Genomic DNA, 72089 nt, shown 5'->3' on the forward strand with positions numbered 1-72089 from the left:
TTTTGACCCTCTTAAAGTGACGCATAAAACGTCGAAATAGGCGCACAAAAGGGTACGCGATGTGAAATTAACGACCTCGAAATTCGATAGTAACGGAACTCTCGGTCATTTTCGTCCCATATTGGAAGCCCATTTTGACCCACTTCCGGTAACGCACAAAACGGAAAAATACGCGCTCAAAACGGCAGGAGACTGGCACTAAACGATGCGAAAGAAGCAACCTTGAAATTCGTTAGTGACGAAACAGTGATTCATTTTCGTCCCACCTTGGGGACCCATTATAACCCACTTCCCATGACGCATAAAACGTTGAAGTAGACACACAAAACGGCACAAAACGAAGTGAAGGCAACGACCTCGAAATTCATTGGTGGCGGAACAGCAATAACTTGTTCCGCCATATTGATAGGTCCATTTTGACCCACTTCCGGTGACGCACAAAATGTAGGAATAGGGTCACAAAGCGACATAAACACGCACAAAAGATGCAAAACAAAATACGTTGAAATCCGTTGGTGGCGGAACAAGTTAATTACGCCGTGAGCACCAATATAAGTATACCATCAAGGCTGAGAACTGCACGGTCTAATTTTTTTTAGCCAAAGTAGAAGCCCAACCGGGATAGTGATGTCCGGCTCGACTCGGTTCAACTGAGCGAACAGCTTGAGCTGGCTTGTTTGAGATGACCCATCGACTGGGCTCTATTGAGCTAATGGCTTGAGCCGGCTCGGTAGGGACGAGTCATCGACTCTGCTCGATTGGAGCCAATGGCTCAAACCAGCTCCGTTGAAACGAGTCCATAGACTGGATTCGAATCAGCTCAACTGAGCCGATGGCCCGAACCGGCTCGGTTGGGGTAAGCAATTAGGTCGGTTCGGTTCAGCTCGTGTGAGCAACGGGCTCGAGCTGGCTCGGTTGGATGAGCTGTTGGTTCGGCTCACTTCTCTGTTCGGCTCGATAAGTTAATGAGCTGTGAGAGAGCCGCTTGAGTCGTTAACAACCCTAAACCCGGGTCGAGCAGTTTTGAACATTTTTGCCTGGAGTCCTATAACTTTTAACAATTTTTGGCTCGAGCCCGAGTACTTGCTCCTCCTGAACTCAAACCTAGAACCTCGTGACCGATGTCCTTGCCTCCTGAAGATTTCTTGACGACCGAGATCGACAGTCAACTAATTTTTATATTCAGTTACAAACCGCCTATATTCCATGTTTCTACAGGTACACGGTGTTATAATAATAATTAGTTATAGTAGTAGTAGTAGTATCATGGATAATTATATTGTCTATGTAGGATACTTGAAGAGAGTAGTACTTGGAACTACACAAAGGATTTAGCTGGACTTGGCTCGTTTTGGATCGACTCGACTGGAAACTCGATCCGAATTGAGTCGAGTTGGGGGAAATTTTTCGAGCCGAGTTCTCGAGTCGAGCTCAAAGATGTCTGCTTCGAGCCGAGTCGAGTTTTAAAGAAAACTCGCTCGAACTCGCTTGTGCTCATCCCTATTGTATACATGACGGGCATATAGAGTTCTTTCGAGGGTGATAGAATCATAAACAATATATTTAAAAAATGCTTAGTTTTACGGCTTTCTTCCCAGAAAGGACGAAGGGATGGTAGTTATCCAGCATTTCTTATAAGTACCGTTTTTTAATATATGTAAAACAGTAACAAGTGGACAACACAATATACACATATCTTCTTATTTTCAGTTTTAATTGCTGATTTCGATTGCAATTAACAATTACAATTAACAATTACAAGTTTCAATTGTCAATTGCAATTGACAATTAAATGTTTCAATTGCACTCTTTCCGATTGACAATTAACAATTAAAAGTTTCAATTGCCTGGTGACCAATTAACAACTAACAATTGACGAAACATTAATTGCAAATTTTATCATTGAATTCAATTGCAATTGAAATTAATTGTCAATTAGAAATTGAAATCAATTGCAATTGAAATCAATTGCAATTGATTTTCAGAGCAATTACTTTCAATTGATTGATCAATTGCAATTGATTAAAATTGATTTTGCCCAACACTGGTCCTTGCAGAGCGGTTTGCTGGTGCAGTGCGCTTTGAAAGCAAGCATGTGACAGATTACATATCTTTGAGGAGTAAAGAATCACGTGGCTTGCGGAATGGTTAATGGAGGAATACCTAAAACATTAGCCCACTACCTCTCTTTGATATTGTAGCATTTCCTTATAAAACATCATCTGGGCCAAATTGATCCAGTCTTGGTATTCGAAGGGTTAAATTCATTTCCAGTAAAAGGAGGATAGGTCGCTGACATTGTATGAGTTTAGTAAGTTTAGTAGCGATCTACATTCCAGAGGATCTAGCATGTAGATGAAAATACTGTGGGCGAGAAATCATGTGATCACTATGTCAGGAGTAGTGTTAGATCAGGAACGGATTGGTTTTGGTAATGGGTGAATGAAGCCTGTAGTCGAGGCAGTGATACAATTGTTAAAAGCAATTTCTGTCTGAGCAGCTATGGATGTTAATATTGGAAGAGATCAGGTAATGTCGGAAATTATTAGAAATATATTGGAATGGGAGGGAAATAGGACGACCTGGTAGAACATACATGAACGTCATTGTGACACATAAATATTTGTAATAAATAGTTATGATTAGATGTTCTGGAATATTAGATGGAGAATCAATACTATACCATGTGTATACCAGTTAAAAAGTGACATTAGTGATAGTTTGTTGATATTTACTAGGGATATAGTTATGAAGAGACTGGAAGTGTGGGAAGAGAAATTTAATATGAAAGTGAAGAAAAGATTAATGGAAAAGGGAAGGCGGTTAGGGTGGAAGTCAAATCAGGAGGAGGACATTGACAAAAAGGTGGTAGTAATAGGTGATGTGAAGTTGTCGGATGATGAGAAGAAAGTGTTAAGTTTAGGCTATAAGTTTAAACTGAAAGAACAAAGATTGGACGCAGAAGAGGTTATATACTCGGTAGAGCAAGCCATAGTTCAAGTTCAGGACAAGGAGATAAGGGATAAGATAAGGAGAAAGGCTAAGGTGATTGTGGAAAGGAACATAAAGAAGCCAAAGGGGCACCTTTCAAAACACGAGTACAGTGTGTTGAAGGATATAAAGAAGCGAAAAGACATATGTGTGCAACAAGCGGACAAAGGTGGTGCCATTGTGGTGATGGAAAAACAATGATACAAAGAAACATTGAATGATATCTGTGATGATACTTACGAGGCGATAGGTGAAAGATCTGTTTGTGAGGAAATTGAAGAAAATGTTTTAGTATCACTAACAAAAGCAGGTTTTGAAAGAGGTCTTAATAAAGAAGGTAGGATATTGGTAATGAAAGGTTTTCCAAAAGTTCATCAGGAGGAGGTAAAACTGAGGCCAGTATTAGATTCCCGAGGAAATATATTTGAACCATTGGAGGAGGAGTTAAAGAAGGTTGTGGAAATGTTAAGGAGGCAACAAGACAGTAGCAGTGTGAAAAACTCGGTTGAGTTAAGAAGAAGGTTGGAGGAAGTAGGACAGAGCAAAGCTAAAAATATCATTTTCAGTGTCGATGTGAAGGCTATGTTTTCAAGTCTAAGAAGAAACAACATTGTTAAAGTCATCACTAAATTGATGAAGGATAAGGAAGATCAATGGTTGGAGTGGAGAAGGACTGAAGGAGGCCCTGAAGAATATATGAAATAACAGTTATTGTGTTATAGGTGATAATTTATTGAAAATCAATGAAGGACTAAGCATAGGTTCCAGGTTGAGTCCAGTGCTAGCAGAAATTACTATGAACGACTGGGAGAAGAAAGTAAGGATGAAAGGAAGTGACAGATTAGTGTGTTTTGCTAGATCTGTTGACGATTGCTTGGGGATTTGGAAAGGAACTCTAAGGCAATTGGTATAGTTTGTAAAGAAATTGAGAATATAGAGAAAGGCATACAAATGGAGCTAGAGGTAGAAAAGGAAGAGGCTATACTTTTCCTGCATATGAGAATAAGGAGAAAACAAGGAGTGATATACACAGAATGGTATCAAAAAAGTTGCGCGTCGGGAAACTATTGCCACGCCCGAAGTGATGTAGATTACTCGACCAAGAGGAATTTCATCATTAACATGGAGAATAGAACTAAACAAATAACCAGTGAAGGAGACAAGGCGGAACAGAGTATACAGTCATTCCATAAGCAGGTGGAGAATAATGGATACGATAGAAAGAGGCTAAAATACAGATGCAGATGGGAGAAGATAAACTAAGAAAAAGAGATAAGCCGAGAAGGAGAGCAAAGTGAAGGAGGAAGAGAAGAAAGAAGAAAAATGTGGGGGGATAGAAAGTTTGGGAGAAGAAACAGAAATCACTAAAAGAATGCTTAAGAAGATGGGGACATCTCAACTTACAGAAAAGGGAGCAAGAGGCTTCTGGATGCAATAAGGGAAAAAAGAAGGAAGAAGACAGAAGAAGAACAAGGGGTAATGATGGAGAAAAAAGGACTGATTTTTAAAATTCAGTGCGGTGAGTGTGATATGTGTTATATTGGGGAAACTGGAAAGAGACTAAGAGAGCGTATAAGACAACATAAGGATGACGTTAGGCTAGAAAGGAGCAAAAATGCGGTCTAGAAACACGTAAGGGACACGGAAAGGACATTCAGTTAATTGGAATGAAGTAAAAATTTTAGGCCAGGAAGAAAGAAGCATAGTTAGGAAATGGAAGGAGGCACGGTTTATAGAAATGGAGGGTAATAAAGCTACGAACTGGAACTCAGGACTGATCATCGACCAACAGTGGAATAGGTTGTTGAAAAAACTTAAAGTATAAGATATGAATACATATATCTATTATAATGTGATATATATATTGATTGTTCCACACGTGTTTATGTATTTATTAGTCCATATTAGTTATCTCTATATAGGTGTGTGTATATATGTTATAGTATATATATTTATATATAGATATATATGTGGTTGTATAGTATACGGGTATATACTAGGGATAGGCAAAACCGATTTTTATAAAAACCGGAAACCGGCTTCTAAAAAAACAGAAATTCGAAAAACCAACATTTCGGTTTTTCACCGGAACCGGTTTCGGTTTTTTCCAAAACCGACATTTCGGTTTTTCACCGAAACCGGTTCGTTTTTTCGCCGAAACCAGTTTCGGCTTTCTTCAAAAACCCTGTTAGGTTTTCACCGGAACCGGTTCGATTTTTTGTCAAAACCGGTTCGGTGTTTTGCCGAAACAGGTTTCGGTTTTTTCAGGAATCTGTTTCGTTTTTTTACAAAAACCGGTTCGCTTTTTTCTCCAAGCCCGGTTTCTGTTTTCTCCAAAAGCGGTTCGGATTTCTAAAAAAAACGGTTCGGATTTAAGCGAAACTGGTCTCAAGTTTCTTCAAACCCAGTTTCGTTTCTCACCAGAGTGGAGTTTCGTTGTTCTCCGTGGACCGGATCCGTTTACAACAAAAGCAGTTTTTTTTAAAGATATTGGTTTTTAAGCTTTTTCTGTGTTCTTCAAGTTATGTTAAAAAGCCCTGCCTCAAAAAGGCATGAAGTTTGAAATCAGTGTTACTACGAGTAGAATCCAACCCGCGGCTACAGATAGACGTTATGTATGCTAGCTTTAACCTTCAGTTCACTGATCAGGAATATTAATTGCACTACCTAAAATATAGAATTAATATTATATATATATATATATATATATATATATATATATATATATATATATATATATAAATTAATTTATTAGCCAGCACATACATGAATATGTTACTTCAAGTTATCGGGTAAAGAGAAAGATAAAATGCAATATATGTTGGTTTGAGTTGGCTTCCGCCAAGTAAATCATTTTAAAAAAAATATAAGAATGTTTTGCACTAAGAGTTGAAATGACGGAGGCAAGTACAGTTTGAAGGAAGTTTGACAGATATATTTCCTTTCACTAACTTCTACAGGGTTTTCAAACCAACACCGACAACGTTTGGGAGATGACTCCTGACACCAAGATGAGACGAAAAGTAGACCAACCTGGGTGCACAAATACTTCCTTTCGGAGTTATAGGCTGCCGAAAACATGAAAAAATGAACTTTAAAGGTCCATAGCTCCTAAACTATGGGACGTCCTGTAGTCGGGTCAAGACTTCACTTAGGAACTAATATGTGGCCTATCCAAATATCCATGTTTCAGAATTCTGGGGCATTTCCGCAACAATTTTAATAGAGGTAATTGGTGAGTACTTGAACTTATATGCCTGTAGCCAAACTCCCTCTATAAAAATTATTGGTTGAGTACCTTAGGATTCTGAAACGTGCATTTTTGCATAGGGCACATATTAGTGCCTAAGTAAAGTCTTGACTCGACAACGGTACGTCCCATAGTTTAGGACCTACGGACCTTTAAAGTTCATTTTTTCATGTTTTCGGTAGCCTATAACTCCGAAAGGAAGCATTTGTGCACCCAGGTTGATCTATACTTTTCGTCTCATCTTTGTGTCAGGAATCACCTCCCAAACGTTATCGATGTTGTTTTGAAACACCCTATATATTTAGAAGAAACACCAAAAAAGTATTTCACCAAAGATGACATTTTCGTAGTAGCTAGTAGGCAGGAAACTTAATTATATTCGCTTTGCAGATGCTATGGCAAATAAAGTAGTGATGGTACCGAGACCTAGACTTTTATATACCGAGACGAGACAGAGACCGAGATAGACCTCTGTAAATCGAGACGAGACTTAGGTCAGTCTTGGAAAATCGGTCTCGTCTCGAATATTGATAGCTATTAAAATTGCTTTTACTCAAAATTTGTTTCTTTGCTGCTAGATAATATGGGAACAGTTAACTCATGTACAGTAGGGTATTTAGGAGTGGTTATCGGACTCAACCCCCTCCCGAAAAAAAATTGTGATAATTTCTTCGCATTACACTTACAACACAAATATTTTTACCCGTTCCCCAAGCCTCTCTCGAAACAAAATCCACTGCTGATGTAAATAGCCTTCTCTCTCTCTCTCTCTCTCTCAATACCGTCAATACCGTCAATACGTCAATACCGTGACCACCGCCTTTACTTGTTTCCGCACATTCTTTCCTAATGCAAGCGTTGCTTGCATTGTTTGTCATCAACATTTCTACTGGAATGAGATGTTTCATTTTGGCAAGTACATCGCTTTTTCTTGGAAATTTGTTGCCGAAGACTGACGCATGGTTGAGCGCTGGGAGAGGGATGAATTCTTGCCTTTCGCTGTTGTTCTATCAACACTACGAGGATTTCACTCACAGAGATTATGAATAAATGGAGGGAGAGGAGGGAAGGTCACCTATGAGATGATCACTAATACTAGAGTTTTGGGACTGTGTTTGTTGTTTGTCTGGCAAGTCGGCACCTGTACATTCAGAAAAGTTCGCTTTCTCCTAAGGAGACCCCTATTTCCTGAATTCTGCCCCAGGCGACACATTTGCGCTTGTTCGTTACACACCACCATCTGGAAGGCAGAGTTGAGGGGGGAAAGGGGTTGTTTCGTTATTTCCCAGTTCTTCCAAAGTGATCTTTTATCATTAACATATAGATATTTGAAATTAAGTTAGCAAGTTTTCCATCCTTATTTTCTTCTTGCATGTAGTGGCGGGTCGCGGATATAACCTCATCGAACATAAGTTCACCTATATTAATGCAAAAGCGGACAAAACTTAACCGGACATAAGCTCACTGTAAATATTCCGGTACATCATCTCTATATTTATTTTAGAAAGGCTTACGACCCGGTTAGAAGAGAAGCATTCTTACATAATTTGAAACACCGAAGAAGCTAATTAGATTAATTAAGATATGTTTAAATGAATAACAAAGTAAAGTCCGGGTAGGAAAATTTATATCCATGAGCTTTCACGTCGAGAATGGCATGAAACAAGGAGATGCGTTGTCGCCATTATTATTCAACTTTGCAAGATAGCAACCAGGGCATAGAGTTAAATGGAATTCACCAGGTTATGCCGTATGATGATGTAAATTTAATAGGGGATGATAGGAAAACAGTAGAAGGAAATGCAGAGGTCTTATTAAACGCTTACAGGGTCATAGGTTTAGAAGTAAATGCAGAGAAAACTAAATACATGGAAGTTGGTCAGGATCGTAATACGGCAACTTATGGATGCGTAAAAATATGGAATAATACTTTGATAAAGTGAATACTTTCAAATATCTGGGATCAATATTAACAGACGAAAACCATATTCACGAATAAATTAAATGTCGATTAAAAGCAGGAAATTCGTGTTATTATTCAGATCAATATCTCTTGTCGTCGCGAATTCTGTATATATTACTTTGGGTAATGGGCAAATAGAGGCGGGAAAATTGAATTTGGAATAAACATTATCGTTTATGGGAAAAGTACGCAAATATGCAAAAATTTACTTTAAAAAAACGCGATGTGTGAGTTTTTATTATATTTTTCAATAGTATTTAGTAAGACCTTTAGAAGAAGCCTATACTCGCCTTGTGGAAATATACCATTAGCGAACTACGGGTAATCAAATTTGAACCAAGTTGATATTTTAAATATAAAAGCCTAATAAGAGGCTGCTTATCACATAAAACAGATGATCGAGTGGTAAACGCAGTTCTACTGCATGCCAAAGGTCTTGGGATCGAACTCTATTCCTCCCTTACGAATTGCTTGTAAAGATAAATAAACCCAATCGTTTAGAGGTTCTAGTAAAAGCTGAAAACTTGACTAGACAATCACGACAGCTCGTCAAACTGAACGAAACGCAGTCTTGAGAATTTGTACTGTTAAGTCCAAACGATGTGAAGCGCTTAGATGGGAATTACAAACTACTACTAGCAAATTCCTACTACGTTGAACATCGGTTCAATGGAAAATACGAATTCTTCGTTGCTCAAGAAACCAACGATGCAAATTATGGTGATTATAACCAGAAAATAAAACAGATGTAGGTTTATTTGCAAACAAAAACTTAAAATATTGTATTGTGCAAGTTCCGTCAACGATCCAGGTAAACCTCACTAATAAATAAATAAATAAATAAATAAATAAATAAAATAAAAAATACGGTGAGTTTCGCTAAATGTGAGGTAAAGTTTTAAGGTTACACACATGTAATTTGAACCTCTCATTTAAAATAAACGAATACGTATTTCAGCGTTCTTTGATTTTAGCTACGTAGAAGGGATCAAAAAAAAATGTCAGTATGGTTCGCTAATATCCTCCATACGTAGTGTCGTGGAGCCATTTTCTAGTACCTTAATCCCTCTTTGTGCGTTTAAATTTGCTGCTCATATTATCTCTTAACCTACATGCTCTTAAACAAGTAGAAAGAAAGTACGAAATAAATTACAAAACTATTTAGAAGCTTCAAAACCGGTTTTATTTGTCTGCAAATTGTGGAGTTTTGTGTTGAAAGATACAAGAGTTCTATTATTTTGTTTTTGAATGTTTATATATACTGTTGGTACACTTTAGAAGTTTATTAGGAAGATACATACGTAATAGATATATACTTAAATTCAAACTTTTTAGATCTAGAATCAAAGCAAGATAAAAGAACCTCTCACGCGTTGACATTTACAAAATTTGTGAACTCGAAATACATCAAGTTTCTAGAACTCGAAATAAATCAAGTTTCTTCATTACAAAGAAATGAAGTTGTTATTTCATTTTATGAAAAAGTTTCATTCTAAATATTAATGCTGTACTATGTAATTACTTATTTTATTTTCAAAAATACTTCACACAGAAAAAAATACACTACAAGAAATTGATAATTATACACAAGTAGTGTCCAGCAACCAGATTTCTTAATAAATTTTACAATCACTCACGAAGATACAATATGAAGCTCTGAAAGTCATTTTTAGACAACTGAGCTTTTGTCCTAAAAATGCACTGATAATGAAAACAAGAACTGCTTCTTTACATATACAAATGTTTTTGTTTGCATGCAAATTTATGATCACAAGCCTGGGAATGTCATTATTTGAAATAATGTAAAAATTACATAAACTTGCAAAAATTCACCAAAAGAGAAAACTGAAATACATCTCACAGATTCATTTATATATCATACCTTTATTCTTCTTAACGACATTAGATCAAAAATAGCAAAAACGCCTCTCCTCTGTTACAAGTTTCAATAACAATGTAACATTACTAATATTACTCTTATCTTACTTCATAATCCACTAACGTACCGAATATGCGGCGAAATAATAAAGCCCTCTGCAAATATTTCACATCATTACATACATCAATAGAACCAAGGACTACACTTCTGTTTACTTACGCAGCGAAAAAAAAGGTGCTGCTGTTCTCCCCCTGAGCTTAAACCAAAGTTTGAGATATACGCTCCCTAAACTTATATTAATATATGCAGGTGAAGGATTTGCCATCCGCCAATACTAGTCAAACAAAAAAAAAAAAAAAAAAAACAGAAACTGCATGTATATGCATTGATATATTGAGATTGAAAACGTTAGAAACAGATACTTGAAATAAGAAAACCTTATGGATGGATATTATTATTTATTATGGGTTTAATTTGTACTTTATGAAAATTACCGTATTCGTTCTGTATTTTATACTTACTTTGTCCCATGTCAACTTAAAATTCAATGCAGAAATCGACGAAATTTCTCGATCTGCGACACTGCTTAAGTAGCATTAATCAAACTACGGCATCGAATTTCCATATTTTGCGAAAGTTATAAGTTAACGGACAGTTGTAGTTTTTTTTTTAATGAAGCAAGTTCAAAAATGTTCAGTAACATTCAATTGGAAAATAATAGAATGTTATAAAAAACTAAAGAAAGATATCAACTAATTATATTCATTCACCTAAAATTGAATACTTTACTTACGCCAGTAACTAAACCTATATAAAATAAACCCTAAGGGCAACGACTTTTATTAGATAAACACTAGTGAATTCTATCAATTCAAAACAAGGAAAGAAACGTAAGAACATATGCCAAAAGGAAACTAAAATGGTATTGATTGATATAGCTTAAGAAAAACTATCAAACTTTCACTAAACATAAATTTTACAAGTTGAGTTTGATTGTCAAATCGTGTTTGCATATTGCATTTTAAGCGTTTTTTAATTTAAAATTTAATTCACCAGTGCAACTTGTGGCAACCTATTGTGGTTTGCAAGCGATAGTTTTTAGATTTTTGTTCAAAAATATTAATATATCTGCATTTTCAAGGAGAAGTCTAGATCTACTGGCAGTAACGATATTACCAGCAAGTGGAAATACTCGTTCAGATTCGACTGAAGTTGCTGGAATCACCGTGAATCTTTTAGCAAGACATGCTAATTTTTGAAGCCGATGCTCGTTAAGTTTCGACCATTCAAGGCTGTTGCAACTTTGCGAAAGACACTGATCTGGTTTATAAAGAGTAAGCTCATCTGTTACATTAGGACTTTTTGAACACGATGGAAATATTCCAAGCAAATAGTCTAATGCTGATGACCCACCGGACGATTGCTGTGATGAATCATCTTCTTATTCTTCAGATTCTTTCTACTGAGAATTCTGGGGAATTTCTGCACTAAAGAGAGAATTTCTCTACTAGCATTTTAACCAGATATTTTCAATTTCTGTCAACTACAATATAAATATTTATTAAATACTACACAACAAGAAAGCATAGGGGAGGGGGACGATGAAGTGGATGTAGCTCACTTTTGGTTGGTTTTGGGAAAACTGGAAGGTGCTTAGCAGACAGGAGCTAATCAGAAACAGGATAGAAATATACAGGATAGAAATATACAGTGTTTCAAAACAACACTGACAACGTTTGGGAGCAGATTCCTGACACCAAGATAAGACAAAAAGTATAGACCAACCTGGGTGTACAAATACTTCCTTTCGGTACTATGACCAGTCAAAAATCTGTCGGAAGATGCAAAAAAAAAAGCCATAACTCGAGAACAAAATGTCGAATCGAAGTTGGGGGAAAGGGAATGTTTAATATTTTTAGCCGTAGTTTCCATTAATACACAACTCGATGTGGTACAGGGCGGGGGCAAGGGTCACCACAAAGAAATTGAAGAAATCCTGTGATATTTTATTGAACGTTGAGTATATTGACATACGATTAAACTAATTAAAACTAAAGACGATGTTTCAACTAACAAAAGTTTTAGGACGTGGTCCAAGTTACAAGAACCTCGTTAGAATTCGAAAAAGGAAAGATAAGTATATTTGATTGATCTACTTTGTCTCAGTACAGAATTGCCTATCGAGGAAGAACTGAAATTATATGAAATCCAAAACGTTTAAATATTATGTCTTCTAGGCTAATGAAGACAGAGAAATCACTCACGGCTATATGGGTAGCATACGGGACTTTGGCATAGGAGATCTGGCTCCGATTCGCGGCAGGAACGCAAGCGGTTTGAATCTCACGTTAATTCGTAGCTCCATGGCTCATATAACTTTGCTACCGAAGGAATGCTATACTCAAATCCGATCCAATAATACAGACAGGTAATAGATGGAAGCTAATTATTGGAAAATAATTCGTAAAATGAGAATATAAGTGAATTCAAATAATCCCGAGAAGACTCACTGGTACGATGGTATCCACCACGAACTTTTATAACCTGGGATCGAACGAGGTCCATCTCGCACCAGAAGTAAGCGCTCTATCACTAAGCCATCGTGACCCTACTTTGGAGAAAGCACTATGATTCTGACCGAAGTATCGGTCTAGAAAATATTGTGTGTGATAAACCAATATAACTTACTAGAAGTACAAACAGTCAGAATGTGGAACTTCTTTCGTTCGGGTCGAATGATTTTCGATAAGTACCTCGCATATGATAAATAATACAAAATAGCAGCAACGTGAGAACAGCAGCCAACAGTTCTGTTTACGAAAACCGAAATTGTTCCAATATTGGACGGAAACAGTGATGAGGATTAATTTCTTTCTGTTCATTCATTATTTGATCATATTAAACACACATATACAGTAATACCATCGAAACAAACTAAACACATGAATAGCTATTAACAACAGGCATATTATTAACCAACTGTTACAAAAAAAAAAAAAAAAAAACAAGAACAATTACTAAAGAAAGATCTATATGTATCACAGAACATTGATTATGTGCACAATTAACAAAAAATGCGGGAATGTATAATTTCAGTTGATGTACAGCAGTGGTGTAGCCAAAGGAGGTGTGAATATGGTCGAGAATCCCCTTCATCCTCAGAGACCAATTACCGTTAAGACAAGAAATACTTGTTATCATAAGATTCCAATGTTATAACAACTTCATCTCCTCTCCCATTCAAAGGTATTGGTTATCCTAGTGGTGTACAGTGTGTATCATACGTATACCACATAGATGCTGACCTATGTACATTTGCCTTTTTTCACTACACTTGCGAACAAAATGAAAAAAATATATGTTGTTAGGGACCCTCTCAAGAAAAAGCTGGCAAAAAATAGTGGGTGTCCCAGTTAGTCTTCTACTATTTTTTTTTGAAAATTTCAAAAAATACCAATTTTCAACCTCAAAATATTAAAAAAAATCTTTTCCGACTTTTCTCTTCCTGAGAACACCTAACATCTTTTTTTCATGCAAATCAGTTGAGCGGTTTAAGAGAGAAAAAAATAATTTCAATTTTCCTTCTCCCTCCAAAAGCGCTTGGGGGGCTGAAACTTTTGGAAACCGAGTTTCTCATAAATGTTAATCGATACTGTAAATTTGGTGCAGATATGCTTGGGGAAGCTTTCACATCCTTATTCCGCTAAGCCCTTTTTTCCAAAGTAACTGTAACGGTAAGGCGTTACAAATTTCTAAGGAATATACCTAGTTTGCTTTAGTTTCTTTTGCGTTACATTTCGGACGAGTAACTATAATATGTATGGTTTTCCGGAAACAAATCCTTGTTTTCTTTCCTGTTGTAAATCTCTTAGAATGGAGCAATGGAGCATGAACTGTCAGTGACCAACAGTCACTTACACACAAAGAAACAGATAAGATCTTAGGGCCACTTGCTGGTTTCAGAAGGGGAGTATAACCTCAGGGAAATCACGTGTACTGATTGCAAACCAAGCACCTGGAAGATTTTGTAGTAGATTTTTACAGCTCTAAATTAATACATTCAGTGAGTGAACTGCAAGTGCAATGATATTCTAGCTTTCCTTAACGAAAATATCTGAAAAAATACTTTTTCTTAAAAGCTGGGGATGAGGACATAATTTAAAAGTAAAATGTCTGATGTGTACCGGCGGGAAATATTTATCAATAGGCAGAAGTTCGTCTACAAATTTGAAGAAACATCTGAAGCTTTTTTTATTAATATTATTTCTAGAGTATACTGAAACAGTACCCACACAAGCATTGCGGATAAAGTTATTGTCCAAATGTTAATAATTTCTTTACACGTGCTCTTACTAATACTATATTAATACTTTCTTCAATACTTCATTCTTGTTTAGCGCTATTCTGATTATACTTATGGAGATTTGTTTATATGGAGAGATATGGAGAAAAAAGATTTCATTTTTTCAAGAGATTAAAAAAACGAAATGTATATTGAGTGTAGATAAAGTAGGAAGTGTCGAAATAGGTGAAGTAATATGTCGATTGGTTATCGTGACAATAATATAGTGATTTTCTACTATATACTCTTTCAACTTGAATAAGTAGGTTTTAAGTTAATCATCGAAACGTAAAAACTTTGACGTAAAAAATATTCTAAAATGTTTTATAGGATATGATTATCCTTATAAATTAATAATTAAGAATCGCGGTTAATATATACCGTGGCGTATTTACGATTTTGTTTCGGGGGCTTTGAAAATTCTGCAAGATATTACATATACTTTACTATAGTAAGTAAGATTTCAGGGGGGGCTTAAGCCTGGAAGCTCCCCTAAATACGCCACTGTATATATATATATATATATATATATATATATATATATATATATATATATATATATATATACTTTTCAAAAAATTTTTATTTGTAAATAAACATGTTTACAATACGCTATAGCAACTACTAATAGTGCAACGCAGACACTGTAAAAAAAATCTCACAATTTTTTGATCTAAGTATCCAATATAGTTAAATCGAAAATTTTCTTGTATGCCTTATATCTGGAGAACTACACGCAGTATAGACATACCCAAACTATCTCTTAACTCAGTATAATGTGCTCATTCCGTAAGAGGGGGGCCGCTGTGGCTCAGTGGTAGAGCGTTCACCTCTGGTGTTTGGGGTCCCGGGTTCGATCCCAGGAGCCCGCCAAGCAAACTTTGTGGTGGACAAACACCGTGTGCGTGCGTTCTCTCGGGGTTCTCCTGCTTCCTCCCACTTTTTTCATTCCACGATTTCATCCATTACTCATCATCACCGTCTCCTTTAGCCTAACCGGCATAACCTGGGGACGTAAAACTCAAAGATTTCATTTTTATCATTCTGTAAAAAAATACGAAAACTCGATTTAGGGCCCGTTCAAAAGTTGTGTAGGCCCTGATCCAATTAGCCCAAAAGATCCAATATATTTCAATCAAAAATTTTCTTGTATGCCTTACATCTGGAGAACTACATATAACTAACTAATTAACTCTATGGCGTACGGAACCCGGAGGTTCAATGCCGCGTTCACAAAAGCTCTCCATTGACTTTTATTCTTAGCCAATTGAATCCAATTGAACCCAAACTATCTCTAAACTCAGTATGATGTGCTCATTGCGCAAAAAAATACGAAAACTTAATTTAGAGGCCGTTCAAAAATTTTGTGATCCCTGATCCGAAAACTAATTATTAGCCAAGATCGCGATCCTTTGATGCATTTTTTTAATCATTCTTAAAGTTCTTGCCCAAGATCGCAATCTTTTGATCATTTTGTGGGATAATCCCTAAAAGTCATGTACGCGTAAACTGCAACGACTTTTAATTACTTCTTTTCATATATATATATATATATATATATATATATATATATATATATATATATATATATATATATATATATATATATATATATATGCGTGCAACAGGAGTGCAATTGTGAGAAAATGTGTGGGAAATGTGCAGAAACTTCCAAGGGTGCAAGTCGTGCAAATTTCTCACACGTTTTGTACACCCTTCTCACTCCTTCTGTTGCACAAATATATAAATGTAAAAGAAGTGATCAAAAGTTGCAGTTTACGCATACAATTCTTTTTACAGTGCAGTATAGCATTTCAATAATAGCGCATTGTTTATTGTTGCTATTAGTGTAGATATGTTTGATCGGTGCCATAATTAACGCTGATGAACAAGCCTAAACTGTCCGCATGAAGGGGTATAGCAGCGCTACTATTATCAACCTACAGTTCTAAACATTTATTACGATCGGGAAAAATCAGAATGTGTAATAATAATAATAATAATAATAATAATAATAATAATAATAATAATAATAATAATAATAATAATAATAATAATAATAATAATAATAATAATAGTGATAGTAGTAGGAAAAGTTTAATGAAAAGAATGTTTTTTGTATATGATTATATTCAAAGTACCGGACATAAAAGTAACGCGTTACTTGTCTTGCTTTCGAAGTAGGGTAACAGTTACTTTTCTAGGGGAAGTAACGTTCCCTTACTGTTAACGATATGCAGTAAGGGAAAGTAAACTAACTTATAGCGCGTTACATTTTTACAAGTAATTTACCCAACACTACCTCAAAGCCACAACAAGTCTTCGATGGGTACCTGAAACAAGCTTTCGGAAAACTGCTTGCATGCTATTTTCCAAAAGTAGATGGGACAAATGCATTCACATGAGAGTGTTTCATGCATAGTGTAAATAAAATTTTGTGAGAATAGCGTTCTATAATAAAATGAGCCTTGTAACTATTTGAATGACCCTCGTCTTTGTTCCTCTCACAACTGATGATATATGCCCAAACACACACACACATACAAATTGACGATTTAAGAAGAGTCTCCCCGGAGAAACTGAATAAGCAATGAGTGTAAGTAGTACAATACTACTAAAATACTGGTTTCCCATAGGTTAAGCCCAATCAGAGAAATGCCCACGGAAATTTCGTCGTTCTGGTGCAGTATCCTCAGGCCACACCATGAAATCACTGCTCACACAATATTAAACACCAGTAGTTTAAGCAGTAGCGCCCGCGGGGTTTTTCCAGGGAGGGAGGCTGACATACCAGCAAAATTGCAAATACAAGCCCCTTGAAACACACAATATAAGTTCTACTGCATGTAAAACAATTACTTACGCTCATGGCGTAAGTTTACTACAGTAATGTGTGTGAATAAGCAAATTTGTTTTGATATGTATTTTGAGGAATCGAACCAATTTTGATAATCCAGGGGGCAATGTCCTCCTTGACTAACGTTGCAGGTGGGCATGAAAGTAAGGATATAATTTTTTGGTAAGGTATACGCGCAACTGTTTTCAAACATATAATGTTACCCATCATCCCCATATATGCTTCTTCTTTCGTAAAATTAAAATGGGTGAGTAATATGGTTACCAACTCTGAAAAAAAAATTCCGGCACCCGCTCAAAATTTCCTGTGATATAGGCCTAAGTGAAAAGTCTCTCTCTTCGAACCCATCCATGGGAAGGAAATGTACTATCCTGGACAAAATGCATTAGGTTTAGATTTCTGGGCTATCGGCATTTAAGGCCATTTAGCTCTTCAGGTTTTGAGGGATGACTCCCCCGGCGAGCACACAATCCGGGAAAAGGGAAGGAGGAAAGGATTGGGAAAGGAAGGAAGTAGCCTAGGACTTAAAGTTAGGTACCACCCTGGCATTTGCCTGGTGTGAACGAGGAAAACCCAGGAAAACCTCATTCAGGATGGCTGGCATGAAAAAGCGTTTTACACTTTTTCGACCGAGTGCCCCCACCAGGAATCGAACCCGGGACCTCTCACACCGAAGGCGAAAGCGTTAGCGACCACGAAAATGCATTAGGACCCGTATTCTGCATATCCTTAATACATGCACTTATAAGCGTAATATGTACATTGTGTTCTGAAGTCGTATCGATCATTTTCTTCTATTTACCAGTAACTGCTACTTCTTTAAAATTATCGAGAGATGCAAAATTGTATCTTAATCTGTACGTGTCAATTTTGGACAAATCCTCACGCTATATTTATGGCGCACAATTATGACAAATTAAACACTTCTGTATCCAGCGGCGGATCCAGGGAAGCGGGCGATTGGCCCCCAGAAGAGAAAATTTTCTTATTTTATATATATAAATAAAACCCATCCCAAAGTTTGGAGCCTTTAAAAGTAGCAGTATGACAACCCACCGCCCCCAGAAGTCGGTTCTGGATCCGTCCCTGTCTGTATCTATTGTCGAAAACAATGTTTCAAAATAAAATTTAATTATCAAATTTCTTGTCCAATAAATGAAAAGAACACTCATAAGCATTTCTATTAAATGGGATGTTAAACTTAAAATGAAAATCATGAAAAGAACTGCCCTAGGCCGAATGTATAATACAATGAAAATTTGAATTTGCAAATAAGACACTGTTCAAGAATTAGGATAATTAATGTTTTATTCTAGATTATAAATTTCAAAATAGTGGTCATAAAGAGGCTGGTAAGAAGTTTATAGTGTGTACTGGTCACCGACCTTAATAAAAATAACCGCAATATATAATAACGGGCTATTGGCAACCCTAGTTAGTATGCACTGGGCTATAACAATATAAGAAGTTTCATACTTTTATGTACAGTAAGGAACACTTCTGAATGGTACACCCATATGGAAATTTACGGCAAAAGTGTACCATCCAGAAGTGTCCTTCCCGGGGCTCAGCCCCGGTACTGTTTTGGTTGCCGGGGCTCAGCCCCGGATCTTTTCTCGTTGCTTTTTTAAAAATTTTCTCCGCATCTGAAATAATGTTGATAAAATCCGTACTTTAACTTTCCTTGGTCACTGTTTCGGTTGCTCATATTAATGTAAAATTCAAGTGCATTATTGAGGCAACCGAGGAGTGAGAAAATAGCAGAAACAAGGTTCTTTTCTCTCCGGTCGCTGCTGGTAATTTTCTTTTTTCTATTTGTTTTTCAACAGGGGATATAGCTGAGCTATAAAATCCTTGGGGGAGGAGGGGTCGGATAGTGACAGAAACTAAGAAGTTCTTTCTTCTACTGTCTTGTGTGAGCTTTCTAGCTTTTCAGAGTCCTTGCAAGAAAAGACTATAGCCCTACCGAAGGCAAACAAGCTCATATACAGAACAATCGAGGTGTTTAAGGCCCATAAAGAGAGAGGGGGCATATACTGGAGAGAAGTAAAGAGAGCCATAAAAGAGAAATATTTAAAAGAAGTTCCCTTGAAAATGAGTGGCAGTAAAAACAACGCTTCGGAAATTAACAAAAGACAGTTCTATGAACAGAAGGTGCTTGACTGACAAGGACACTGTGTACTCCGAAATGATGAAAATTATTTACCCTGAGTACTGGCCGGAAAATATTAATGTTGATTATAGCGAACAAGACTTGAAAGAATTGTGTGAATTGTTTTCTTTGTGTTTTCGAGAAACTATTCAAACTTTTCGCGACTTTAAAGATAGTGGAGGCAGGCAGGTCTTGGGGAGAATGAAGGTACTAATGCAGTGTGTGCAAACGATACTAGTCAGCAATGCTGAGTGTGAGAGGGGTTTCAGTGTAATGAATAATGTTGTCACGCCAACTAGAAACGCGCTATCGGTTGGAAGTGTGTCATCTTTAATGACAAGAAATATTAATGGTCCTCCATTGTCCGCAACCCCTCCTGTACGTTAAGCGCTGGATATCACAAGGAAGAAACACCGCCCTCTCAAGTTGCTAGGAAAGAAATCGAGGCAGAAGAAAACAAATCGAAGGAAGCTTTATGGAAACTACTGTGATTCATTGTCTTATAAGAGGTAAATTCAGCTATTTTGATATTATTATTCACATAAACATTATGTTAAAATACTATGTTGTCATGAGATTTGTTTGATTTGTGTTTGCACAAGTTTTCCCAACTCTATTTAATATGGAAGTGCCTGGAATTTTACAAGATTTGACTAAACCGCACAGACACACACATATATATATATATATATATATATATATATATATATATATATATATATATATATATATATATATATGGTAGCCAGGAAGGGCCCCGGTACTTTTTTATCACGAATTTAAACACTGCCCTTACTGTACATCCCATTATCCCTTAAAGCCACTTTTAAGGTAAAATAAAATAACGAAATTTTGGTTTGTTTCAGTTTACCGCCCCACGGTTATGCCATGATGACTAAAGAGACTTGGACTTACTGATTATAATGGAATCTGAACCACTTTTTCCGTTCAACTGTATCCCACCGGGAACCGAATCCAAGCGTGCCGTAGTCAAGCTTGTTAGCCACTAGACCAAACGGGTGTCCAAAATAACGAAAGTTAAATATTACATGATAAAACACACAGCGGTATATATCCCTTGAATCAAATTACATAAGAAAGAAGTGCTTAAATCTTCTTACCTTAACGTGATGTGTTTTGTAGAACCAGAGATTCCAGGATCGTCATCATCTTCTGATTGAGTGTTCCGTGGAATCACTTTATTAATACAAGACAGTTGTTTAGTTGTCAAGTGCGATAATAAAGCACTTGTCGATCCTCCTTTGCATCTAAGTACTTTTTTACACAAGAAGCATTTAGCTTCTTCTCTAGTCTCGGCACGTTCAAAGTATTTCCACGCTTCACTCCGTGACATATTGTGCTTTGCTTCACCTTAATTGCTTAACACTTAATTGCTACTTTCACCCTTATCTTGCAGTTCACTGAAATGAATATTAAATGCTTGCTCAGTGTGTTTGCGCAGTTGACCTTGACAATCGTTGCACCATATGCACCTGCAAATGTTTACTATCAAGAGCTCAACACATTATAGGCTTAAGACTTTTAGGTTCCAAAACGTTCAAATTAGAATAAAGTACATTTATGGATGTTATACGTTATCAAAAACGTTGTTTAGGATTTTGTTTTATATATTACAGAAAATGACATTTTCGTACATTTGATTACCAGTATATTTTAACAATGTTAGCTATTGTGCACATCGAAACATCTTTTAATACAACAATATTTTAGTTTTAATCTAACAGTTTTAAGCTAACATCTCTTAAACAAAATAAAATATTAATAGAACTGTCCTTACCTGGAGTTGTTATTCAAATCCGGTACAAGTAACATTGCCAAAGGGGGCCAAGGAGGCGGGCGCTACCCGTAGGCTATACCTGCACCCCAGACTGGTAGTATATATTAATATTGCGCAAATAATGTGAAATTAACCTTTTCAGTAAAACCCCCCTCAAGTAAAATGTATCCACCCTTCGATTGTGTCCCCAAGAAATTAAATCTGATACTGTAATCGGTGGTATAGCATATCATACCCAGTTTAGAACTACAATGAACCTAATATTTTTATTTTACTTATTTATTATTTTTTATTTTCTTATTTTTAAAATCAAATGCCCTTTACTTCCTAGAATCACACTAAGGGAGAAAATAATACCTATATGAGAAAGAACATACCGCGTAGAGGGAGCCTTGTTATTCCATTGTTCAAAACTGTTTGACGATGAGAGGCTGAATCAATATTTCGTGCGTTGATATATATATATATATATATATATATATATATATATATATATATATATATATAAACGGCAACTTAGGGTATAGATTCTAAACGCGGGGGGACTCCGTCCCGACTTCGAAAAAACATGTAGGCGTCGCCCAGTTCCTAAAAAAAAAATACAATGTAGAAATATAGGAAGGGGGAACAAGCGTGACGTCATGCTGCTACCTACCGTCCTCCTACCTTTTCACATCCACTTTTACCCCTTTCTATGACCCCCAAATTAGAACATTTTAGATGGTTTAAAATTCTTGTATTTTTGATCATAGCAAATTGACCTGTGAAGAAGACACAAAATTTCTCCATTAACTGTACAGGAATGAAATAGGATCATCCTTAAGAATCTGAAGCTTCGACATAACACTCCATTTGTGATGTGTGTCACTGCATGAGACCAATGCGTGGTAGCGATTTGTGTTCATTCAAAGCAAAATGTGCGTACATCAGCACAATACAAAACTGAAAAAAGCTATTTATTAATGCTTATTTTCATTACCGCAAACTAAACGCAAATATTACGTTGTGTCGAGCTCGAAAGCCGCTAGTGAATGAGGGCTCAGAGCGCTTGAAAAAATTGATTTACACAATAATTTTGTACTCTGAGTCCAGGAAATGAACACTAATAGGCCTACAAACATTTCAATTTCTTACTGGTAAATAGTTATCCGGACTTTCGGTATCCAGTTCTCAAACAAGCCAAAAAGTTCGCTATAGTAGGTTAATTCAACGACGGTACTAAGAATGAACTGTTTCAAAGAAACAATACACAGTAATTTTTGAAAAAGTGGTAGATGAGCCTTCGTAGGAATGCCTGCGTCTGTCTTTATTCGTGAAGACAATAAATCAAGTAATTTTTGTACTAGTATTACCATTTCTTCTATCTACTACATAATATTACGCAACTCTATCATACAGGGCATAGTGTTTCATTTCAGTATTCTCCCCATTAAATTGATCACTTGTGACTATAAATATCTATATATTAAAATGCTAGGTTTATATGTTTGTGTGCAAAGAAAAGTTTATATGTTTGTCTCCAATCCTTTTGACAATGAGATCTCGAAAACCACAAGTGCTAGAATCGTGCCATTTTTGCTGGTCGATTCCAAATTTTGTGTACATTGGCCCAGTTTCAATTGAATATTTAAAAAACATGGCCATTATTTCTTTAATACATTTTTTAGGGTACACTGGAAGTGTTGACATTTTAAAAAATAACACATCCTATAAGTTATACACTCCAACAATACATGTTTGTATACAGTGGTTGCATATTTCTCAGGCGTTTGTTTCATGGCCAATTGATAATGAAAATCGAAGAAAACTATTTCTCGAGTGATGGAGAATCTTTAATATTTAGAATGTTTTGCTAATGAACACCATATATCAGTGGCATTTTAATAAATTGTGTATGTAATGTATTTGCTTATTACATACTACATGCAAGAAGAAAGAAAGCACTGATCATACATGAATTGGAAATTCCAACCAGAAGTAGGCTCAATCTTGCAAACGGTGCGAGATATTGAAAAAATCTCTCCTTTGTGGTACCCCTTGCCGACTTTTATCAAGACGTCTTTCATTTGTGTCTATAAGGGGACATGTACAGATGTTGTGAGGAATGACAAGGAGATTCATGCTCATATGTGAATGATGCGCTGTGTAGAGAGTGCAGGTTAAGCTAGTCTAATTAAAATAAATCCAGGTTCTGAAAATCTATTGATAATAAGGAAGGTAATTGTATTCGAAACAACTAGAGATTTACAGAAGAGTGAATATTGAATCGAAAGAAAAACATGTTTTTAAGCGTAACTAATAATAATAATAATAATAATAATAATAATAATAATAATAATAATAATAATAATAATAATAATAATAAAGTACCGTTATAACAAAAATCCCAACTGGGTTTTGATGAAAGTTCAAACTGGATTAAGGTAGAAGCTCAAAGGTAGTTCTTGATGAAAACGGAAGCCAATTTTGATTGAAAACTAAGCCGATTTGAAGATCTAAGACACATGTAGATTCTCAAGGAACCAATACCGGATTCGGTAAACATCGCAATGGTTTTAGTAAAAACTAAAACTCAAAACTGTTCTGGAAAACACAAAAAACTATATGTGGAAAGGAAATGGGTTCCGGAGAACAACGAAAAAATTTCTAGTCAGAAATAGAACCAGTTTTGGAAAAACTGATACAGGTGTTGATGAAAAACTGAACCGGCTTTGAAGAAAACCGAAATCGGTTCCAGTACAAAAACCGTACCGGTTTTTGAAGAATACAAGAACCGGTTTTGGAGAAAACCGAACCGAAAATGAAGAAAACCTTAACCGGTTTCGGTCAACCGAAACCGGTTTTTTTGAAGAAAACCGAAACCGGGTTCTGAAGAAAACCGATACAGTTTTTTAAACCGAAACCGGTTTTTTGGAGAAAACCGGTTTCAGTGAAAACAGGTTTTTTGAAAATTTTGAAAAAACGGTTTAGGTTTTTCTTGGAAACCGGAAACAGAAAAACCGGTTTCTGCGCCTACCACTGGTATATACTGTATGTGTGTGTCTTTTTAAGCGTATGAGTAATTGTATGTTTATCTATTTATTTATTTATTTATGTGTATTTATATATATTTATAATATTATTTAATTATTTATGCCAATTATTTGTTAGTTTAGATTAGTTGTGCCAAGATCGTCCTTTTGATGTGTGTGTGTAACACTAGTTAACAAATTTAAACTTTTTGTTTGTTACATGAGAAAAATCACCTGATCTTAAAGGAACTTTTTGCGCTGAATTCGAATATGCACTCGGTTTCTCTCCATCACGTACAGTTTTCCCGTAACAGAGGGATTTTCGGGAAATTCCCTCAAAAATTTCCCTTTTTCAGATATTTTATTCCCCTGGCTCCTGTACCCTTACATATAGTAACATAGAAATTATACCTAAGTATACCTTGATTTATATTTAATAAACCCTAAAAGTTTCGTAAAAATCGCTTTGTTCTTTCTAGAGAAATAAATATATTTGTATGTATACTGTGTGCACTGTTTATTGCACCTGATAGTAATGCTTTCAGATCTCCTGAGTTGGGGTAAAAACGATTTGCTTTATTACTACAAACACAGACATAAAAATGAATATTTACAATAGTCAACAACACACTTGTATTGCACTCTGTAAATTAGAAACGTGTATAAAAATAGAATGTACTTCCAACGTATATTTTTTTAAACGTACAGTATATGTATATCTTAATACATATATATACAATTCTCCAAGTTTTTTCGTTTTGTTCATGAAATGGTTATCAATATTTGTTATCAAATGTAACAGAATGCAAAAGAAAGAAAGAATGGAATACAGACTCATTGCTGACAACAATGAACTAATGCAGTCTGAATTTTCCACTACGGTATCGTTTCCCCCCTCCCCCCGCGCATTTCTTTCTTTCTTGTGTTCTTGACACCTGGTGAGGGAGTTTTGTACATTTTTATATTGACGTGTGGTTTAACACTACTTCACTTTCAAAGTTGCCTTTGCTGCTAAGAGCGCTTTCATGTTTGATCTTAACGGCATTATACCCAACTAAGACCAGAAGTTTAGTTTGTGATCAGTACAATGGCGTCAAGAGGACGGCGTTCGTGTGTTAACTCACCAAATAGTTTTTGTTATGTGTGTGGCCAGTTTGTAGTTCAAGGACAGTGTAGATCCATTACACCATCGGTGAAACTAGCATATTATATATATTTCGGATGTCGTGTGGGAGATCAGAACAAAACTTGGGCACCCAACATAATTTGTGCGTCGTGCTCCGCCACTTTACTTGCATGGGCCAAAGGGAAACGGAGGTTCATGAAATTTGTTGTACCAATGGTGTGGAGAGAACCCACCAACCATCTGGATGATTGTTATTTTTGTCTCACAGTAGTTAAGGGACATTCTAAAAAATGCAAATACACAATAAGTTATCCCAACGTTAAATCCGCAATTAGACCTATTCCGCATGGGAATGAACTTCCACTTCCCGAGCCCCCTACCAACTGGGAAGAGATATGGCCAAAAGACTCTGATGATGATCATGCCCTTGATGAACCATCGACATCAACACGTACATCCAAGGATCCAACGTTCAGCCCTGACTGTGTTCGCGAGCCACATTTCATCCGGCATTGTGAACTTAATGACCTAGTCCGTGATTTGCACCTGACAAAAAAAGAGGCGGAAATTCTAGGATCAAGGCTCCAGCAGTGGAACTTATTGGATGCAGAAACGAACATATCAATGTACAGGAAAAGGCATGTTCAATTTTCAAGCTATTTCTCAATGCAAGATAATGTGTGCGTATGTACGGATATAAATGGGTTGATAGCGGAGCTAGGAATTCCTTACGTTCCAGAAGAATGGAGGTTATTTATCGACGCGTCAAAGGTCAGCCTTAAAGCTGTCCTTTTACATAATGGAAATAAGAAACCTTCTATACCACTTGCGCACTCAGTGAAGATTAAGGAATCCTATGACACCATGTCAACTTTGCTAAATCTTATAAATTACAAGGACCATTGTTGGCAAATATGTTGTGATCTCAAGGTAGTTGGTATTTTATTAGGACTGCAGTGCGGTTACACGAAGTACCAATGTTTTTTTGTTTATGGGATAGCCGAGCTGATGACAAACATTATGAAGTGAAGGAATGGGAACCTAGAGTGAATTACGTACCTGGAGAACGCAACGTCAAATACGCTCGTTTGGTAGATCCTAATAACATATTACTACCGCCACTTCATATCAAGTTAGGACTTATGAAAAACTTTGTCAAAGCCATGGACACATCTGGTGAAGGTTTCAAGTATTTGCGAGATAAGTTCCCTAACTTGAGTGATGCTAAGATTTCAGCGGGAGTGTTTATTGGTCCCCAAATTAGGAAATTAATGCTTGATGATAGCTTTGACAGCAAGTTAAACAGTGCTGAGCTAGCTGCCTGGACAGCATTTAAGTGTGTTGTGCGCAACTTTCTGGGCAATAACAAAGCTGAGAGTTACACAGAAATCGTACAGGACATGATACAGAAATACAAAGAGTTGGGTTGTAGGATGTCTTTAAAAATCCACTTTTTGCACTCCCGACTCAGCTTCTTTCCTGCTAACCTAGGTGTTCTCAGCGACGAACAGGAGGAAAGATTCCACCAAGATATAATGGCAATGGAGAAATGGTACCAGGGACGATGGGATCCTTCAATGATGGGGGACTATTGTTGGGGTATTGTTAGAGAATGCAACATTTCTTACAAAAGAAGGAAGTAGTGTACATTTTTGTAACCCAATGGAAGTTTCATATATTGTGATAGTTTTGACTTTTCATGACCTTTTGGTACATTTGTATTATTGTTTATTGTAAATTATCACACTTGAAAATTATATTGTATTATATTTTATATATGTGTTTTTGGTAATAAAGCAAAACGTTTTACCTCAAATTAAGAGATCTGAAAGCATTACTATAAGGTGCAATAAACAGTACACACAGTATACATACAAACATATTTATTTCTCTAGAAAGAATAAAGCGATTATTACGAAACTTGGAGGGTTTGTTAAATATGAATCAAAGTAAACTAAGGTATAATTTCTATGTTAGTATATGCAAGGGGACAAGATCTTGGGGTGTAAAATAAACGAAAAGGGAAATTTTTGAGGGATTTTCCCGAAAATCCCTCTGTTACGGGAAAATCGTACGTGATGGAGAAAAACCGAGTGCATATTCGAATTCAGCGCAAAAAGTTCCTTTAAGAACAGGTATTTCCTTTTATGTAACAAAACCTTTGTTAACTAGTGTAATTTACAACAGATAGGAAGCCTCGGTATAGGGAAATACGAATTATAATACTTAAAGTGGATTGGCTGCTGCCAGGAGCCAATCAGAAGCAAGATATCTCAGCTCTTGTGTGTATATAAGACTGCACCTTTCTCATGTATCTGATGAAGCCAAAATGTTAGTTGGCGAAACTGTAACACGTATGTAATATTTTTATGTGAATATATTGTTTTGGTCAGCAAATATTTTGTTTGTTTTTAAGTATATATAAATCAAAGCTTCTACTTATGGAAAATATTACATGTGTAAGGATAAAATAGTATTGTAACGCCGCTAGTGGCGCATCGAGCCGGAAGCTTCATATCGTGTGGAATGAGTTGATAGCCGGTAAATTTCCAATTAAGTTTGGGAGTGAGATGCGTTTTACTGGTAAGTAATGTGTCAAATTGTTCCTCGTGTAATAGTTGTTAAAATATGAGTTTATGAGGTAAGTACAAGAGAATGTTGAGAAATAGAAATAAAAGTCATAGACAAATAACTGGATACATGATCACTATGAAGTTAAATAGTAGTTTCGGGTAAAGATACATGAAAGTGCACGTACGAACCACTGTAAGTGTCATGAAAATCGAGGTGAAGAATGTTGCGAGCTGCGTGCTGAACGTGTTTTAATATTAATGGTTGTGCAAAAGACGAACGTTTTGAAGAGTGTGGGTGACAAATGCTAATAGTTTATGCATGAATTCTTCTGGAGCAAGCCGAGACTTGCACTTGAAGCTGTATGTCGGAGGCGGGAATTGATACCAAGTGTTGCAGATTGGAACTTGTTGGAGATTCGGACAGTTTTCATAGGAAAAGGAAAAGAGTGCACCTCTTTGTAGGATAACAGGTTCATAGGTTGTACCTGTTAGTAGGATGTACTTTGTTTTCTTGACAGCGTTTACCTGGGAGAGGAATTGGTCGTAATGAGCAAGATTGTTCAAATCGGCATTTCTTCTTGAAATTAAGATTTGTTTATGCAAAAGGTCGTTGATAGTATCCCGTGATGTTCTCAGAATTCGAACTATGTAAGTTGGTCCCTGATTGTTGCGAATACGGATGCATTTTTAAAGGTGTATCCCACTTCAGGAAGTTTAGCCTATATATCAAGTGTTATAGATAGACGGACCCCTCGTACTACTATTGACATAGTATGTGGCTGAGGTTGCTAGTGTCGGATGTTGTTGAGAGAAGTTAAAGTCAGTTTTCCTGAACATTTCGAAACTGGATTGTCACGAATTATTTTGCGAAGTTGGCCGACTGTGATTTAATGATGAATCCATTTTTTTGTTTCTACCATTTGCGAAATATCTTTTTCGTTGCTGATACTGGAAAAGTTAGAGAAGTAAAACCTTCGAACTAAAGTACTTTGGATTGTAGCTTTGCTGTAGCAAGCTGTAGACAGGCTGCAGAGGAGGATAAGCTGGTTGGAGTCAGAGTCGGAGCTCGAGATGATATGTGCATTTTTATGCTTCTTAAATGGTGGTGAACTCGTTGATGATGCTTGGTGGTTGCCACTGATCGGAGAACGAGAACTCTGGGAATTTGGTTCAGTGTATGATGAGCATGAATGAAATTGTGGAATGATGAAAGTGGGAGGAAACTGGAGAACTCCGAGGAAACCCAAGCACACGGTGTTTGTCCACCACAAAGTTAACTTGGCGGGAGCAGGGTTTGGACCCGAGACCCCATGCATCAGAGGTGAACGCTTCACAGCTGAGCCACCCCGGCAATTTTATCTTCAAAGGATGTATGAAAGACTTTCCATCGTCAATTATCATATGCGGTAAAATAACCGAACTGAAACAGTATTCAAAACTATGTGATGAGAACAGGATAAGAGTGAAAATGATCATAATGATGATTAAAAATTATACTACTTGTGTACTCCAGCCAAATTACGATCGTGAAAACTCTCAATTTCTTGCAACCTGTCGCCTGTTAATGAATTGGCATCACTGTGCGCCCACATGAGTGCAATAAATAGAGTCTAGACTTGGCAGCTACGCCTCACTACATGTGCGCCAGCTGAGAAAGTATGTGAATGCACTACGTTTTACCGGCAAATCAAAGTGACTAGCAAACTATGAGAAGGTTACGCCCTCTGTAACGTGAGTGATGGAAAAGAATTTATTTACAAAGTGTAAGTGGAGATCTGTGCTCTATCGAAATTTTACAATTATACGGTATAACAACTAACAAAAAGTCAAAAAGAAAAAGAAAAATGGGCGTATGGAACTGTGATCCTTAGCATTATAATGTAAGTAAACATATATAACACAACTTAATATAGACAGATTGATTCAATATAAATACAATACAATTAGAGAAAATAAAAAATGTGTAAAGGGATAACACATGTGTATTGTTAATCAGACAAATGAATGTGTCTTTTTCGTAGGGTCATCTTTATGTGATGATGGGAACCGGAGAAGCCAAACTGAGCAGAAAGTGATTACTGTGCAGGATAGGATGGATGAAAGAGTGGAAGATGCTAATGAATAACATAATCAGATATAACATTCAGCCCCAGATTAGCCCCAATTCGTGACTTTTTTTGAATTATTTGTAAACAACTGCAACAACAGTTTTCTTAATTGGTATGTTAGCAACTTTGGGTGAGACACTTGTCGGTTTCCGGGAAAGATGTGGATTTCGTATTTATATGCCTAAAAGACCTCCAAAATGTCGAATTAAAATTTTTATTCTTGTTGGTGAAACATTATACTACACAACATATATAGAAGTATATGTGATGACACAACCAGAAGGCCCGTTCCAGATAGATAACAAACCTGAAGAAGTAGTGAAGAGATTGTGTCAACAGATTCATGGTTCATCTTGCAAAGATACCTTTTTACAATAATCGGTTTACAAGCTGCAATTTGGTTAAATAAATGGAATGAGACAGTAAGTTAAATATTATAGAGACAATTCGTAAAAACAAGAGAGTTGCCCCCGCGTTTGTGAATGCCAAACGGAGGAAAGAATACAGTAGTGTATTTGGTTTTCATTAGAACTGCACCATGGTTCATATGCATCTAAGAAAAATCTGTGTTTAGTGCTGATCTCAAGTATGCACAATGACGTCAAATTAGATGAGACTACCAGAGATAACAGGAAGCCAGAGATCGTCACATTTTATAACGATACTAAAGGTGGGGTGGACATAGTAGACCAGATACCTACTGAATATGACGAAGAAAGATATACTACACGATGGCAAATAACGTGATTTTATCACTTCTAAAATGTAGAACCGACTAATAGTAATGTTATACATTTAGCGAACACAGCAAGGTTTTTCGGATTGACTCTAGAAGATGCTTCTGTACCTAATCATGTAGGAAAGCGAGGACGATGTTACATATATAAACACAGTAAGGCCAGATATTTTGCCAAATGTGCTGTAAGTGGATTTGCCTAAGTCACGCAAAAATAATGTGTGGAGACTGCTGCAGAATTGAAACGTGAATATACCGCTATTAGGAGAAATCCTGGTTTACTTCTTTCTAGTTAATAAATATTTTATTTTCAGTACCGGTATTTAAGCAATAAAATAGTCACATAATTATCGAACTTAATTTTATCAAGAAAGGTATTGCCTCAATAAAAATGTATAGTTTCGCTTAAAGCGTATCCACTGTCTGGTGTTTGTATTTAATATTATAAATATAATACAAATTTAAATCCTAGTTCACATCTTATCAGACAAAAATGTTCCTAGGTCCAGGAGGCAAAATGTTACCATTCATAAAATTTTTTTTCACCTTACCACTATACGGTTAAGAACGATTAATCTCACGAGGGTAAAGTGTACTGACAGAGCGTAAACATTAGGGACAAGGAGTATGCTGATAGCGATTTGGTGTGGGGTCTAAAGTGAGGTAGTATATATTGCATGAATAAAGGGTGCTGAGTTTGGAAGCGTTTGTTGATATAGGTAATATTTACTTTTTCGATATATTAGTGTAATATGGACAAGTTATGCATTGGTATAGCTCCAGAGTGGGACTACGTAACCGGACAATGAAAGGTATGTGGTAAACTTTCGGTTAGAAGGTCAACAGGTTTTTTTATAGATTTTGAATAATGAAGTTATCCACACTGTAAATCTGTATGTTAAGCTTGGCAGTAGCAAACCTTTGTATGTACTTAGGATTGTCTATGCATAAAATACAAAAAGACGGCATCAAACCGCAGAAATTTAAAGTTCGAGCTACTGCTTCGGGAAAAATATTTGTGCTATCTCTATGCTTTATCATTTCTATTGTGTACCCAATAGTAAGGCAAAGGCTAGAGTCTGCGTTTGACCGTTGGAGATGCAGTGAAATATCATTTATTGGTAGAGAACACTCAATTAAAATAATTTACAATGTTCAACTCAGATGGCAAGATAAGAGTGAGAGTGACTTGGACAACGTGATCCCACGCTGGAGAAGTGTGCCAAATCAAATGTTTTATATTCTGCGCTTAATGTGGTGATGTACAGTAGAATGCTGCTCAAAAGTGCAGTGAACAGAAAACCACCTTTAAACTATACTACAAAAATGTACAAAGTGTTACAAACAATTTTACAGACTGTGCCGTAAATATGGCTGTTTAGTGGTGAGCGAAACATGTCTGAAAATATCAATATGGAACAGTGGAATGTCGTTTCTCAACCAATTCTCTACATAGAAATAAGACCGCAAGACCATAAAGGCGGATTGTTTGTAGTATTAAAATTAATGGGGCAGCAGAGCACAGAATGATCTCGTACGTGAGTGGGATACTATTTGAGCAGAGGTATATCTGTCCAAAAACAGTCTTCGTCGGGTGTTTCTGCAGACCATATAGGAACAGTGCTCTAAGTTTACTTCAAAGATGCCACGAACATTTCCAGATGTTGTCAGAAGGTGACAAAGTTGCTCATTTTGGTGACTATAACTTGAGCTTAGATATGGATCTACAATAAACATGGGATAACGTCAGACACAAATGACATCCCTTTGTCGACTATTCTACTCAAGCATCAATTTAGGATAGTACAATTTTCATAGCACGCCTAAAAATAACAGCGTAGATTATATCATCTCGATTCCTCCAACAGAATGCGACATCTCATATAAACTCTCCGCACGTGTGAGATTTTTTTCTTTGTGGATTATCATTTACTTTGCAATATGTGAACCTTGAGTAAACGCCTTGCTAAGATCTTTGCATCTTTTTGGTGACTGACTTGTGTTCAACTGCGTTTCAACGTTTGAGCGTAGACTATATCGTCTTCCACACCTCTCACGTGTGAGATTTTGACCCTGTGTGGCTCAGCACGTACGAACGTTGAATAAATTCTATTCCAGGATTTTTGCAACGTGAGATTTTGCTACTGTTTGGATTCACATGTGTGTAGCCAATTTCGAACGTAGATTAAATGCCTTACCACATTCTTGACATGTGTGATGTTTTACTCCTGTGTGGGTTAACATTTCTCTAGCCAAACTTCAACGTTTATCAAATGGCATACCACACTCAGGGCATATTAACATGTGTAGCCAGAGTTGAACTTCAATTATACTTCTATCCACACTCTTAGCATACGTGACCTCTTTTTCCTGTTAGGTTTAACATGTGTGTAACCAAACTTAAACGATATATAAATTCGCCGTCACACTCGTAGCATGTGTGATATTTTGTTCCTCTGAGCATTAACATGTGTGCAGAAGAACTGGAATCTCGACAACCAAATATGAACGACGAGTAAATGCCGTACCACAATCTTGGCACGTGTGAGGTTTTCCTTTTCTGCGGACTAACATGTGTGTAGCCAAAAATCGAACGTCTATTAAATGCCTCACCACACTCTTAGCACGTGTGAGGATTTTCTCCTATGTGAAATAACATGTGTCTGGCCACATCTGAACGTCCATTAAATGCCTTACCACACTCTTGGCACATGTGAATTCCTTCTCTTGTGTGGATTAACATGTGTCTAGCCAAATTTGAACGTCGATTAAATGTCTTACCACACTCTTGGCACGTGTGAGGTTTTACTCCTGTGTGGATTAACATGTGTCTGTCCAAATTTGAACGTCGATTCAATGTCTTACCACACTTTTGGCACGAGTGAGTTTTTCTCCTGTGTGGATTAACATGTGTGTAGTCAAAGTCGAACGTCGATTAAATGCCTTACCACACTCTTGGCACGTGTGAGGTTTTTCTCCTGTGTGGATTAACATGTATTTAGCCAAAGTTGAACGTCCAGTAAATCCCTTACCACACTCTTGGCACGTGTGCGGTTTTTCTCCTGTGTGGATTAACATGTGTTTAGTCAAATTTGAACGTTGAGTAAATGCCCTGCCACACTCTTGGCACGTGTGAGGTTTTTCTTCTGTGTGGATTAACATGTGTCTAGCAAAAGTCGAACGATCATTAAATGCCCTACCACACTCGTGGCACAAGTAAGGTTTTTCTCCCGTGTGGATTAACATGTGTTTATTTAAAGTTGAACGTTCAGTAAATGCCTTACCACACTCTTGGCACGTGTGAGTTTTTTCTCCTGTGTGGATTAACATGTGTCTAGCCAAACTTGAACATACTCTAAATTCCTTTCCGCATACTCCACATATGTGAGATTTTTCACCTGAATGCACTAACTCACCACTTGACATAGTTGAACTTTGACTAGAGCGTTTATCACAATTTTGGGACGTATGACGCTTTTTACTTTCCTGTGTCACCATATTTTTTGTCAAACGTGATCGATGAAATCCTTTGCCAAACTGCGTCGAAGTATCAGATTCCTCATAAGAATGAGAAATGACTTTATTTAATGTAGTAAACGTATTCCCTTCTTCGTGGAAACCAAAGATGTTATCGCGCCTGTAACAAATTCAACAAACAATGAAATGTAAATGGAGATAATGATTAAGTAGCAAGAAAACATGTAATCATTCGCTATATTACATTTTTTATTACATTAAATATTGTAGAAATATGAAATGGAGTACCATATCGCTATTGTCTCAAAATAAGTTGCTGTAGTTTGTTTCACTATATCAAATTAAACTATCATTTATATCGCGGCGGACATAAGTATATGACCAGGTATTGTCGGCTGTCTTGACACAAATGCACAGTATGAGAATTAAATCTGTCTTATCTGTAGTTTCGTGTGGAGAAAAAACAACTTGCGATCCAAAGGTTTAAGAACTACTCAACGTATTAATAGAAACTGTACCGAAGATAATTCACTTATATTATCATAAGAGGAACACGAAAGACGTTTTGAAACCAATTAAAAAATTACATACATCTTTCCAAGCTGAGGCAGAGTAACAAGACTAAAGACGAATCATTTACGGCGTTGTGATCGTGGTTCAGTGGTCTAGGGGCTTGACCAGTAATCTCGAGGTTCTTCGATCAAATACACCTCAATCATTTTTTTTCTTTAGGAATTTTGATGGAAATAGATCGGCGATAACACACGCTTCATTACATTCAAATATTTGAATACTTGTTTGTTTCAGCACTTGAAATATCAAATTTTCAGGAGCAATACTCATAATAATAACAATTATCTCGAAGAATATTTAAAAATTAAAAACTTATTTTCGCTCAGGTTGTACCATTACAAGAAGAAACGTGGTATTAGGGAAAAAAAATATTTCGGTTTTGTGTAATGTTGCCATGAAAAGACGAATTTCTCATCTCGATTCTAAAACAAACCAAACAAAATCGGGATGAAACATTTTAATTCGAGACCGGACAAGGTTAACTCACACTATAGTCATGCTTTGGAGATGAGAATCGAGACGAGACCAAAACTATCGTAAAAATTTCTCATCTTATCTCGATTCTAGAAATAGTGTATGCCACTCTTTAAGCAACAATTGCTCTTTAGACTGAATCTTATACATCATTATGATAGTTTGTATTTCAGAGCTCACTGAATTATGGTCTGTGTATATATTTTTGTAGCAAAGCTTTTTTAATTACATCTGCAAACTTCACAAGTTAGTTTATTACAAGCTTTAGTTATCAATTATATTCAGTTCTTTTTTTTTTACAGTTTTTTCCTGAAAACGTACAGTAGAATATATTCTACACGAAATATTAGCGGAAATCTTTCGTTTAAATTTGAGTAGCAGTATAGGTGTCCCATGATGGTACGGAACCTCTTTCCCGAAACCCCTTCGACATCTTCTGTAGCTTAGCCAGCATAACCATTACCTAAAAACAACTGTAATTACGGCTCTTGTGAGTTCAGAATCCCTACTTTCTACACCGAAATTACATCGAAACTTTCCGTTATAACATTTAACTTTCCTTTATAACATTTAGCTAGTTGTAGGAAAACTTTCCGTTATAACATGTAGCTAGTTGTAGGAACGTATCGAGAGGGTATGTGCTGTTGGTCCTGACACTTCTCTCCAATCCCGACTATTTTGTAACTTATGGCTTAGCTACGGGTTATTTTACAGGCTTTAATACAATGTGTCCTCATACGGAATTTGTTACCTATTCTATTATTATTATTATTATTGTTACTGAATATTTGAGACCTCAATATTACGTCACACTGCCGTAGCAAAGCTGGGATAAATGCAATAAACAAGTGACAAATCTTGGGAAAAAGAAGAAAATCAATGTGAAGGTTACGATTATATTTACAAGAATCTAACAACTACCAAAAAACACGATTTCAACCACATGGCGACCGTTTTCCGCATTAAATTATAGTAATCTTCCTACAACTGCTTTTACAATACCGTTAGTTATACAGATAACGTGTTGAGTTTGGATCTGATTAGCCTAGTGTCGACAGTTAATATCTATCAGATCCTCGGCGAACACAATTAATTAAAAATAAAGCAGAGTGATAGATAAAAACAAGAACTGAGTAATGTAGATTTTTCATGTAAGTTAAGTAAATATGTTTTTACCTTGAGAGAAACAGAGATATTAATGTAGCTCATAAAAATTTTTCTTGTTGATTTTTAATTCTATGTAGATGTGAGTGGATAGCAAACAGCTGATTGAGTATACACACATACATACATGTTTTACACTACGCACCTTCATGTGCATTTATGAATAAGAGTAAATGTTTTAATACTAATACACAATAACACACTGAGCAAGGCTATGTGATAATGTGTAAAAAGAAAACAGTATCACGTGACAGTTTCAACACAATAACTGTGCAAACAAACAGAGAAAATATAGAGAATGTTTCGGAAAGCAGGAATTATGACGTACAGGAAAAGAGGAAGCAGAATAATTGAACTACTCAGAAGAAAAAAGAGAAAAGCAATAGCGAACAAAGATCAAGGGGGAGTAATATATGGAGTAGGATGCGAGGAGTGTAACAAAATTTTCATTTGAGAAACAAAAAAAATGCAAGGATTAAGCAAGCAGCACCAGGATGTTGTAAGACTGAAAATGGACAGCAATATTCAAGCATAAAAAAAAAAAACAAAAAAAAACAAAATAGGGTGGGATAGACCAGAGGTCATAGAAGTAGAGAACAGGACTTTGGTGAGAAAATGGAAGGAAGCCAGAGAGATTATAGAAGCAGGACGCAAGCTGATGAACTGGAATGCAAGATTCTGCTTAAAGAAGAAGGAATAAAAAAGAAGAAGAAAGAAAGAGAAACAAAATAACAAGGAAAATAAGGATAATTAGAGAGCAGGACGCATCCAGTGGAAAAAAGTAAACCTTTAATTGGACACGTGTGCAGCTAAAAAGTGAAAGTGAAAACCAGACAAGTGTTATTTTTTAAGGAAGGGGCGGAACCTAATTAAAATTGATCTCCGGACAGTATATATAAGTGTTGACCAACTCCCAGCAACCAGAAGGAGTGGAAGTCTGCTGAAGACACAGTTATTGTGTAGAAACTGTCACGTGATACTGTTTTTCAAATATTATCACATGGCCTTGCTGAATGTGTTATTGTGTATTAGTACAAAATGGAATCAAAGCCTGATAGAATAGTTATAAAAAATATTTTATATATGGTACTAGTTTATATCTGTGTTAATTTTATATTGAAGCACTACGCAAAATGAAACCTGAGTTGTAAAAACAAGGATTGGTTGTTAATGGTCGTAATATCAAAATTCTTAGTGTTTCATGTTTTAAGTGCATGTTTCTTATTTTCGTATTAAACTCAGACATTTATATTTTTGTACTTTGAATTAGTTGCTCGTATCTCATATCAATATGGCGGCTAGTGTTTTAGAACAATTTCAAGCAATGTTGACAGAAGAATTAGAGAAAAAATTAGAAACCATTGCTCAAAAATGGTAATGAATATTGGATGCCTAGGACAAAAAATACATGAATCAGTAGGTGATCTTCAAAAGCCTGTAACAGAAACGATTTGGGAGCGTAGGAAAGAGCGAATTGAAATGAAATGAAATCTTTGAGTTTTACATCCCACGGTTATGCCGGTTAGGCTAAAGGAGACGGTGATGTTGAGAGATGAGTGAAATGGTGGAATGAAGAAAGTGGGAGGAAACGGGAGGACCCCGAGAAAACCCACGAGCACGGTGTTTATCCACAACAAAGTTCACTTGGCAGGGGCTCGGATCGAACCCGGGACCCCAAGCACCAGAGGTGAACGCTCTACCACTGAGCCACCGCACCCTCAAAAGAGCGAATTGAATGCCAAAGCAGACAGCTTACGTATTAATATCAAAGTAGCCAATAACTCCTTAACTGAAGTACTCTCTGAATTAGTTAACGCGGCCAATCATGTTGATTCAGTAACTGCTGAGTTTAAAAAAAATGTAGCGGAATGAAAGAAAGGTCTCACTGTGTTCTATGAATACATGCGAACGGCACAGATTGAGTGTAGGCCAACCAAGAAAATAAAAAAGTGCAAGGCGGAAAAGAAACCGTCTTGAATTCGAGCCATCCCAAGTTGTGAAAGATATGTGCCAAATAAACCAGAAAGTCGAATACAGTCAGGAAAAGGAAATATGCAGTGTGGAGATAGCAAAAAAAGAAACGTTACGCTTACCTGTAAAAAATTGTTTCTAATGAAATTGTTTTGCCGGCAAGGGATACCGATGTTTCACAGATGATTAGCGGTAGCGTTCAGGTTGCGCGTATCCGCCCTCCCGAAAAAGCCAGGGAAGGCTTGAGAGTTCAATTGATGATTTTGCGTGATAACGAAGTTACAGTGTTGTCGGTTTTGTGTCGCAGGCAAATGGTTTTGCGCGGATTAACAAATTCAAATTTGTCTTTGTAACAGTGTATGTCTAACGTAAGTTGCATTTTAGTGCTGCAAATCCATTCCGACTTTATCAGCTTTGAGTATTGTAGAAGGAAACAACTTCAAATTCACAATAGACCCGCCAAGCGAATTCTGTTTTACGTAGTGAAGGTCTCGTACAAAATATATCGGTCGGAAATGTTTACCGTAAACAAGCGTAACACTTCCAATAAAGCACACGCAGGCGAAAGTATATTTCCGTTATAGAACCGAAATGTAACACCAAAGTTAAGAAGAAAAATAAGATGGCCAATGATAGCCAGTTGAGTTTTCGTAATACATTATTAACGTAAAGTCGATTTCGAGGAGCATAATCAGTAGAATTAAAATGAGCAGACGTGATTATATCAGTACATCAGATGCAACATTTATTAATTTTCAGTTGCCGAAATGTTTGAATTTTCAAGCTAGTACTTCACTATTGCGAAATTGTAAAAAGCGAAAGTTTAAATGTAGTGCTACCAATGTGCGTCGACCTCCACGTACAGCGTATTCTCAGCACGCACAACCACACATTACGCGTGCAGAAGGAAATAAGTTGAGAATAAAAGGAAAGTGCCTTGGTAAGCGTAATTCGGAACGCACTAAACTCGGTCAAAGACGCACTACATGCAAATTAAAGTCGAGCTGTAGGCGAGGTTATTTCGAGTCAAACATGCGGAAGAAGTATACATCGACTCCGAAGAGCACTAAAAAGCTTAAGCGAAAACACGTACGAACATTGTATAGTAAACTACATCGCAAAATATACTAATAGTAAGCGCAAACCTAAAAAGAAATTTATGGCAGGTATCGCAATGCAGCGTAAATCCAAACGTCGCAAAAGAAGGCGTTTCATTACGTGGAAGTTTAGTAAATACGCTGTAAAAAGGAGAAAAGTTCCGAAATTTAACAAACTAACTTGAAAAGCACACGTAAACGTGCTAAATTACAGCTTACAAGAGTAACCGGCACAGATGGAAAATTAAAATCTTAGCACAAAAAAAGCGTGAACTTCACCCCAACTCGGGTTAAACCCCGGAAGAGATGAGAAATCAGAAATACCGAATTTGAACTTTTAAACATTTAGATTATGAAAAAAGGATTACTGTTTATTTATTTCATTATTTCCCCGAATTTCGAAGGTTACTTTTCACAATCAAAGTGTGTGCCCACCGCCACTGATGCACCAGTCCAAGAAACCATCAATATCGCCTTACAATCAGGTATGTTTACTTAGATGTCATATTTTATGGTTTCCTTACAGCATTTGGAGATGAAAGATGAATGTGGAAAGGAGAGGAAAGACAGCATTGGAAATTTTAAACAGGTAATTGATTTAGAACGCGATTTCCGACTTTGAAATTGTAATAATACCGCGCCACTTTTGAGAAGTATGGCTATCCCGTTTTGGATGCGGACTTTCAGTATCGAATTCTTATTAGGATGTTTAAGTTTTGTATTTTTTATTCAGGTCTTTCCAGTTTTGGGAACCATACTTCATAACAAAATTTTATTATCAAATTTTGCTTGAGTTTTAAAAAATTCTCCTTTATGTTTGTATTAACATTTAGCTGTCCCCATACAATCAAGCATTTAGAGACATGTTAGGCAATTAGATATAATTACGAACATAATTAGAGAAGTACTAGTAATAACCACAATTAATCATAAAGTTAAAATTTTGGGTATTTAAAAAAATGTGCTCTTCAGATAGTGAAGTTTTTCATCTGATGTTGTGATTGTATAATGGGAAAATATGCGAAATTTGTAATGTAAGATCAAGTCGCCGTCAAAATACTGTAAGTTAAACACAATTTAGTATAATATTGAAAGTAACTGACAATAACTGGTTGGGTCCCTGCTAATGTGCAGATTCGGCAGTTGACTAAAATTTCAAAATTTTGTTCTAATTTTTAATGTTTGGCATAATTAGAGAAAAGTATAATAGTAATAAAATTGATGTTCGGATTTTAGATTTTGATAAAATATTTAGTTTTGATTTGTATTTATAGAAAATAATTAAAGTTTTGATTTGCATTTAGAGAAAGTAAATTAAATGTTATTCTTTTTGATATTTGAAAATAACTCTTGTATTCTTGTGCCGGGAATAATAAACCGATGTCGAGAAAAAGAAAAAGGGAAGGCCGTTTACGATTCCACGTTACCCTTTACTACGGTAAACACCGGATACTATGATGTATCGATAGTACGGATTGCCTACGTCAGTAACGCAGTATATGGTAAAACTAAGGTTTACGTTATGAGAACATGTTAAGATTGCTACGTACGAGTAGGCCCTGAACAACAATAATGTTTAATGAACAAGTTAATATTATTGTTATCTTGTGTTTCACTATTGTGACAAATGCTCTCGGATGTGACTTTATTCTCGATAAAGATAAGTGCAATTGCTAGTAAGCCACACATAAGTATTAGCTAGCGCTCTTTAAAAGGTTACATATGTAAACCTACCAATTTTGTAGGTACGAGCGGGCCTGAAGTAATACTAATGATTAAAAGATAGATGAATTGAAATGTGAGGCTGTAGCATTAAATATCCTCCCAAGGTGTATTTCTTGTCATCCTCTTCATTATATTTATTTACTTAAAATGCCTCCTCAAGGCCTGAATGTTGACAGCCCAATTGGGGTTCGGACATTAACCCTGATTTGTCATGACTTGAATACCGAAGGCATGCAACTAGGGTGGTATGTAAGGTCTTAGGGTAGAAGCGATTCATTCGAATCGTCAGGGACCCTGCAAGCTTCAACTGTAAGAGATTGTCAGCACCGTTGGTTTTAGGATCCAATTCATTAATCTGTATTTTTAATGAATAACTTACAACCTGTGTTGTCAAATAATTACGCACAGAATGGCGCTCCGTAGGGCTTAATCGCCGTTTTACTAATTTATTTGTATTAAAATGTTCAAACGGTTATTAGTTACGTTGTATAATGTATAATATAACGAAACTGACTTAACATTGACGGAAATTCTTTTAAAATTTGGCGGTCCTTACAGTGACTGTTTTTTCACGTCACTACAACAACAAAGCCTCCCTGTAATTAGAACTGATGCTGACCCCAACATTAACACCAAAATAAAGTTACATGTTCTATCGTACGGGGTAGTTGAAACCTCGTGTATACAGTTCATGGTTTTACCGACGGAGGACTGTGAAACTCTCTTTATATTTTGGCGAAGTAGTGCCCAATGTGCAAAGTAACTCCTTGTCAAGGTAGCTAGTAACCACTGTAAGCGAAATGAAGTATCAAAATTTAATGTGGCAAATCATAACACGGAACTATGAAAATGTTTGGGAATGAAGCGATCCATATAATTAAGAAGTTACGTCCATAATGTATTCTGTTACTTTGGAACACAAATATACAAGCAAAGAAAGCATTTCAGCATGTTAACTATAAAATACTTAAGAACGTTCAAGAACACATTCAACACGTAAGACGTGTAGGTCACCCTAAATACAGAATTTTGCGCTATCTTTGTTTACCCACATTCTGCGTAATGTCCTAATCTGCATAGCAATCTTATTTTTACCGGCCATCTAGCACATGCTGATTAGCGTTGTTTTTACAATAATTCATATATTATGTACGTACACCAAGCCCCTAAAGTGATCCCATATTGAAAAATGCAGGTCCATACCCTAAAAAAGATTCCTGGGATTGCAAAAAGTCGACTTCCTTCAAAAAATGAGCGCAGTTATGAAATGGACTGTTGTATGGACCTCTACAAATAATGAACATCCATTGTTGATTAAAATATTCTTTATCTTGTATTTTACTTATGTCTTTCGAAGCCAGCCGGAAAAATCAAGCTAGACCCATTTGAGCTAAATCAAAATAAAATCACAAACGTCCATAGTTTATGTTCGAATATAATACATTACAGGTTTACATTTGTAAAATTTTAGGATAATTACCATTCTCATTATTTGGTATTTTACATAAGTCTCTATATAAATAAAACAATATCGTCGAGCACTCATATTTTAAACATGTGAGAAATGTGTAACCAATAATAAAGAAATAATTATTTTATCAAGATATGAACTACATAAGAATTGTATGGATCGTATCAATCTTATTATTTTTATTTGGTATACAGCTTGTCTATGTGTGGAATGTCATTTCCAAATTGTAGGCTACTAACTTACGTTCATGATATCTCCCATACCTAAATATTTCTCGTGAAGTATTGCTTTTAACCAACAAAATTTCCGAAACCATGTAACCGTATTATCAATCTGAGCCAATTAGTTAATGAAAAATTGAACATTACCTTTTTGGCCGAACTGAATTTAAACTTTTTGTTGTTAATTGTTGGGAGTCGTTAGAATACGACGCGCAAGTCTCGTGAACCACAATTTTTCTTAGCGTTTCTGTATTACTTTCAAATTCAGGATCTTCTTCTAGTGCTAATTCTGGTTTCACCCTATCAACCTTTAGTTTCACATCCAAAGAGCACATAGCTTTATCCTTGTCCACTGATACATCTCCTTCCGTTGTAGATAATATTAACTCTTTGTTGTCATTCATTAGTTCGTATGTCCACCCTCTCCCTTCGAGCGGATCATCACTAGGTAAGTCATAAGCAATTTCTCCTTTGCACATCAATTCCGACTTAACAGACGCCTTACCAGCCATTTGTAATTGAAATATAATAAGAATTTAACACTGTTCTTATACTCCCCTTATATTTTACGCTGCCAGTGTTAAAGAAATGATTTACAAGTACGTTCACAAGAGCAACTTTATATTTCGGGAGTTCTTAAGTTGACATAACGAGAGCAACAGGACATGACTTCACTTAATGTCGTCACTTCCCTGGAGCACTTCATGCGCAGTGTATCCATAAGCAAGGCAGCTCTGTTGACAGCATTACGGCTGAGATAGGGCCAGTCCTATAATATCCTGATATTCTTTCTGATAACTATAAGTCAGAATTAGGTATAAGGAAGTTGTCAGTTACTTTAACCCGTGGTTCGTTCTACAATGTACTGTGCCTGATATATTATGCCAAGGTGGATTATAATTTGACATACCTGAAATTTGTTCGTGTACTGGTGGACAATAAAAAACACATTATGTTGTTACAGCGGTTGTGTGAGTTGCGTTTTACATTCAACAAACGAACATGATTATACACAAACAATACACTGAATAATGCGTAAATAATTGCAGCTTATCCTATCAAAGGCGGGAAGAACGCCGGGATTTTTTTTTTAATCTCATTTCGTGCTGCGCACTGATACGTGTATCAAGATTGAAATTTCAGGTTTCCTCAGTTATGTTCTATTTTATAAGTGTACTGGCAATGTCAGTCTGATATTCATGATATATCAATTTCTTTTAGCACCAAATGAACTCTTGTAAGTTTAGTAAGTGTTTTGGAGTGGCAGAATGGGATTAAGAATACGTGGACACTTTTAAAATTACAATTTACAGGTGAAAGGTGTTAATTCAGAACAAAAGACAAATGTTTATGGAAAATATTTATGAAGACGCAGAATATGTAAGTCATCTGTGAATATAGATACAGCAATAAGATGTTGCTTTCATTTCTATGAAACTCTGCATAAGGGCGTTATTCCACGGCTGCAAACTAATGTACAAAAGACTTGATATATGACTATTTCGCTGCCTGAAACTAACCTAACCTAACCCGAACTACTGCTACTCTACTACTAGTAGTATACTATTATTACTACTACTACTCAATTACTATCATTGCTACTACCAGGGCCGAAACCAGCTAGAAGGTTTGGGAGGGCCGTGAATATGTTACGGGGGCCAAGTCAATAAAATTATCTTATAAATATCTAAATTGTATTTTTGTATTAATAATAAAATTTTGTATTGAAGTCTGGAGGGACCACAAAAAGTTTAGGCCCTCCTAGCCCCCCTTTGGTTGCGGGCCTGGCTACTACTGAACTACTATCCTACTACTGCCTTACTACTACTATACTATCATTACTACTATTACTACTACTACTAAGTGTGCACCCATATTTTTTTTTTAAAATGTAGTTTTTGAACAATTATCTCTCGTAGCGCCCCTGAATTTCACCTGTTCCTGGTGGATCACTGGCATGCGCCAACACATGTACAGTCTAGAAGGCGTGATGACACTATTTTCATCAAGAAATGCGAGTTTCAAAGTAATATGAATTTGTCCACGTATTGTTGATCTGAACTGCGGAAGCTGCTCTATCCCAATTTAAGGATGCACATTAACACTGATGTAATAAAGTAATTATGCAGCCTATACTTACCTAAGCTACACGAGGTCTACGTTTACCCACCCACTGGCTCAACTTTTGAAGTATTTCTTTTTATTAGCTTATCGACGTCGACCATACCCCAGACGCCGCATGGATAAAGTCGCACATAGTACGATCTATTCGCAAAATCAAAGTAGGCGAATCACTTATCGTCAATTTTCGCATTTATTACTTCTTTAAAATGGGAAGGTCATTAAGTGACATGAATTCCCGCCTATATCTGTGAGCGTTCTGGACTACACGCACATTTAATGGATTTATCAAACCTACAGGTTCAGCACCCATATAACTGCATTACTTATGAACAAGGGCGCCCATCAGGAGGGCAAGGTGGGGCGTTCGCCCCCTAAGAGGAAATTGTACTTGGGAATATTGAAAACCCAATAGAATTTTTACATTACTTACAGCAAAATTTGAAACTATATTTGAAACGTCGCTTATACTGCCGCCTCCCCCCCCCCTTGGAAACCACAACATGGGTGTCCTTGCTTATGAACTGCACACTAAAAAAAAAAATCCGTTCTCCGGACAACGGTATATTGTACAAATATACGAAATCCTCTTGCTTACTACAGAAATCAGTATGGAGCATATGCTACATACGCACTGCCCTTATAGATGTTACATCATGCCATTGCAGGATGTCTGACATCTAACAGTTTTCCGTATATCACCTATGTTACATTCTGCAGCTATATTCTATTCTACTATGGACATTCCGCGTCGATTTGTATGTGAGATCCTGACCGCCTATATTGTTTCATACGGAAAGTGCGTATAGATGGAACACTTATAGGCCTACGGAAAGTATTATAAAACATGCGTTTTCAGTTATATGTACGTTTGCTGTACGTTAAGTCCAAAAACTACAGCAATTACGCATGTAACCTACAGTTTTAAGTACGCTACCTACATTTCTTCCCTCAGTATGTGCTTTGAAAATTAGCCATATGTCGGATTACGTGGAGAAAGCATTTTTTGTTGAAAATCATTGCTGTTCTCTTAAACGATTTTGAGGTTAATCTACCTAAGGCCAAACATACCACTAACTAAAGAGTTTCAGACAGTATTGCTGAGCATGAGTAGTCGCTAATGCTCTCGCCTTTGGTCCTGGGCTCGATTTCCGGCAGGGTCAGTCGGTCGAAAAGGTGTAACAGCTTTTTCAGGCTAGCTATCCTAAATAAGGTTTTTCCTGTGATTTCCTCATTCACACCAGGTAAATGAAGAGATGGTATCTAATTTACAGGCCTCGGGCCGCTTCTTTCCTTATCCGTTCCTTATATCCCTCCCCCGTACCGTGATTGTGTGCTCACCGAGGATGTCATCCCTCCAACGTGACGTGCTTAAGGCCATAGATGCCGGTAATGGCCATGACTTGTATCAATAAATAAATAAATAAATCAGTATTGACGAGAGAGCGATAGCAAGCAAAGTCGGTTTAGAGCGCCGCAATGCACGTTGTATTCATCCATTATAATTAATAGCAAATAGTAATTGCAAAATTTTCCATTCCGCACACGGCATTTCCAGTCTACTCAGTTCACAAATTACTCACATATCAATATCAATTATCTTTCCGCAACTTGAACTCATTCTACCTATAAACATTCTGTTTTTTTACTAAGTGTTGGTCCCCCGTAATCCTAGAGAACCCGAGAAATATATTACATACTTCTTTCGTAAATTTTGCAAATTCAAACTCATAAAATAGGACAGCATCATCGTTTTCTACATACAGTAAACGTTATATAATTTTTAAAAATTAGTAGTACAGCCCTCTTTCACACGCAGTCATTCATTTTAATCATAAATTACTGTTTTTATGTCTATGTTTTCTATACCTGCATCCATTTATCCAGCGCCGTAGCTTAGATTTTTTTCTTGGGAGGGGGGTAAGCATTAATACGCGTATTTGGTGCTCCTAGAAAAAAGTCGTTCCTCTAATTCTTGGGCTCCCTCTTTCCATCTTTCGCACACTTTATGGGCCCGGGTCGTTAGTTACATCTTTGGGCCCGTTCCATACATGACAAGTGAATTAAGGGGACAATATTGACAAATATCAAAGCCATACGAATAAACATTATTTCTAGGTCCTCTAATACTAAACTTTTTTATTGAAATGGGCCCACGACTATTTTTGTTTTATTTACCTTTTATGTGTTGTTTTGTTTATGTAATGTAGTGGACATATTCGATGCTTCATTTATAATTTCATGTTCGTATCGTATACGGAGTAAGAAAATTTTGTCTTAAAATGGGTCCCCTCGAACGGCGGGGAGCTTCCTTGCGGAAGCATTTGCCCCTCCCTCCTCAAGTTACGGCCCTGTCACTCATCACATACTAGGCTGGTAGCCAGCCCAAAAGTCTAGGGGAAGCCCGGTAGAAGTTTGGGAGGGGGTCCCGATTCAAACGTATTATAGTTAATCATCATATTATAGCTCAGCGCACAAATTCTCCTTTCGCCAAGTCGCCATTGGCGATTAGAAATTTAGGGCTGGCGACCAGTGTTCAGTAGAAATGGTTTCTGCTTGAACTCACAGGGCAGCGCATTTTCTATTTCGTTAGAAAATAATTGTCACTGAGTGAGAGAAAACACGGAATGTGAAGCCTTTCTTTGTCAAACCAAAGGCCGTTTGGGGGGGGGCATCTAAATTTGTACGTGAGAGATACTGGCGACCATTATTTTTGGATTGGCGAGTGCGTATGACTGAAATTTTGCACCCTGTTATAGTTCATTTGCAAGCGTACTGTGAAAATTTTAGGGGACCAGTAAAAGTTTAGAGAGGGCCCTCCCCCTAGACCCCATGGATACGGGCCTGTCACATACTGATATGATGTAAACCTATCATTAATTTTTATGTCAATTATATATTACGGATCTCCAAATTTTTTGTGGCAACAAATCTTTCGCGGAGCACATCATCAAATTTCGCGCGTGGAGATGCTATGTTTTCATACAAATATACAAATATCTCTTTAAGTATATTACTTCATTAACAGATAATCATTTTTAAACATATTTTCTTCACCGGTCTGTCACTCTAGTATAAAATTAATAAGTTGACACCAAATCAGTTGCAAACACTGCTCAACTTCCTATCACATTTAGTGACGTCATATTGTGTGGTGCTCTGGTTTTGTCAACTTAAGATCTCCCTTATATTTCCAAATCTTCTTCTTCTTCCTCTTTTTCTTCTTCATCAACCACTACTCCTCTGTCAGCAATTGATTGTTTTTGTTTGTAGTAAGCATTACAAAATTTTTCCATAGTATCATTATCACTGTATTGAACAAGAAATTCGGCAATATAGAAAGGTATTAAACGTGTAAAATGTAAAGATTAGAATAGTTGAAAAATGATAAAATAGTAACAAGATGTGTACAAAGTCATAAAACAGATAGAAAGTAGTAAGTATGATAAAGCGAAAATACGTGAAAAAAGAAGTGTCGCAATCGGGAAAAAGTCAAATTTCAGGTTCAGGTTCAGGTTCAAGGTATTTTCCTTCCTTCTCTTCGGAAGTTTGATTCCTGAAAAAAAGAAAAAAAGAGAAAGTAAGTACGGTACTGCTCTTTTTTCATTTAAAGTTTTCCTTTTTCTTTTTCCACCAAAATTCAAGAAGTTCTTTATTTTTTTTCTATTTCTTTCTCACTTAGTTCCCTTCCATTTACATTAAAGCCTAGCCTCCAAGCTAATTTAACCAAATTTCCTTCCTTTTTCATTTAATCGATCCATTTCCATTTTCCCCTGATTTTTAGGGTTTCTTCACATTTTAACAATAAGTGTTCTAATGTTTCATCTTCTTTAAAACATAATTGACATTTTTCGTTCACTTCTTTAAAATTTTTCAATCTCACCCCTGTTTCAAGGCTCCCTGACCTGGCTTTGAAAATAAAAATGCTTCGCAAATCATTGTTCATATAATTTATTTTCTCATAACGCCTTTTATATGTGTATATTCCTTTCAAACTGCTCTTCTTGACACCTTCTTCATACCACTTTTCCTGCGCTTTCTCTTTAATTGTTTTTTTCTGTGATCTTTTGGAGAGAAGTATGATACAATAGGAAAAAATCAGAATAAGGAGAGAATTTCGAACAGATAAGGCCAAGTTCAACAGAAAAAGAGGTAGAGAAAATTGAGGAGTGAAAAATGGCTGGGAAAAAGTGTAGAAAAAGGAGGGAGTGTATGAACGTGTAAAGAAAAGAAAAAATGTGTAAGTTCAGGAAATATGTATAGAAAATCCCACACAACTCTCGTCATCACAGGACACACAAAGCACGATGCACTCGCCATAACGGCCACTCTACTCGATATTTCAAGGATACTCTCCCGGCAATTATAGACGGTACTTGCAATCAAATATACGATCAGGTTTTAATATGATACAGATTACTTGCTTATTGAAAAAATTTGTTCTTCTTCTTCACAAATATACAGCCCGAACTGACAAAGACCATTGGAAATGTATAATGTGTTTTAAGCCACTGTTGTATACATGTTGAAGGCATGAGCTACCACTGACTTTATATATTATTATTATTATTATTATTTTTATTAATAATAATAATAATAATGGTATGCATAACAATGAACGACAAGTGGTTGGTGTGTTTTCTTTGTACTTTTGTTTTGATATCATTATTGTTTTCAACCGTAAATTAAATTGCACTAGTTATTTTTTTCGTTTATTCTATTTGTAAAATGTTAACTTTTACCAATGTCAGCTCATTCAAGAATAGTGATAGGCAGTGGGAATATTTACGGTGGAAAGGAAAATAAAAGACGGGAATATTCCCGGGTTGTTCTCGTGCATATCAATTTCCGGGAAGGAATTTATTTCCATTTCTTTATTTTATTTTCCAAATTATAAGAAAAGTATGACAAATTAATTTATTTTCATTTATTATGATATACTTCTAGGTTTTAAACAATTTGGAGGTTACAAAAATTAAAATTCGTTGACTGTATTTTATATAACTAGTCATATGATTTTTTGTAACAAGGGACATGTTTCGGTTAAATCGCGATGATCGGTATAAAACTTGGTATACATATACAGGACTAAGTACTGAACACTGTATGATAAGTCATTCCTGTGTAAAGCTCGTTTTCCGCCGACAACGCCAACTATCCTTCGAAACACTAGCAGTTAAATTCCTCGTTATAGGTGCTGAGTGACGATCAGTCTGGCGGGTCAGTGTGTCGTAGTAAGCTCGAATTAATGTTAGGTCAGTGTGGAAAAAATGGGGCGGGCTGCTGGCATTAACCTCCTTCATGTAAGTGAATTGTTAAAAGACAAACTAAGGCGCAAATTTAAGAATCAAATATCAGTTGGAGCAGAAGATGAGTGATTTGCAACACTTTGATGCAATTTAATTATCAATGAGTACGAAAATGAATTAGAAATGATCATACTCGTCAGAGATGATAAAGAAAACTGGGTTATATGCAGAGTCCTTCTGGTTTGTGATTAGTACCATACTAAAGCGTTCGACTTATATATGCTTCCTTCAGATGTCGGGCGTTTAGCATGACGCTAATCATTTGTCAAAACGACTTTGCATAAGGCGGATTAAATTTCTAAATGTTATAAACAAATTAGGTTGGGTAACTGCCAGAACACAGATACCCCACCATTTTGTCAACATTTGCGCTTAAATATGTATGTTCACAATATTTGCATGTCTTTCCTTTTTTGTTTAATTTTGCATGTAACATTGCCACACACGTCTTTTCTTCGTGCCTATTTCTAGAAATTCCATGCGTGAATTCACATGTAAGTTCGAGTACCTCTTCAGAAATTCGAGTCAGAGAGAAAAGGCAGACTTACGTCTATTAAAAACGGCGAAATTTGATGCAAATATCATAGAACTGTTATATATATATATATATATATATATATATATATATATATATATATATATATATATATATATATATAGGGTGTCCGAGAAGTCCTTCCCTGATTACAGAAATTGATAACTCAGGCTAGAAATAAGATAGAAATATGAAACTGGTGTAGAATTGTTTACAAACTATAAAAGTTTTGGTCACATCAGTACACTTCCACATGAGCACCCTTGGTAGCACGTAGCACATCTAGGCGATATTCAATTTCCATCCACACATTAGCCAACATCATTGGAGGGATCGATGCAACGACTGTGGTTATTCGTTGCTGCAGGGTTTCAAGATCTGGTACACGTGTTTGGTAGACCTCATCCTTAACATAACCCAATAAAAAGAAGTCTAATGGGGTTATGTCAGGAGAGCTGCAACATATCCAGGTACACTGCAGATGTGATGGTATCCTCAGCAAAGAAGAATGGCCTGATAATTCGATCGTGCAATAACGCGCACCAAACATTCACCTTTGGACTGCCTCTGGTGAACTCCCTGACCTCCCTGGGGGTTTCTAAACCCCAAATGCGTACATTATGGCGATTCGCTACTCCACTGACAAAGAATGTCGCTTCGTCGGAAAAGGCAATTCGTTTGAGATAACCATTATCGTCCTCAATACGGGATAGCATTTCGAGCGCAAAGTCATATCGGCGTGTACCGTCGTCGGGCAACAAGGCCTGAACGAGTTGCACTTTGTAAGCACGAAACAATAAACGTTTGTGTAAAATGTCATGGATAGAGCTTTTTGGCATCTATAATTCACGTGAGGCCTGCACACCGATTTCTTAGGACTTCTCAGAAAAGACTGCCGCACGGCCTCCACCGTGTCTGCTGAGATTCTTGGTCGACCAGACCTCGGAAGGTCAGCAACCGACCCTGTGTTCTTGAACTTCTCATACCAGGCTTTAATGCTCTTGACATCAGGTGGAGTCCTCCCAAATGTTCCTGGAACTGTCTCTGCACCGTGGTTGGTGATCGTGTCTCATGGTACCACAGGACACACTGTGCCTTCTCCTGGTTGGTTGGCATGGCTTCTTGGGCTTCTTAATTACGTACTACAAACCTAAAACAAAAAAAAAAATGAGACTTGGTAAAGCAGAACAAACCTAACACAGACAAAAAACTTTTATAGTTTGTAAACAATTCAACACCAGTTTCATATTTCTATCTTATTTTTAGCCTGAGTTATCAATTTCTGTAATCAGGGAAGGATTTCTCGGACACCCTGTATATATCATCAACCGTGAAATCATCAGTAATATAAGAAAGCATTTTAAATCGTTTGTGCTCCATTTCGTCTATTTTGTTCTACACTATCAACGATTGTTATTTAACCATTTCAGATAAATTAAGAAAAATAATTGTGGTGACGCTAGAAAGAGGGCGCTCTGCCCACCCACACCCTTGAAATCAACGGTTTATATATATATATATATCGGATGTTGCTAAATAAGTGTTACAACTCTTGGGAGGTGACTCCTGCCACTGAGACAAGAAAAAAAGTTCTCTTCAACTTTCTGCTATCGGACATAGTTTGAGATCTACAAGGTGCCGAAAGCGTGGGAGAATGACTTTCGGACGCCAATAGTTCGTAAACTATCCAACGTAAAGAGGGCGGGTAAAAAATTCACTGAGGAAGTCATACCTGCTCTATTGAATTTTGCATGTTTCACAATCCTACCATGCACGCGCAAGGGATTCCCCAAAGGAACGTAGGGAGTCGCGGATAATCTGCCAAATGAAACTTGGTCTAAATGGATATGAATTGATAGTCTTTCTAACAGGTAACAATAATTCGTTTGTGTTAAGTCGATATCTGGAACAAATACAAAATGGTGGACACCTTCATGCCCGTTGTGTGTGGTTGCATAATCGCCAGGTACGGATGCTGACCAACAGTGACGTTCTGAGTATTAAATGTAGCGAATTTGTACTCAAATGCTCTAGAAAGACATCTGGAGTGTCGGTAGAGCATAACAGATGAAGCAGGGTGATTCACATGTGTGGAAACACCTAACGAAAAATGCCCAGAAATGCCCTCATACTCAGTAAACGTGAGTTCAAAGCGTCGGGAATGTAAGGATTAGCGTCAAGAACATGAAAGCCATTGTCAATTCACCAATAATATTCGCTCAAACCGATGCAATGTTCCTACTGCACAGTTTTAAACAATTAGAGCATTAAGACGTTTCATACTATTTCTCATGTCGTTTTATTTTCCATTTGTATGGTGTTCCAGCTATAGTGTTAAATGTGCCAAATCGGTTCATTTTTGTCTTTGTCTTGGCATGTGCACTGTGCGTAAGATACGAATTTCTGGATGTGTTTTCCTATATTTCGAGTACGTCATATGTCTCAGAAGATGTGAGACATGAAACAAGTTTGTTATTTTCACGCTCAATCAGAATTTGAACCATGCATTAAGAGATTTCTTTTCATATGTGTCGACTGTGGGACAATGTCCCAAACAAAGGGGGACATTGATACAATCATGTTCTAGTTACGTTCTACCAAAAGATGCACCAGATGTAATAGCAGAATGTACAACGTTATTTTCCTAGTTTTCGCACGTGAGACGGTGTCCCAGCAGTGGTGGGACATGTTGACGTTTGTCCATTAGCTACATGTTGATATCAACACACACATTGGCCACATTTCAGTATCGATCATGCGATCACAGTAGTGCATTCCTTTAGTTTACCCAGTTTCTTACTAAGTCCAATTTGAACTTGGCCTCAGTTGTTGCATCCTTATTGGTATGCAACCATGAAGATCATATTACATCGCTTTGAGGGAATATTATTGGTGAATTGACAATGGCTTTCATGTTCTTGACGCTAATCCTTACATTTCCGACGCTTTAAACTCACGTTTACTGAGTATGAGTGCATTTCTGGGCATGTGTTTTCCACACATGTGAATCACCTTGCTTCATCTGTTATGCTCTACCGACACTCCAGATGTCTGTCTAGAGCATTTGAGTACAAATTCGCTACAATTAATGCTCAGAACGTCACTGTTGGTCAGCATCCGTACGTGGTGATTATGCAACCACACACAACGAGCCGATCAATTCATATCCATTTAGACCAAGTTTCATTTGGCAGATTATCCGGGACTCCCTACGTTCCTTTGGGGAATCCCTTGCGCGTGCACGGTAGGATTGTGAAACATGCAAAATTCAATAGAGCAGGTATGACTTCCTCAGTGAATTTTTTACCCGCCTTCTTTACGTTGGATAGTTTCCGAACTATTGGCGTCCGAAAGTCATTTTCCCACGCTTTCGGCACCTTGTAGATCTGAAATTATGTCCGATACCAGAAAATTGAAGAGAACTTTCCTTCTTGTCTCATTGGCAGGAGTCACCTCCCAAGAGTTGTAATACTTATTTTGCAACACCCGATATATATATATATATATATATATATATATATATATATATATATATATATATATATATATACATAGATAGATAGATAGATAGATAGATAGATAGATAGATGGATAGATAGATAGATAGATAGATAGATAGATAGATAGATAGATAGATAGATAAATATAAAGACTTAATCGTTTGTTCTAATTTGTTCTACAGTATCAAAGTTTGTTCTATAACCGTTTCAAAAATAAAGAAAAATAATTGTGGTGGGGCTACAAAGACGTCGACCTGGCCCCCACACACCGGCGCAAATCTGTCTTCAACATTGGGGGGACGGGAAGGACCGTTCCTATAAGATACATATATATATAACCGATGTTTAAAATACTTAGGAAGTTGAAAAACAATGATGTAGAGGATCTAGGGAGTAGAATTGTCTTCAGAGGCGTATTTAGGGGGCTATGGGCTCAAGATCCCCGGAAATAAATTTGTTAGTTTTTAGCATTTCTCGTACAAAATTAATCTTTTTTACCATTTCTAAGAATGTCATTGATTTTCCATTTTCTTATGCTCTTTGTTCAGAAATAATACTGTATTTGTCAAATTTCATTCCATTTAAGATCTGAGTCGTTTTGCTCTTTCTTTCGTTCTTTCTACTTTTCTGTACCTTTTTCTTGATGTTATTTTCTTTCGTTTCGCCTATGATATTTTATCGGCCGTTGTCAGTTGTGATTCAAGTCGACCGTCATCAGTAACACCAAAACTAAGAGGAGTTGGTAAGTGAAACTGGTATTTCACACCAAGTTGCCCGGATATCAACATGACGGGACATTAGCTATTATAACAAAGAAAAAAAATATATCGTTTGGTTATTTTTAAAAGAAGGAAATGTTTAAATTAAAGAAAATCAAAACGGGGGAATAATTAGCCCGGGAAATTAGGTAGGCCAAGAGGGTGCTTCCTTTTTCTTGTATGAATGGAATAAAGGGTTAGATTCACTCCAAAATTTTTGTATCATATTATATAGGATTCTCAAACTCAGGTAGGCAATATCCTTCCCTGTGTTGGGCATAGACCCTCGAAAAAAAAATCCTAAATACGCCTGTCTTAATATTGGGAGGTGAACAGATTTGAGAATTATTCTAGGGAAGGGACATGAAACTCATATTACGGTAGATGAATCTGATTTCTGAAGTGAACCTGTTGAAGAGTATATAATATATTAGGCGATGTAGATGAAAATGAAATGGAATCTTTAGTTTTACGTACCATGCTTATGCCAGTTAGGCTAAAGGAGACGGTGATGATGAGAAATGAATGAAATGGTGGAATGAAGAAAGTGGGAGGAAACGGGGGAACCCCAAGAAAAACCAGGAGTGCAGTGTTTGTCCACCACAAAGTCCACACGGCGTCAGGTGATAAAGATGAAGTAGTAGTAGTACTTATCAGTATTACAAATCACTGCCGTGAACACATTCTGAACTCTGAATACATGAATACTTATAATTGGTATGTTTCTAATTAGGCATCCACAAAAATCCACGTTAAAATTGTTTTATAATAATATAATAATATAAATTATGACTTCTCCAAAACTATGAAGAAAGAATATCAATTATGTATGACGTAACAATACTCTTATTTGAGCAAAATGATGATAATCTAAATAGCATTACAGGAATCGTTACAGAAATATGACGCATGTTATATTCTCTTTAGTTAACAGATGTAACCTTAAGATTGTGGAGAAAAATATTCCAGTAATTGAATTCTTTTCTTTGCTTACGAAGTATCCTCTTTCAAAAGAAAAATTGGTACACGGGGAAATATGTAGGAGCAGACCATTGTTCGTCCAGGAATACATTAATCTAGGAGAGAAGAGAAAACAGGCAAAATTACGTTGACTACAAAATTCGAAACAAATAACTACACAAAATTTCGTTGACATCAGGCGGGAAATTTCGAAAAATTTTAAAACAAAGAAACGCGATTTTTCTTTCACTTCTCCCCCTCTCTCACGTACACACGCTCTTCATGTGCGTGTGCATGTTTAAAGTTAACAAGGAGAAAGAGGCCGATACACCTGGTCTGAAAAATGTAATTAACTGGTAACTTCAGCGTCAAGTTTTTTGTGCTCTGGGAATAACATCTCAAGTCCTGGTCACCTCTGAAAGAGATACTGTTTAAACGCAAGGGAATAAGCAAAATATCGTTTTATCATCTGGGATACCGAGTCTCTGTTGAATTACCGGGTCACTACGGGTTTGAATCCTACACCCAGTTGTGGTCCATAAGCTAAACATTATCCGACTGACACTATGATCCGTTTGAGCTCTAGCGTGTTCATTCTCTCTGTACAAATTACGTTATACCCGCAAGAGATGAAAGTGATGCCGGATATTCGAAACATAAATCTTCGGAAAAGACTAGAAAATGGCCATTTCTTTGGTTATTTGAAAACAAAATTTTATTTATACTAGTTCGACATAAATTTGTTTCCATCTTATAATTCAATGTGATTTATTCATGTTGAAATTAGAAACATGCAAAGTCTTCCGCATCCATAAGGAACATCCCATTTTCCATTTGAACATTTGAAACTTTTTATAATGATACGGTTTGGACTTTTAATATAGGATATACTGAAAAAAAAATACCAATAAAATGAATTCATACAATTTTATCTTTCTTCCTTTTTTCTTTCTTTTTCATTTTGCATTAGTTATCTTGAATGCAAGATGTGACCTACCTACTGGGTTTATTAGAATGTAGTTTGCATCAGTACGTCCAATGAACACCACCGAACCACGCAAAAACAAAGTATGTGCGTTAAACTGTTGACATTACCTTAGATGTGTCTGTGAGATCTACAGTTCTACTGGAAATTGAGTATGCTATCCTTTATGAAAGAGACTTTATGAATGTTTCAAGCATCCTCTATATATCCGAACAGTCCTGAAAAAAATATACAAAAAACAACGTTATTTCTATATTACTGTTGGATTTCTGGTAACGGAACTTTATAATGCTAGGTTTTTTTTGTTACTAAGTTTAAAATTCCACATTTTTATCTGTTCTCCCTTTTCTTTTGATTCTTCTCTCTCTCTTTCTATCTCTCTCTCTCTCTCTGTCTTTCTCATTTCTGAACCTCAGTGTAATAGACATCCATTAGTTTCAATTTTTCATTGTGTGTGTTTCAGTTTCTCCCTAAATCAACTTATGAATGTTGTCTCATCTCTCTTCTGTCTAGACGAAATGGAGCACAAACGATTTAAAATGCTTTCTTACATTAACTGATGATTTCACGGTTGATGTCGTTCTAGCCCCACCACTATTGATTGTCAATTTACTTGGAGAATATAACAGAACAAATTCTGTTGCTTTGGAACAAATTAGAACAGATGTAATACAAACGAAATAATAAGTTTTCTTTGTTTGTGGCAGGTGGGTCAGGGCGAGGACGACACAAATGTAGGGTTCATCACTTTGGAGTGTTTTCTGTATGCGAGCGAAGGGCCATATGCACAGTTATTGTGTGGGCTACTTAAGAGCCACGTACGAGACACTTGATAATTTGCGTTGCAGAGTTCTCACACAGGATCAAACCAGCCCGCAACCTCCCCGTAAGTCAAGGGAAAGGCTACGGGAGCTTCAAAGCTCCCCTTAGTAGCCCGTAGCAGTCTGTTTTGTTATAGAAGGTGGATATGCTCGGTCCAAAGGATATATTTTATAATAATTTAGAAGATTGAACAAGTGGATGAAATATCTTGAAGATATTTAACGTCGAGAATGTTCATTTTTTAGTACATCGATAGAGTACAAGATCTGAAATCAAGCTGACTGTCATTCTAGAGTACTGATTAATGCTAGGTGAGTGTATAATGGGAGTTGGGGTTGGAATCCTGTATATCTCAGATATAACGGTGCTGGGTTCGAAAAAGACATGTCCCAGATTGGGAAAGCCAGATATAAGAATACGGTTCGAACCTTTGACCTTTCAAATGAGAAAACCACTTCAAGATATTATTCAGTTCCACGGTCGATCACAAGATAAAATTAACGAACTGAAATGCTGACAACATAAAAGGAATTCTTTCCCACAGTCTCAGGATCCGGGCGTAATAATAAACTAGGTATTTGCCGTGTGTCCACCATCACTGCCGTGTTAAGCTGCGGACAACATCATTAAAACCTTTAAGAAAATATATAACACGGGATCCATACGCTAATTTAACACCAGATGAGCAGCGGAATACAAATAAGTGTTTGGTTTGATCCACTTCGGAGAGACTATACCTTACTCAAATCCTGGATCAAATTAAATATTCATTTAGGTAGATATCTTTCAGCCACTAAGAAGAAAGCACAAGATTACCAAATACACATCTGGAGTGGAATAAGGCTATCTGAACAATACGTTAACGCAAACCTTATGTAATGGTTCTATCATTTTCAACGTGATGGCAACGCTGTGCAGTGGTGACTTAAGGAATTATATAAGAACAACAAATACAGATATGAAATGGGAAACGTTAAATCAAAATGGATAGAAAGTAATAAAGGTTTGAAACAAGGATGACCTCTATCACCAGTTCTATTCTTGATATACATACATGAAGTGGAAGAAGCATTGATCAAAACAAACAGAGGGTTAGAATTAAGATTGCAAGGAAAAGAAAAGGTAAGAAAAATCCCTGGCACTCTATTTGCAGACGATGTGGCCCTGATGACTACTATTATAGAAGATATTAAGGAAATGTTAGAAACAGTAGTTAGAAAAGGAGAAGAAATTGGTCTAAAAATAAATGAAGAAAAAAAGCAAGTTCATGGTTTTTAGTGGAGACATAGAGGATAAAAATATACAAGCAGGAAACATAGTAATAAGCAGGACTGAAAAAATAGAATTTTTAGGAATCACACTTGAAGAAGGAGAACAATACTTAGTTGAACATGAGAAAAACTGAAAAATAAACTACAAAAATATACAGCAATTATAAAAAATAAAGCAATGTGGTCATACAATAGATATGAGGTATCAAGAATACTATGGAAACAAGTAGCAGTACCGGCGCTAACATATGCAAATGAAGTAATAACTTTAACGGAAAAAACCAGAAGTATTTTACAAAAAGCACAAAATCAAATAGGAAGGTTTGCCCTAGGAGCAAATAAATTAAGTGCAAATGTAACAATAACAGGAGAGATGGGATGGAGTGATTTTGAAAAAAGAGAAGGTGTGAGTAAAGTAAAATATCTTGGAAGATTAAAATTTATGGAAGAAGCAAGATAAGTAAAAGTGGTGCATGAGGCAACTAAATATATGAGAAAAGGAGAGAACACGAAATGGTTTAGGAGAGTTAGGAAATTAGAAAGAAAGTATGATCAAACTACCCGCTGGCATAGAGAAGAAAATTATAAAAAATTGGGAAAAAATCACAAAAAACATTTAAAGAGAAAGCGCAGGAAAAGTGGTATGAAGAAGTTGTTAAGAAGAGCAGTTTAAAAGGAATATACACACATAAAAAGGGTTATGAGAAAATAAGTTATATGAACAATGATTTAGGAAGCATTTTACTTTTCAAAGCCAGGTCAGGGAGCCTTGAAACAGGGGTAAGATTGAAAAAATTTAAAGAAGTGAATGAAAAATGTAAATTATGTTTTAAAGAAGATGAAACATTAGAACACATATTATTAAAATGTGAAGAAACCCAAAAAATCAGGGAAAAATGGAAATGGATCAATGAAATGAAAGAGGAAGGAAATTTGGTTAAATTAGCTTGGAGGCTAGGCTTTAATGTAAATGGAAGGGAACTAAGTGAGAAAGAAATGGAAAAAACCAAAGAACTTCTTGAGTTTTGGTGGAAAAAGAAAATGGAAAATGTTAAATGAAAAAAAAACAGTACTTACTTTTATTTTTTTTTATTTTTTTCAGGATCCAAACTTCCGAAGACAAGGAAGGAAAATACCTTGAACCTGAACCTTGAACCTGAACCTGAACCTGCATAACGTGCTCAGAAGACAATGAGCTGTGATACTTTAAAACAAGTGGCTGTAATACTTTAAAAAACTAGTTCGACAATACTTAATGTCATCGATGCTCATTTCTATTATTTTTGATATTTTAATTATTCTTCTTTTACGGCAAGTAGGTATAAAACTCCATAATACACATATTAACTATGAGCGAATGTCATCCAACAATATTGTAATACTACGCACTATTATGAACAAGCGTAGGAAAATGAACATTGTGGTTGATGGCGCGAAAGACGGCATTAGGAAGACATCATGAACTCAACGAACGACTAGGCAAACCGAATGCAATGAAAATCTGCAAAGAAATTGTTCATCACTGATAGTGTTGTGGAATTAATATTCTAAAGGGTTTGGAGAGTGAACATAGTTTCAAGATATAAATGATTTGTGAAAATTAGTGAACAAATGCCAATTTTATGCAATTTACTTAAAATGACATGGACGCACGTAGTAACAACCAGTTACATTCACGTTCGTTTAATAAGACAATTTAATCTTCGTAGTAGATTACGTTAATATTCGTTGCAAGATGGTATAAGTTATCTCAAAGAATAAATCCATTTGATGTACCATCAAATTATCGAATATTTAGTGATTTTACCATAAACTTCGCAATGGGAAGATGAAAGCCGAAGTAACCAGAATGGAACCACGAAATCGTCATCAGTATAAGAAAATGGAATTAGATTCCTTTTCAATGGAATAGCACCAAATCCCCCATAAATCCTCTGTTATTAAAGTGTAGTGCAGAAAAGTGTTTAGTGAACCAACGTGTGCTAAGTGGTCATATATTACCAACCTCAAAATAAGCCGCCTACGACAATATATCATATAATTTAGAATTAACCCCTCGCTGTTTTTTAAATTTTTTTCGTATAAAGTGAAATCTGCTAAAAAAAGGAAGGTATTTAAGGAATATCAAAGTAAATGTATCAACGATATTATATTCATAAAAGGTGCACGTAAGTAAATGTGAAGTGTACAATACCTTTTGATCAAGTAAAATTTATTCTGTGTATTTGTTTGTTTCCAAGTATCTTTGCCATGTTTCATACATGAATCACCACAGGAATTCCTGGCAATAGGTACAGGTACTTGGAAGCATAATAGACAGACACGTCAAAGATGGTGGGTACGCGCGAGCGCAACCTCAACATGAGTGTATGTAACGCTACAGTAACGGTGGAGGGTGTTGGTGATTAAAATATTAAACAAACATTTAATAACCTCCCGTTATCCGGAAATCGGTAGTAGGAGCGCACGCTCCGAAAACAGTGTATCAAGAGATAGTGAACTTAAATAAGAATATTGATATTAATACTACAACACCCTTGGGTCGTAATCGACAACTCACAATTGAAGCCTTCAATATAAACGCCCACACTGATGTTATTCACGAAGTTGTTAGACGTAGCGTGGAAGTAGAGAAATGATGCAAGACTCACAATTTTTAGAATACACTTTGCGTAAACTTGTTATTGAAAACCATGTGTATTTATTTATTATATTTGTTTCTATATTACCACATTCTATCACAAAACAGTATTCAGGTACACAACGGATAACCCTCACCACAAGTGAACAATACTTGGACGTAAACAGTCGCTTCAATGATGAGTTGGTAACATCCTTAACATTAAATTATTGATACCGTTAAACATAAAACTGAGATTGACAAGTACTCAAATAAATAAGATATATAAAACAAGGAAACATACAAAATACTATATACAACAAAAATAATAATAGTAAATGCAATAAGGTTTCGCTACTATATTTCTAAAAGTCTTTTCAGAGTAAACGAAAGTCCAGACGACAGTAGCAAATTATGTTATTTCAAATGTCTAGAAAGAATTGTTTCAAAGATGTTTGACCTCTTGTTTATATTTGTATTTATTATGTATTTATTATTTTTTAATTATTTCCTTTTTACGGATGCACTGAACTATTATATTATACTTGCCATTTGGTATAATTGTTTCTATTTTAAGTTTTGTCTTTGCCCGAACAGATGATTCACTAGTGTAATACTAATTTGAATGCAAAGTGACTAACTAACTGACACTTGATAGTCGTGACTGGCAAACAATTATTTAGATTGAATTCAACCTAGTACTAATACTTCAAACATTCTTTACAGATAAATAGGTTAGTTAGCACACTTTTCAAAAATAACATTTACGTAACGATGTTATACTACTACTGTGGTTGTTAGATATTTTATAGCAATAAATTGAAGTTATGCTATTATATAGGCCTATATCAAATATAAATCGATTTTCTTTCAAGCGCTTTTTCTGGATATATGTTCCAAATTTGAACTTAAGGTTGAAAGAATTCAATACAAAGTAATGCGTTCGTATTGTGCGCTCATTATGTACATGACGTTATATATTTACCGATCCTCTAGAGTGTATACAAGTGATTGACTTCTACTAATACTGACTGGCGCAAGAAACTTGATTGTATTTAATCCTTGTATCACTCATATGCTGTATTCAATAAAATAGATTAGGTTATGAGTGAAGTATTTGAAATGAATATTATTATATTGCTCTAGGTAAATATTGTATCAATATTTTAAATTTACTTTTTATATGCGCATATGTCTCAACGATTATATCAAAAGAATTCTATAAGGATACGAGTACAAAGCATGCTTTAGTGTGTCGTATACCGTATACACATATCACTTTTTTGATCCTTTTCGTAGTCATCATTAGTACGTGCATCCGTGCTAAATTCAATTGCTTAAATATATATATGTCTTTTTTACTATGACGAATGCAAACAAACTATATAATGCAAGTGTTTTCAATACGACGATGCCCAATAGAAATGTGCGATGTTTACTTGCAGTGTCTTTCTTCTTCACGAATACGGCCCACTTGTTAGTTTCTTACCTTGACTTGCAGGTTAACACAAAACAAGTCCTTAAAAGTTTCTTGTTCCATTATTAATTCACTTACAAATAATTCTTCATAGTTGCATTTTATTTTATTCTTTTCTTTATACCTTCCCACCTGTTCTTACTTTCTACACTGCTGCTGCTGATCCTGTGTTGTCAATGTTGCCAGTGAAGTTTAGACAACATTGGTAGAGTTCGGAAGGTTACTGAGCGGAGCGCTCAGTCACACCGCTCGAAGTGAGCGAAACGCAAAACTCGCGGAAACAACACGTATACAAATTCTGATCGGGCAGCGAATCCTGTCACATATGGCGTTCGAATACGTTGATCCTTGCGCCGTCACTAAGCATTCACAGATTAATTTTCACTTAGTTACAAAGATACTTATAAGAACAAGATAATACAAAAACAAATTAAACCTGACACATACACATATACATATATACACAATATTTCGAAATATGTACCTCCCGCAATCTATTCGCAGTATTCTTCAGGCAAGTCCTTCAAAAGTTGACTGGCACAATTCTTCTCTGCCTTCTTCCGCCATTTCGAGTATTCTTCCTTAGTGGGTTTCCACAATTTACGCTGATGTTCGGATCGGTGTCGTATCGATTTCCTACTGTTCGGATCAATCAGCTCCACAACCTTAATACTTGTCTTACGAACAAATAAGAATGGCCTGGGTACAGATAAAACATCTTTTTTATCTGTTGTGCTGCTGCATCACTGATAGGATGTGTCCTGAGGAATATAAGATACTATGTGCAATCATAAGTAGCCGGTTGTCCCACAAATTCCCGTCTTCAGTCTCCTCTTGGAACAGTCGTTTCATCACAGGCGTTACATCCTTTATGTTTAGATGTGCTTGGACTGGAGCAACGTTCAGATTCTCCACAATAGTATAATTAAATAACATAACGATATTCCACCAGTGCTTACTCTAATCCACATGTTGTTCAGCACAATACAACCCCCAAAGCTTATTCATTTCTCTATTATTCCTCTCCACAAGATTTGCTTAAGGATGATATGTGCAATCATAAGTAGCCGGTTGTCCCACGAATTCCCGTCTTCAGTCTCCTCTTGGAACAGTCGTTTCATCACAGGCGTTACATCCTTTATGTTTAGATGTGCTTGGACTGGAGCAACGTTCAGATTCTCCACAATAGTATAATTAAATAACATAACGATATTCCACCAGTGCTTACTCTAATCCACATGTTGTTCAGCACAATACAACCCCCAAAGCTTATTCATTTCTCTATTATTCCTCTCCACAAGATTTGCTTAAGGATGATATGATGTGGGGTGATACACTTTAACTTTTTTACTAGCCATTGACCCTAGGAACTTACTAGATACAAAACATGGACCGTTGTAACATATAATGGCGTCCGTAATACCTAAATGCTTAAAATACAAATCCAGGCACCTCAGAATGGCAGCAGTTGTTGCTCGCCTCATTGGATACGCTCCTAGATGCCTGGTAAACACATCCATGCACGTGCACACATATGCCATGTTTGACTTGTTGGTCGGAAGCTTCCCTACTAAATCAACTGATAGTAACCCTCGGGCTCTCGAGACGGTGATTGACTGTAACTTCCTTGAGAGAGGATGAGGATCAGCTTTGTGTCTCATACACAATACACAATTGCTGATGTATTGTCGCTCATCAGTATACATGTCTTCCCGAAACGAAATTTTCTAGAAGCATTGTGTGTGTTTTCGCATATCCAAAATGATCCCTGTCATCATGGTAACATCTCAGTTCTCTCTTTACTAAACTTTTGGGTACAATTATCCTCCATTTATCTTTCAAATGAAAATCACGTTTTAACAGCACACCATGTTGGATCTTATAATACAGTCGTACAGATTTACCCCAACTTATTTCTGATACATAGGTCTGATCTTGCTCCAGAGCATCAATATACTTCATTAACTGTGGATCTTCACGCTGGTATTACTTTCAATCCTCACTGGTCATATTTGCTAAATCTCCTGGAAGGACATGAAAATTCAAAAGTGTAGCAATTCTAGGTGTTTGGCATACGGTAATACGAGACAAAGTATCCGCTATTACATTGGTTACTCCTGGTATGTTTTGGATTTCCAACTCCACATCTTGCATCTCGATACACCACCTATACAGCCTTGTATTCCAATATTTTATGCTTTTAAAGGCACTAATGCTTGATGGTCAGTTTGTACGATCACATGATGCCCAGTCGATAGATTATGCCATTTTCTTATAGCCTTCATAACACCCAACATCTCTATTTCGGTAATGGTATAGCAAGATTCGCAAGGCCTAAGTATGTGTCCAGTGAAACCAATAACTCGTTTCCCATCTTCATACTCTTGTGTCAAAATAGCAGCAGTCCCAATAGTCGAGCCGTCGACTAAGATAATGAAGTCTTTTGACATATCTGGATGCACCAAAAGTATATTTTTACAGATCTCATTTTTTATTTCCTCGAAACAATTCGTATGTTCAGGCAACCAGGTCTATTTCTTCCCTTGTTTAACCCGGGAAAGCCCATACTTACTACAAAGTGGGTATTGAATAATTTTCTTGTTTTTTGCGTCCTTTATAAACACTAAATCGAGATTATGAGGAAAATAATTCAATACGTATACCCAATGCGGAAAAATAGGGGTTTCCCCTGTAGGGGACACTGGGCATTAGAAATACAATGGGCATATATTGAAACTACTATTGACTTAAAAGATACAGGTTTTATTGTAAATAAAATATAAATGAACACAAATATCACTTATACATAGAATAACTATACAAAATGCAAAATGTTAAATACAGATATTCTGGTTATAACATTTCAATATCCTGCCCAAAAGCAAGGTAAAACAATAGCATTACAGAATGCAGATTACAGTAGTGACCTTCAATGTTTACTTTTGGCTGTGAATGTCATACCAACAACGAGCATGTAACCCAATTTCAGTTTTCACACATGAATCTTGTGTGTTTTTGGCAGAAACCACACCTCTTTTGTTCGCACTTCTGTTGAGAGTTGAGGCGAACGCCATTCGGAACTCGTTGATCTAATGGTGCACTACAAGTGACACTCTTCACAGGTGGTTTCCTATAAATATCGCAGTAAATTTGAACAATCATTCTACGAAATTGATAATAAGTAAGTTTTTAACCTTGGCCAATTCTTTTAGCATTACCCATGCATTATTAGAATGGCATCCGCACCAAACGCGAAGAGAGCGAACCACCATTTGTTTCCTTGGAAAGCAATTCGCATTGAGTGTGCATTTTCATCTAATCTGTTGACTCCCCTATATATTTGTTGAATGCGCTGACAAATTTTCAATAAGTGGCAATGTTGTGAAAATGTTATCGAAATAAAAATTGTAAGCTCCAAGGCCTTGTGGTAACCTAGACTCCATATCCAAAACATGACTTGGACCTAGACCCAGATCTCTTGATACGGTAGCTTGCGCTACTGAGCTCCGTGCTAGGGTTCAAAAGCAATCAAATAACCTGTTCGGGTGGCAGAGACCACAGTTTATTGTCAAATCTGAGTGGATTTCTACAATTTCATGGAGCCTGAGGCTGAAAAAGAACTTGCTTCACGTAAATTATCACAGATCACAACTTACTTACACATAGAAAAGGTAATCAAACAGATTGGGCTAGGGAGATTTGATTAGGTTTTGGTTTGGTTATGTAAACTTAAACAATACAATTAAATTTTTGTTTACTTTTTACTTTACTTACAACAATCATTATCATTGTTATGTAGTAGTTAGATAAATTCGTCTTGAAAACCTTTCTGTAGACAAGAACCGTTCTCAAAGGCCTTTTTCGCCTTTGAAGAAAACTAGACGTAAATCAAACTTAGTATATAATAAGCAAAGTACCAGTATCTATTTTGTATACAATGTCAGAAATCTATGACATAATATATTCAAACAATGGTTTCAAAATCGGAAAGTATACAAAGAAAGAAAAAATGAAATGAAATCTTTAAGTTTTACGTCCCACGATTATGCCGGTTAGGCTAAAGGAGACGGTGATTATGAGAAATAAATGAAATGGTGGAATGAAGAAAGTGGGAGGAAACGGGAGAACCCCGAGAAAACCCACGCACACGGTGTTTGTCCACCACAAAGTTCACTTGGCGGGAAGAGGGTTTGAACCCGAGACCCCAAGCACCAGAGGTGAACGCTCTACCACTGATACAAAGAAAGAGATTATGTACGTGCAGTGCCCAGTGTCCCCTACAGGGGACACCTTCTTTTTACAAAATTATAAGTACTTCTATTCATTTGTAACCAAACCTTACATTTTCTATGTGAACATGAATGTTTCAAGATAATGAATCAAGAGTTTTAAAAAATATAGTTATCTGTTTCCTTTCTTGGCAGCCATTTTCATGCAGTGAAGTGGGCAAACTGCCACTCAGGCCACAGAATGCGCAATTCTGTACTTCATATCTCTGCCGTTAGGTGGATCTGAAATCGCACAGTAGTGCCAGCTGATCTTCAGACTAGATACTTTCTAAAACTACAAACATAACCGAAATACTCCCTTCAGGTGAAAAATAATTGACATTTAAACTGCTGTCCCCTGTAGGGGACACCGGGGTTTCCCGGGTTAAGCATCTGGTATAAAGTTCTCACTTACGAGCAAAATAATGTATAAACTTGGAGCACCATTGAAAAAATCCTAAGGTCCTTTGCAATGTCTTTATAGTTGTTGGCCTTGGCAATGATTTAACTATATCCACGTACTCTGGATTTTTCGCTATTCCTACAGATGTTACCACGAAACCTAAAAAATTTGAAGCAGATACCATAAATGTGCATTTCTTTAAATTGACTGTCATGTTTGCTTCCTCTAACTTATACAATACTTGATCTAACAACTCGATATGAGCTATTGGATCAGTCCCGGGAATGAAAATATCATCTATATACAGTAAGATCTTTTCAAGAATAGCAACTCCCAACACTCTCTGCAACGCAGCCATTAAACAAGCTCCACCATTCTTGTAACCAAAGGGTACTCTCCAATGACGATACATCTAGCCTACAAAAGAGAGTGCTAGAAGATCCCTACAATATTCAGTTAACTTCGTCTGGCAGTAGGAATGCACCAGGTCAAGGGACGTTGCACAGGTCATATAATTAAATCATGCAAAGAGGTCATCGAGGCGTTCAACCTTCAGATTTGTTAAAGATACGAATTTATTAAGTTGAACCAAAGCAAGACAGACTCGAACCTCATCCGAGTTCTTCTTTCTGACTATTACCAGGGGATGGTGATGTTTTGACACTGCAGGCTCAATGATACCTTGACGCAACCATTTTTAGATCTGCTCCCTCGCCTTATCTCGATAACAGAATGGAATTGGGTAAGGGCGTTTCACAACTGGATCTTCAGTGGTAACCTGGATTGTATATTTAAACTTGTTACATTTTCCTGGGAATTGGGCGAAAACTTTTCTTCTCTTCATCAGCAAATTGAACAACATTTCCTTGTGTTCCGGAGCAATACGAGTTTTCTGAACCACTTCTCTCACTTTTTCTAGGGTAGCGTACAGACTCTCTTCAGTCGCTTTTTCCCTGACTTCCACTCTCTTTGGACAGCAAGCCGAACATTGGATCTCCTGAACAAGCGGGTCATACAAAGATTCCACAAGAGCTTGATCCTTTATTTGTGCCAGCGTAATTCGTCTCAGGTTGCAATCTTCTCTTTGCCCTCACCTAGCTTCATTATACGAATCTTCTTGTTGCACCAATACGCTGTTCCACTGATTTAAAACATCTATCAGATCTTCATAATCGCATCCACATACCTTTGAGCCGCATACTTCCTCTGGATGGCATTCGCATTCACTCGTCTTCTATGACGTTTTCAGGAAAATGGTAACCCACACTCAACTCATTAATCATATTATTACATGTATTTTCTACCTTCTTCGCTTCAACCATGGGTACTACGACTTCTTGCTCCCCAGCTTGAATGGTTACCATGCCATTTCTAAAATTCATTCTGACTTGAAACTTGCTCATGTAATCACGACCCAGTGGAAGATCTTGGTTGAGCCCGTCGACCACAAAAGTTCGAACATCCGTCTGTATCCCGTTAATTGTTACAGGAAGATATACTTCTCCTTTCACCATTTTCTTCCTGGTTCCAGTATAATCGACAAGAACTACGTCAGGTGCTGGTTTCGATTTCGGATGAGATATAATATTCGTAACATTTCTCCATAATTCTAAACTACACAACGTCACCTCCGCACCGCTATCGACAAGTGCTTGCACAACTTCATCCAACACACACACTCGTATGATACCTCACCATTCTTTTATTCGTTCAAAGTCAGTCTTCACGTCATCAATATTCTCACAATCTGTGTTATACTCCCACTCTTCTCCAGCTATACATTGAAATTTAACTCGAAAACATTTACCTCTCTCCTACACTCATACTCACGTACACATAAAGGACTATATACATCACTATACACTTCCTCAGGTATATCCTCACTTACACTTTTCTCATGAGTCTTTTCACAACACAAGTCGTACCTACCTTTGACCCGCGAGGTGGATACTTCATTTAGTTTTTTGAATCTGGACTTCCTCGAGGATCCCAGCGGTGTTTAATATCCTCTTGGGAAGATCTCGGATCATCACTTTCGTATTCTTCGTGTGTGTACCATTTCCTTCCTGGCCGTCTATTTCCCCTCCAAGAACGTGCACGACCGCCTCGTTTGCCGCGTCGATAGTTCTCTCGTCCTCGTACACCATCTCGTTCTTCGTCCGCTGATTCTTGTCTTGGGTTCACAGGCTCTGTCTTGTTGTCCACCTGGTCCTTCGATATAGCTCCTACTTTAGCTTTACGAGTGATCAACTCTTCTCCGTTCTCCCACCTTCTAGCGCCATCTCGTCCTTTCTTACGTCTTGCTTCCCATGTGTCGTGAATCAGTTCAAGTCGTCGGACTGTTTCAAGAATTTCTGCTAACTCCTGGCCTCGTGTCGAAACCAACTGTCTCTGATACTGAACTGGTAACAAAATTATGACGGTGTTACAAATCTGGGCTTCACTGCTCTGGGAATCCAAGTCCCTAATCTGGCAAAATCTATTTGTAACAAAACGTTCAACACTCCCATCAACCTTAGGGTTGAATGGTACAGTCTTAAGGCGCGTTAGCCTAGCGCATGTCACGTTTCTGAATGATAATGTCTTAAAAACATTTGCTTGAAGTCGACATTCGTGATGAATTTATTCGCATTTGAATAATACCATGACAGCACTGCCTCTCTTAGTATGAACGGTAATAGCTTAAGCGCCTGACTAGTTCGCACACCCATTAGAGCACACTCTCCTTCAAATTTTATTATAAATGCTTAAGCTGACAAATGACCTCTCTCTGGCGGATAGTGCGTGAACGATTTTATATCCGTTAATCGTAATTTCAAATCCTCTTCGTCTTCTTACTTTTCCATTTCCTCCCTATAGCCCTGAGCTACTTCCGAATAGTCTCCGCGACGGTTCGTTAGTCTTCTGGCGTTTCCATTCTCGTTCCCATTAGAAGGAAGCTGTCTTTGTCGGTTCCTTCTCCTTGCCGTCTTCGGGGGCCATCCATCTTGTGGATACCCGGTCTCATCGGACGAACTGGTCTTGATCCGTCTCCTCCGTCTTCTCCGATAACTTGGGTGCACTTTAGGTTCCTTGCTCCGAGAAGCTGCCGTACTATTGAGGGCACTTCTTCCACAGTAGGTACCGCTGGAATCACTTCTATTGCGCCTACAATCTAAGCTTGGTGATTGAGTAGAATTGTATGGCCGCTTCACTTCTGTTTCCTCTTCTACGCCTGAACTATGTCTTCGCCATTCCTCCTCGATCCTTTGTTGAAGTGACGCGATTGCTATCTCGCGACAAGCCAACCTTTCTTGTTCTTTCCACAGTTCCGAAGTGTTTTGCCACATGACAGCCTTCGGAAAGACAGTTTTCGAAAAAACTGTCTTTCTGCGGAAAGACAGTTTTATAGGGTAAAAGAACCCACCCCAAAATTTTAAAGTTGACGCTAGAAAGGTAAGAAGAAATAAACCGAAGTGAGTGAAATATTGCACAGATGTCGTAGGTTTAAAATGAGGGAATACGGGTTTCGTATTTTCCTGCAAAAAAAGGTTGTGTGAGGCACGGACCCCTCCAAACATTTGATCACGAAATATAAAAAATGCTAGTAACAGTATGTGAGATGTATGTAAAGAACATGAAGAATTGCAACGAAACTTAGTGTATGGATAATATGCAAAAAACATACGAATACTGTTTTTTATTTTCTGCGTAAAAATGGTTTTACGGGAAAAAGCACCCACCTAAAATTTTGAAAGTTGACGAACGAAAAGCAAAGTCAAGTGAATCGGAATGAATGAACTTGTGCACACATATTGTAGACGTTAAATGAGTGAACACGGGTTTCGTATTTTCCTAGAAAAAATTGTTGGAAAGGGCACGGACCTTTCTAAAGTTTTGTTCGCGAAATATCAAGAGTACTAGTAAGAGTATGTGATGAGTGTGTAAGGGAAATAAAGAATTGCAACGAAACATTTTGTATGGAAAATAACCATAAAATAAAACAATACGAGTTTCTCATTTCCTGCGGAAAACTGTTTTAAAGGTCAAAAGCTCCCACACAAAATTTTGAAAGTTGACACCCGAAAGATAAGAAGAAGAAATGAGCTGAAGTGAATGAAA

General features: G+C 36.7%; 1 protein-coding gene across 1 annotated transcript; it reads right to left on the reverse strand.

The window, feature by feature from the left end:
* Positions 1-32548: 32548 nt before the first annotated feature.
* Positions 32549-43651, reverse strand: LOC145676129 (uncharacterized). The gene is made up of 2 exons (XM_081747032.1): positions 43107-43651; positions 32549-34423 (listed from the first exon to the last, which is right to left on the reverse strand). Exons 1-2 carry the CDS (start codon positions 43469-43471, stop codon positions 33640-33642), a joined length of 1149 nt encoding a protein of 382 aa, XP_081603158.1. The 5' UTR covers positions 43472-43651; the 3' UTR covers positions 32549-33639.
* Between the last annotated feature and the right edge of the window lie 28438 nt (positions 43652-72089).

Source organism: Thermobia domestica, chromosome 18 (assembly GCF_964235325.1).
Source record: "Thermobia domestica chromosome 18, izTheDome1.hap1.1, whole genome shotgun sequence".
Taxonomy (NCBI): domain Eukaryota; kingdom Metazoa; phylum Arthropoda; class Insecta; order Zygentoma; family Lepismatidae; genus Thermobia; species Thermobia domestica.

Coding starts and splice junctions, on each gene's coding strand:
- LOC145676129 (XM_081747032.1), bottom strand. CDS start 43,471: ATGGCTGGTAAGGCGTCTGTTAAGTCGGAATTGATGTGCAAAGGAGAA. Junction 34,424..43,106: donor AATTCAGTTCGGCCAAAAAG/GTAATGTTCAAT, acceptor AATTTGTTACAG/GCGCGATAACATCTTTGGTT.